This window comes from Pezoporus occidentalis, unplaced genomic scaffold (assembly GCF_034315485.1).
Source record: "Pezoporus occidentalis ecotype Australia unplaced genomic scaffold, CSIRO_AGI_Poc_V1 ctg26, whole genome shotgun sequence".
Classification (NCBI taxonomy): domain Eukaryota; kingdom Metazoa; phylum Chordata; class Aves; order Psittaciformes; family Psittacidae; genus Pezoporus; species Pezoporus occidentalis.
In genome coordinates this window covers 1,451,586-1,516,154 of record NW_026914502.1, presented here as the reverse complement: position 1 = coordinate 1,516,154, position 64,569 = coordinate 1,451,586, and the positions used below count along the sequence as shown (strand labels likewise).

General features: G+C 45.6%; 1 long non-coding RNA gene across 3 annotated transcripts; it reads right to left on the bottom strand.

Moving 5' to 3' along the window:
• Positions 1–6,054: 6,054 nt before the first annotated feature.
• Positions 6,055–45,476, bottom strand: LOC134166349 (uncharacterized). 3 transcript variants are annotated; one of them, XR_009965838.1, is made up of 4 exons: positions 44,761–45,476; positions 39,610–39,673; positions 19,114–19,197; positions 6,055–6,292 (listed from the first exon to the last, which is right to left on the bottom strand). It is a non-coding gene; the product is annotated as an uncharacterized LOC134166349 (long non-coding RNA). The 3 variants fall into 3 exon arrangements; XR_009965840.1 differs by lacking the exon at positions 44,761–45,476 and adding an exon at positions 43,568–43,668; XR_009965839.1 differs by lacking the exon at positions 44,761–45,476 and adding an exon at positions 43,402–43,662.
• Between the last annotated feature and the right edge of the window lie 19,093 nt (positions 45,477–64,569).

Sequence of the window (64,569 nt, the reverse complement as noted above, 5' to 3'; positions counted from 1 at the left end):
TCCTTCCGTCCTCTTCCTCCTGGAAAGTTGCTCCCGAGCCTCTCTGATGCAGGAGGTAGAAACTGTCTGTCATCAACTTATTCATAACAGGTTTTGGACCATCTGTTTCCCTGCCAGCGTTGTCCTTCAGGTTAAACACACTCCTAAGCTTTACATATCTCTGAGTGCGTACTCCCCATGAGCCTACATTTGCTACACTGAGTAAGAGAAGCTACATAATTCATTAATCTATCTAATGAATACAGGGGAAAAAACCCAGCTTCCTTCTACTTCCCTTATCTTAAGCTAAATACTATTTAGATGGCTTAAGCATGTTACAAACTATGTAGTGATTCTTGGCAAAATCTGAATGCTTTCAAGTTTGTTTCACAGTTGTAAAAAAATTCTCCTGGCAAAACCTGCTTGAATATTTTCTTTTAGGAAAACCCAGTTATCAGACATATGATATTTAAATAAAACCCAAACCCAAACCCTGGACTTTCACTGGGAGAATATCATGTCTTTTAATGCTTGCGGTGAAAATACATTTTGAAGCCACCTTTTGTTTTAAAAAATACCAGATACGGAGCACTTGTTAGGGAATTTTGAATGACACCCCCCACTTTTGCCCAGTAACGTTCCCTCCCTGGGAAACTTTGGTTTGCAGGAAATATCAAGTTCCTCTGGGTTCATTTTGGTTTGTCATGAATAGCCCTTGAAATCCTGAGTGCTTTAATGGACAAGAAATGCTGTTCTCTCCCAGTTCTGCTCCTGCTTCTCTCCCTTCCCATAGATCAAGTGCAGATCTATGGATTTATAGGAGTGAATGAGACTACACTTGTGCTTGGACATAGGCTTTAGCCTGTGCTAATCATTACAAATTTGCTAAGAGGTTTTAACCTATGATTAATATTGGCAGTGCTGGCAGTATCCCTGCAACTAGGAGTGGTGAGGGGGCAAAAGCACATGGAGAAGTGACTTCACAACAGAACTTCAAACAAGACTGAGGGCAACGCACAGGAAATTTGGTAAGAAGAAAAGATAAGTTACATTTTAGAATGGAAACCCAACACTCCAGCATGCATTCCTCACACCCAATGTACACATGCAAGCTAGAAGCTTGGTCTAACCCATCTTCAGATCCTTGGTAGAAGTTGAAGATTTGCTTTTGCTCTTTCTTTTCAATTCAGTGTTTGTTATGAGCAGCATTGCTAGGAAGAAGAATGAAAAAAGAAAAAGCACATATAAGAAGATATATCACAGAAAAAAACCCACCCCAAAACCAAACATCAAAAGATGCAGTCACTTTCCTTTTAACAGTGAAGAATATTTGGAGATGAATACCAAAGAAAGCCAAATTCTACAGCATTAATGCTCCTTCACCAAACAGTAAGTGTCATGTTTCTGGAAAGCCAAGCTGCTGTTATGACAAGGCTATCAATCAAAGGTAAGGATCCATCTAACATTGTATAGATATCAATGATGTAGGCATCTTGACTGCAGGTGTTCACATCTGAATAAGTCATTCCAGGCTTCCTTTGATGGAAGGCAAAATAGGCATGTCTAGGCCATGATTCATTCCATCTAAAGGAGGTCTAAAAGGGGCCATATGAATCATGTCCTATCAGTACCCAATGCCTTCCAGTGACTAAAGAAAACTAGCCTAAATGTAGGTATCTAGACCTTGTAGGCTTCTGATGATACATGAAATGGATGTCAGCTCAAACTGACACTGTTCTGATACAAGGAGTTTCAGAGACAAAATCTGGGGCAAGAAAAACTCAAATATAAGCAAGAGAGATGTTAGGAGTCATTAACAGGTTGGTCAGAAAAAGTACATAGATTACAAGGCATTAGAGCTTGTACCATCTGACCGTGCAAAATGAATGTGATGGATATTCTAAAGAGCAGTGTTAGTAAAAGATGAGAAAGCAGGCATCTTCCTGATTTAATCTGTGTCCGTACTTCCTTCATACCCGAAGCCATACTTTTACTTTGTTATTGGTGGGTTTGGCAAGAATTAACTCAAGTCTGAATTTAAGCTTTTGGATTAAACTTTTGCAGCTCCACTGAATCCACACTGTTTTCAGCTGGTCAAATGCCAGTTACACCACCTCAGATCCAGATGGATGTAAAAAGGCCTGATGTCAGGGGAGGTACATCTTTCCCCCCCATGCAAGTCCCTCATGATCAGTTTTTGTCTGGTCATTGAGTCTCTTGGCATTTGTTCTCCAGAAATTGTTCTGCTTCTCTGAGGGCAGGGATAGCAGAGAGAAAGGGAGACTACAGTGAAGCTGTTGATGTGTGTGTTATGTTACATAGAGTCCACCACTGAATTTGGCCTAGATCCTGCAAAAAGAAATGAGCTATTTATTAGGGAACTGTCCTGCAATTTACTGTCTCATAGAAAATAACCTTAGAAGAGGTTTGAAAATCTTAATGCAAACTACTGTATCTCTCTTAAAATGCCTTAAGACAATCTGCACAGATGTCATATAACATACATGTACAAGGGAGCATGAATTTCTCTTAAGAAACATAACCTGTTTTTCCCCAAGAAGTAAATGTACTCACAATAGATTTTCATGCAGAAAGTAATTAGCTCAGTCTTAACCTGTGTTTCTGTTTGGGCTGATGGCTGTCTTTACAGCGTGCTCTTTTCTACAGAACCACTCGAGGAATTCCGTGTTTCCAGAGCAGCTTTTTTTTATTGAGATCCATTTGCTCAGAATACTCTTTTCTTCATGATTTAGCGACTGCTTTAGATCATTTATTTTTACTGACAGCGAGACTAGTCCATTTGGTTGACTTTCTCAGACATTAACTGCTATAACTCTCATTTAGACTGCCCAGGTTTCCTCACTGACACATGAAATCATCCCATTCACCTCTCCAGGAAAAGGTAAGTCAGACCTGGCATTTCTTGCTCTCAAGGAAAGAAAGAGGGGAAGTGGTAGCACTACCTCAGTGGCATTGCTCTTTCTGATTTACAGCTGTCACTGTTGAGCCCAGACTCGGGTAAGATGGGCAAGGCCTTCCGTGTTATCTTCCCAAAGGTTCTTACAAAAATGGTGCTGTATCCTTTAATCAAAAGTCATTTATTTCTTACCGATCCTTTCTCTGATTCATAGCTGTATTGTAGCAAAACACTGGCAAATTTTGGGCATCTTCTAGAGCATTTGTGAATCAATGATTTCAAATGGGTAATATGGAAAAGCCAGTTGTACAGAGAACGGGCGATAAGCAGGCAGTGAGGACAGCCAAGTGGCTGCCTGTGATTGCTGAGGATGGGGTTTGGTTCCACACTGTTTCTCTAGCTGGAAGCCAAAAACTTTTTTGGGTTTGATTGTTCAGGGGGAAGAAGAAGAATAGCTTTAAGGAGCAGATGAGGTTTATCAGCCACAGATAAGTGACTGGGTTTGTATTTTGCAATGCCCTAGCTCATGAAGCCACCACAAGCTCTTATTAGAGACAGACCAATGGGCACAGGACAATTAATTAAGAGTATCAGAAAGTTCACCTCATCTCATTTGATGACCGCTGCGATGACCTCACATAGTTTTCTCCAGGGGACAGGCTGAAAATCAGGCAGAGTGAATGAAACACTTGAGCTACACTAGGAATTAAGATTGATAGTTTTCAAGGATGCATTTTTCCTTAGTTAAAAGTTCCTGGAAATAATAATTGGCTTTGTGTAGCTCAGAGACTTCTATCAAGAGAATTATTTCTTGTAGATAAGACATCAATTACTCGGTGACTTCTGCCCTTTAGAATCAGTAACTGATAAGCACTATTAGATGTTGAATACGAGGGAGCCTTAAAGGTATGATCTAGATTCTATGCACCTGAACCAAACTGAGCAATGAAAAATAATCCCAAGAATACACAAAGGTAGAAATAAGATCAGGATTTTACTCTCTGTTTCCTGTCTTTCTGTAATCTTGTCTATGTTTGAGGGACTAGATCTACAGTCTTACATCTTCATGTATTTTCTATACTTCTTTCCTACTCTCCATTTGAGAAGGTTGGACTGGAAATGCAAAGTTGGAACTGCATTTCATGTAAATTAATATAGCTCCATGGAAATCAACAGGGCTACAGTGCTCTAAAACTAAGGATCTTTTCCTGCATCTTATTTATGTATTTTTAGAATGGACATAATATGTTAGTTCATATTAAAGTGTAGAGTTCATCACAGCAGTAATCTCTGCCCATCTTTTATGATAAAGGGGCCCACAAGAAATCTGGAGAGGGACTTTTTGCAAGGGCATGTAGCGATAGGACAAGGGGGAATGGCTTTAAACTGAAAGGGGGGACATTTAGATTAGGTATGAGGGAGAAATCCTTTACTGCAAGATTGTGAGACACCTGAACCAGAGAAGGTGTGGATGTCCCTTCCCTGGAAGTGTTAAAGGCCAGGTTGGATGGGGCTTTGAGCAACCTGCTCTAGTGGAAGGTGTCCCTTCCAACCCAAACCATTCTGATGTTATGATTCTATGATTGCTGACCTAACCAGTGAAAGAGGGCTGATGTTAATGCAGCTAAGCCAGCAAGACTGTGTTGGCATCACTCAAGGGTAGATAGCCTTGGGGGTTTTATGTGCTGATAAAAAAAAACAAACAATTTTGTTACTGTTATTGTAGTCATGCAAAACGCTTGGATCCACTACAATAAATTGGCACGGTATATATATGGTGAAAAATGTAATCATTTGCAGCACGCAGAGTTCAGCCCTGTCACAAGATTTAACCCAGTCCATTGCTTGCTCCTTGTTTTCCCTGAAGCCTGTCAAACCTGGAGCAGGAGCAAGCACTGTTCCCAGCTCAGAGGTCTGGTATGTTTTGTCTTGCTTCCTGCTATCATCTTTTTTAGGGACCTCACTCTTCCTGACTGCACTAACAAGAGACATATATGTTGAGTGACCAAAATAGAGGTGTCCCCTTATGCATGTGGTTCACTATGGAGGTGTGTCAAATTGTTTGATGGGGCTGTATGACAATGCTTCTCCTGTGTTCGGAAAGATAAAAAGCCAACAGAAGACAAAAACTGCTCATTTGTTGGAGGAGGCAGGTACAGGGTCTGTTGTGGCCAAAAGGGTGGACAACGTTGGTGCGAAGAAGTGATTCTAAGGCAATGGCTTGCAGGCAGCTTTGTGCCCTAAAACTGGGGCGAAGAGCAAAGTATAAATAGCCTGCAGCACATCACCTACTCAGCAGCTTTGTCTATGGCTCAGCCAAGTCATGGATCTCTAACTTAAACAGAAAATATTCAGTCTCTTTCAAAGAGACTGAACATAATTTGTTCAATTATCAGGTTTCAAATAAATATGTATTTATTTTTAGGCTTAGGAGTGCCCTGTTTCTTTCTATTGATATTGCTTCACACTACCAAATGCCTGAAATATTTCTAGCTTAATTATGCAGCGAAACAGTTCTTTGTTGTTTCTGTTTGAGTTTTATGGTCTGGATAACATTTAGTCATACTAAATTCCTGCCATTTGTATTCATTATTTAGTGTTCGTATTACAACAGGAGGCTACGAGAACCGGACAGCTAATACATCAGGTGACTTTGCCAAAAGTGCGAGTACAAAGCCTTGCTTGAGGACTTCTCCAAGTCAATGCCTCTGGGAGCAAAGTCAGGATCCCTGCGTGCATGGTGCGTGCTGCACCATCGAGAAGGGAGGGGAAAGCCCCAGCATGAGGGTGGCCACCAGCCTGCTGCCATGTGCGGTGATCCAGCAGCACAAGCTCAGCTGTATGATCTCAAGGGAGAGGAAGAGCAGGTCTGAAACAGCTTAGGGTTTTCTAGCTAAACCATTCATTGAGAAACAGAGTCGGAAATGTTGCTTTGCCCTGCAGGGGCAGCTATGGAGAAGGGTCCTGGAGAAAGCAGCACTGGTAAAGTCATTTGCCTGGCATGAACCTTCAATTGCTGCTAAAAGTCAGAATAAAACTGTAGCTCCCCATGTTCCCAGCTCAGAACTGTGACTGACACTACTCAACGACACTATTTGCTCAGCTCTCCAAACCGGCTCTGCTCACCCCGCCATCCTCCACCCCCCAATGAAGTAGCAAGCCACCTACAATCTTTTTCCTGCCCTAGTTTCTTTTAAAAAGCAAGAAATCACAACACCGCCAACCACTTTTGCACAGCAGTCTCGGCCGTCTTTCACTACGCCGGTCCATCCAGCCTGTTATTTCAGCTCCCCCTGAAAAAATACCCACCGCTTTCTTCCGCAGTGCCCACACAAAGTGAGTCAATGTTCTTTTCCATTCATCTCAGAGACACCAGGATGGCGTCCAACGTGTTGCCTTAAAAACAGTAAGAAAGGAAGAAGCATGGGTAAAACCACCAGGGCATTCATACAAATCAGCTCAAATAGCTGCACGACTGCTTCTACAACCCTTAATCTCCCTCATTCACACCCTCTCTACTATCAAACATACCATGTGGGCCTAGCTGGTTAACTATTAACTTACTTTGTGTGTAAGAGGGTACTGGAAAAAAGACCATAGTAGCAACTTTTTTCACCATGTGATCACGCTTTTCTCCTTGAGATGGATTACCCAGTTATGTATGTGGGGTAAGAAGGTTCCCCCCTCCACTCCTATAGAAATCTAAGTCCTGGGTGCTGGCTCCAACTCTGCAAAGTTTTCAGAGTACAGGTAAAATGGACTCGGGGAGCAGCATATATGCTTAATTTCTTTGATACCGATCTTGCTTCTTTCTGTGCTGTACTTAGATTCACCCTTGTTATCTCCAAGGCATGTTTCACTTGGCCATGGTGCTCCCAAGTGTGGTCCCCTGCCATAGCCACTGGTCTTTGGTGCCATTAACTGATCTGGGGCAAGGTCTAGTGAGTGAAGAGTGACAAATTACCAACAAATTCAAAAGGCAGCATCAGATATGCTCAAGAGCTTTTCTGGATTTTTCCCTAGATTTCATCTGGAATTAGCATGGAGAGCTTTATTTCCTGTCGCTGAGGTCAGATAGCTTGCCAGGGCCATGAGACTGCCTTGGACTTTGTCTGACCATGGGATGCTCAGTCAATGTCCTGTCAACCAGTTACAGGCTGCCCAAACATACCAGGCCATCGGTCTCCTTCCAACAGCACCTTGTCAATGCACTGTGTTGACTTGGGTTACGGTGACCAGCCTTGCTGCATCCTGCACCAGTAGGTAAACTGGGGTATAGCAGAAGGACTTCTGCTGCTGCTGGAAAAGCTGCATTGCTTGCTGAGACAGAGAAGGCTGGGCGTTACTCACCTGTGTTTTAATGGGGAGGTTTGATTAACACTGATTAGTATTGACAAGACAGTGAAGTGTCTTCACCTGTGAAGAAAGATTCTTCACATGTAGAGGTTCACAGGCTCACCATGCTTCTGTACTGATACATGTCTGGAGTCCAAGTACTACCTTAGAATGCAGGTTTTGGTGTGGTTGCACTGGTAAGTGACAAGGTGTGACAGTAAAGACAAAGTGTCGTGATGCAGTTCATTCCTTCTCCTCTAAGGAACCAGCTTTAAATACCATTAAACTAAGTAAAAGGTCCAAATGATACAGAAAAGGTTTCCACACGTGTCACCCGCAGACCCTTTTCCTAAACTGTAGAATAACAGCAATAAAAAGAGACAGACTTCCCCACCTCAGGTGAAGCCTATCACAAAACAAGAGAGACTCACAGTCCTGCATGCTATCTTTTCTCTTGTTAGGAGATGCACAGGGGTCAGCAGGGGAGTGAACAGGGCATTTCTGGATGCTGTGTGTCAATGAGTTTCAGACCTCAGCTGGACTTTAACATCCCTACTGCATCCTCATGGGGTTTCTGTAAGGCAGAACCAGCTCATTATCCCCATCTTACAGCAAAGACACCGGGATCATAAGTGCCTGCATTCTTTGCTCCTGTTCATTCAGGAAATCAGAAGAAAGAGCAAGACTTGTACCCCTGTCATGGAGGCACGACACAGGAGTTTCTGTGGGCTCCAGGGGTGATGATGTGTGATGGGCAGCAGGATACCAGCAGCTGGGGGGAACAGGGCACCACTTGGCACACTGCAGCATTCTCACCCCGTCAGCACAAAGCTGCTGGCTGATCAGCATTTCTGGAGAAGATAAAACCCAAACAACCCAAACCATGAAAATACCCAGCAAAATCCCCCGTACCCGCAGACCCAACAAGCTGTTTATTTGAAGTGCATTTCAGGTACCCAACTTGTTTTATAAAATACATTTAGATTAAAAAAAGAGAGCAATTTTGAACATGGAGGCATCAAAGCAGGACGTTTCCCATCAAGATTTGTCAAAGACCTCACATTCAGTTAATTCTGCAGAGCCCAGACATGAAGCTCTATAGAAAGCCCCCTCAAAGGTAGCACATCCAGTAGCTCATCCAGCTTCAGAGTAACCATGTTTGGCAATACATTTCTGACTACCCTGAAATCAAATTGAATTGTACAACTGTTTTCAGTGCAATCAGGATTGAATTCATAATCAGTAAGGCAGCATTCGTGGTTTTGACGGACTTAATGTTCTTGGCATTCCAAGAACAGCGTAACTGGTGAGGGTTCTCGCAGGTCAGAATAATGCAACACCAATTGCATTCCAAAATCAAAAGGACAGTTTAAAGCTGAAAGCAATTTGGTATTTTTAAAACAAATGCACTTACCCCTTGCCTCTGTAGTAAGTCACGACTATGAAATAAATGTGACCCATTCTAGGTGTTCTGTCATCAGCAATTAGAGCAACTGTACTGGAGTATGCTTAAAGTTATACCAGGGTATGCGATGACGCACGTGAAAACAGAATCAGGGCCAGCTAATGCAGAAATGTGGTGCTAACCATTTATGAAGTAAGAACAGGCTGCTGGATTTTCAGACGTGTGTGTGCTAAAGGAATCAGTGTGCCGCTGCTCTCTAAACTCCACCTCTGTGCAGAGGGTCCTATGCAATGCTTCTGAAGCGTTTTAAGGATGAGGTTTTGCAGATGTCTTCTGCTTATCGGAGAGAGGATTTCATCCCCTCCAAGCAGAGACTTCAGGAGCGATCATCAATGCAAGGGTGATGAAGCTCCCTTTACATTGTCTCTAACCCTCCATCAAGCCAGGAAAGACAAGGTTTGATTTTAAAAGTAAACAGGTCGGACTTTTAGCTCCTTTGAGCCACCGACTGGAGCCTTCTGGCTGTATTTAAGCTTTGCACTAGGTCTGTACATTGGTTTAACACTGAAGTGTGAATGAATCACAGGGAACTGGTAGGCCACCACTCAGAAACAGAAGGAAGGAGTCCTGCCAAACTGGAATAGTTGGCTGCAGGCATGAGCTTCCCCAGTCTCCAGCCCATTCGTTGCTGCAGAACGGCTCTACAAAAGCATCAACATAAATGTGACATCCTTATGGAAAACCACCTCTAGGTGGAAGTATTGACCCTGCAGACAGAGATGAGATCATAAATATCTATGTGGCAGAAGTGATGGCAAGGTTTCTTTAAAACTGCTTCCTCCAATATTTCACTCTTGAAACTGTAATTAGAGGAGGTGCCTTGAGATTTATACACCTGAGGGCAGGTTGCAAAGCTCACCGGAGCCAGGAATTTGTTTCTCTCTTGGCCCAGATCCAGAGACCACGGTTCAAAGACGCGCTTCAAAGGTGCTGGACATTTGCTTTTGGTGAATGTAGCAGTGAAGGGTGCATTCTTGGCTTTAAGCATGTGCTTACCTGCAGTACCCAGGCTCTGTGCTTGCCATCTTGACCGTATTTAATTGACGTTGCTGCCTGAACCTGTGGTTCTTGGTTTATTCAGTGTATTAGAAAGCTTTGATTTTAACCAGACAAAACAAGAACATTGCTGCTACTTCCCTTTCCCTCTTTTGGGAAGCAGTTGTGAACACTTGAGTCCGTATTTGAGTAAGTCATTCAAAGGATTAGTCCTGTACTTTGAGTGCTAGAGACTGTAAGTGATATGTAAGACTAGGTACTGTCCCTATTACAGCCTTGTAGAGTGAAGGTGTGATTCACAAGGGATCAGAAACCAGCCTGCTCAGACTATTATCTGCGCAGATGCCGGAGTAAGATGGACTCTTAGTTCACTTATGCAGATCATCATGAGACCTCCTTCTTTCTCACTGTCTCGTTGTCAGAAATTACAAGGGTTTTTTTTCAGAAGGCGCAGAAATGCTGACTTCCACTGAATATCAACACGAGTCGGATGCCCCACCTGCCCTTTGCACTCTGAAAGTAAGCAATAAATCATTATGCTATCGGAAAGGTTTCATTTTCTTTCTTCCCTTTTTTCTTTCTTCTTTTTGCTGGTTCATACTGGAACCTGCTGAAGGTTTCTATTGGATTAGGCCAATATTCTCATAAACGGTTACGTGATGCAGAGGTAGAGCTGAGCACTTTCTTTTCTGCAGGCAGGTTTTATTTACTATCAAAACCCTTGTTTATTTCAACTGAACATCTTTCGTGGACCACTTGTCAGGCAGGGGAGAGGCTGGAAGAGAGGTGGAACAGTTGCTGGTACACCTTAGAGCTCTGTAGTTGCAGCTTGTACCTGCCTACAGGGACAGTGGTTCCACTTCACTTTCCACCTGAGTGAACTTGCTTGTTTTCCCACCAATCTGATGAGTGCCACAAACACTATACTACTGGCTACCTAGAGACACAGCCTTGTTGATAACTTCTGGAAGCTCTGTTCTTTGCTGCCTGCAATATTGCTCTGAATTGGAGAGCAAGGTTAAGCTGAAACAAAGGTACCGGTAGAGTAACTTTGGATCTGAATTCATGGTTTATGCTTAATGCTTTGTATATCTCCCAAGTCTCTAAGAAGGGCTCTGCCCTTTGTGCAGCACCTGGGTGATGTTTCCACCATCACAGTTACTCCTCATTAGTTTCCAGTGAGGAAGTGTTTAGTTTTCTCACCATTGCCATGAGGCCATGCCTTAATCCAGGTTTCCTGGATGCATTGAATTGTGTCCTGGAAAGGTGTGTGCGCATGCGAGCAGCCAAGTCAATGAAAAGGTTGATTTCCACCCACACTAGAATGCAACATTAATTAATTCAGGCATAAAGCAGTGTAAATCACTTGTTCTTTGGTGGAAGGTGGCCAAAACAGAAAGAGGGGGAAAGCTAACCCAGCAAGCAGAGGCTGTCAGAGACTGGCCAGCTCTCCAAAGAGAGACAGGAGGATATATTATCATACATATCTGTAAAGGAGGATATATTATATCTCTATGTATTTTATATCTTTATACCTGTATCTATCCTTATATATTTATACACAGGTAAATTTGTCTCTTTTCTATGCATCTCTCTATACAGATTTACAGATGGAGGTTGTTTCCAAATGCCAGCTTGTCCTGAGACTGACCACTGGTCCTCTTGGAGCCAAGTGTGGGCATCTGCTACAAGACTGGAGTTGAGGAAATCATTTTTATCACCCCCACCAGATTGAAATCAACACAGTGTTTTGTCAATGCTCTTATTTTTAAGTAAAGAGCTAGATGATGGAGAGAAAAATGAAGTTCTTATTAATACTGGGTTTTGAATGTAACCTTTCCTTCAAGCTGCACTGACATAAGCCTGTGCACTATGCTTTATACAAAACATACCATTTTCTCATAATCTCTTCAAGTATCAGTACAAGGAAATGGCTTTTTGTTCCCAGGGTAGCTCACTGATTGACTATGTGTTCATACAGGGTCAAAGTCTGATCTTATTTATACCACTGTAAGCTGCATATTCCTCTATAAAGAAGAATATGAAGATACCACTTTAATTATAATCTTTGTTTCCATAAAAATATTTGGACAAATCACCACTGATTGCTTGGAGTCAGTCTGGAAATTGGAACCTTGTGTTCTGCCTTTTTTATCTGGTTATCTAAAAGACCAAGCGACAAGCTCAAAGATGCAGTTGCACGCTTGGGTTTGCGCTTTGGATTCTGGCATCTTTTTTGCACCCTTTCTTTATTAGGGAAAAAAATATCTAAATGGCAGAGCATATATCCTCCAAGCATTTCATTCCACCCACACAGCTCTTTTTCTTTAAAACAGTGGCTTATTCCCAACTGGAAAGGCAGCAGTCTAGCTAGAAGACAGGTTATGTTCAAGAGAGAAAGGAAGGAGGTAGCTGAATCATAGCAATTTAGCTCTGGCTGGGTGGATGTAAATCCAGCCACTGGTTGCCGCTATCACAAGCGTAGTGTGATTTCGGATACAGGGAATGGCATATTGTTCTGGGTAATGAAGGCTAGAGGTCAGAGCAGGCTATACATTTGCCTTTATTGCTTGCACTCCAGCAGGTGCAATATTCATTGCCTCTGCTCTGTGCACAGCCATCTCTAGCATTACTAATGAAATGTCAAATCATATTTTTATTTACTTCCTTTCTTCATCACCTGCAAATAACCACACTGACAACCCCCAGGCTGATCATTTGGGGGTGTCTAAGATAATGCCGTCAGTAAAAGGCAGTCATCAGCAAAGAGCTTTCTGGAAAATAAACTAGACAGGTTCATTTGAGGCTTTTCATAAAACAAATGTTGCAACAAAATTAATTTGTCCAGCATTAGTCATCACCCTTCCTGCATGTTAACAGTGCTGCTTCTGGAAGAAACTGGATTGTTTGGTTGCTGATGGAAATGTCCTCTGCTACACTCAGCACTCAAAAAGGGCAGAAAAGGCACACATCTGAGTGTGTCATATTAACATGCTTCACTGTCCTGCATGTCCAAGTCATGCAGGCTGCTTTTGGTCACAGATCAGTCGCTGTTTTCCCACTTACACCTTTTGCCTTGTCAAATCTTTGCTGCAACAGGCAGGAGGATGGCTCTTTTTGTGCGTTGACTTGCCTCAGAATCAGGTGGCTTCTAAGCAACGTAAACATGAAAGAGAAACAACCTCTTCAGGGATGTGCTAAAGTCCCTATTGCTGGAGGTTTTCAAGATGCGACAATACAGGGCACTGGATAATCTTATCTAGGCTCGCTTTCCCTTGAAAGGTTGGACCAGATGATCTGCTGAGGTTCCTTCCAACCAGATGATCTGCTGAGGTTCCTTCCAACCAGATGATCTGCTGAGGTTCCTTCTAACAGATGATCTGCTGAGGTTCCTTCCAACCAGATGATCTGCTGAGGTTCCTTCCAACCAGATGATCTGTTGAGGTCCCTTCTAACCAGATGATCTGTTGAGGTTCCTTTCAACCAGATGAACTGCTGAGGTTCCTTCCAGCCTGGGCTGTTTGGTAACTCTCTGATTCTGTGGTTTGGTCAGGTTGTATTTTGCACCAAAAACCCTCCCAGAGGCACCATATTTGCTGAGTTTCATTCCCAGAGTAAGTTTCTCTGGTGATGCGTGCTGCACTAATGCTGGTGTGGAAAAGGGTGTGTGGAGGAGTCTCCTCTAGGTTTATATTCTCTGCCTCCTTCCTTTTGTTCCTTTCTTCTGGAGCTCATTCGTTGCTTTTTATGTTGAGAGGGTTTTAGGGAAGGGAGCTGCAGAGTGTTGCTCAAGAGGAGTTTCCATGCTGTTGTAGGGCTCTTGGTTACTCCTGAGGAGTGCTAGGTTTGTGCTGCCCACAGATGGCAGGGAACTCACCAGGATTCATCTCCAGTAGTTCAGAGACGGATGTCTTCTCCACAACCGAACAGCCTTGTGTCATGGGTGGAATAGACAAAGCGATAGAAGCTTACTCAGAGCTCTTGAGTGGGATAGATTCCTGCCTTTCCCATTGTTCAGCCCCTGAATGTAAATCTCCCAACAGACTGATTACAAAGGGTGGCGTATGGGGCTCTCCTTTCATCTGCCGATATCGGACATGAGAAAGGCAATGTTTTCTCCAAGGAGATGAGCAATCTGTACCTATGGGTCTCTCTTTGATTGCAATTAATGAATCACAAGGACGTGTTAGAAATGTGCCAAGCACTCTCTGATCAGAGAAGCTCCCAGTCAAAGAGCAGGCATGTAGGGAGAACTTAGAGGAAAGCCAGGAATTGTTTTATCCTTTGTGGAGTAACTGCTGCCTGAGCAAATGCACACTATTTTGACCTTTTGAGGGAGAAAATTTTAGGAAGCCTACAGAGAAAGCACACCAGGATTAGAAAAGCACTTCATGGATTACAATGGAGAGGATGTTCAGCCTCCCAGCTTTTTCTTCAAATCCTGTTGCTTTTCCAACCTATGCTAATCCAGGTTCTGCGCAGCATTAATGTGGTAGGTAAGAGAGAAGCAGCAGCTTTCCATCACAGTGTGCTGAGGATAGTTCATCCGAGTTACATTTCAAAGTGACTCAGGCTGTTGAGTCAAGTGCCGGTTTCTTAGAGGGCTTTAAATCTGTGAGGTTTTTATTCCACCTGAGAACCTGATGAAATATGGATGATTTTGGACACTTACATTCCTCTGGTCTTTCAGTTTCTCTGTCCTGGAAGCAGCCTTTTGTTAGGTGGACGCTTGAGTAAAGGGAAGAAAAGCTTTGATTAGTGGCCCACTACATTGTGACTAGATGGAAAGAAATGAATTGAGGCTTGCCTATAGCTCTTGCTCAGAAGCAGTGTGTTCTCTTCTTTGAGAGGAAAGCATTAGCCTGGTATTAGATCATTTTAAACTCTATCCTGTGAGGGCTTTAAAGATTTATATAGATTATCTGTATGTCTTTTTGGGTGCAGAATTTCATAATCATTGACCTAAACTGCCTTCACAATCACTGTGCTGTTCCTCAGCATTGCAGACATTTCATCAGCACTGACTTGTCCTCTGATTGGAGCATCACAGGTATACTTAGGATGAGACTTAACTACAGTAGTGACTTAAGTCTTTATGCCTAAATGAAGACTTACAATTGCCTGCCATAGGCTCTGAGAACCTGCCTTGGGAAATTATTAGCAATAATAGAATTCCTCACAAACTCCATGAGATTCTTGCTTTTGAACATGGAAACTCTTTTTAGAAGAAGGCTGGAAAAGATCATAGTGTGCTTTTCAGAGAGAAAGAGGTGTCAATAATGTGATACTCAGCAATTTGAAATGCCTAAAGCACCTTCCGTGGTGCTTTAAGACACTTTTCTTCCAATGATTTTACTCTTTGACAGCTAAATAATTCCCAGGTTCTGGATCCTAGCAAGTTACTGCATTAGTGTTATTTATTGCAGAAGGTCCTGTGTATGTGTGCTCACATTCACCCAAAATGAGGATCCCCTTTGTACAGCCCTCTAGGCTATGTTAATTGACTGCAGCTCACCTGTTAGCTCACAGTGACAAGCAGCATCTATGTCTGCTATGTATTTGCTTCCCTTTGAGAGGTGCCTTGCCTAAAGCTTAAAAACTGAAGTAGTGACCTAAAATGGTTTATTTTCTCCAAATTTGAAGTTTCGTGTCCTACATGTCCACAGATGGAAAACAAAACAGAGTGAGAAAATATCAGTGCAATTACCTCTCTGTGACAAAAATACTAAGTTTTGAAGTTCTTTTTTTTTTCCATAATGAGAGGGCCAGGATGAATTTCAAAATCTCAGCTTAAAGGGAGCTTCAGTGTTTGAGACCAGACTTAAAATGAAGCTTACCTTCTGGTGACCACAGAAAGATCAGCACTGAAATCTGCTTCTCCTCCGAGTGCTCGTGTACAGCTCCGCTCCTAATCTAGGAGCATCACAACAGCCTAGCATCATGGGAATGTGGAAATCCGTTGTGTATCAGTCATTTACCCTGATGCATACACCTGTATTATCTCAGGCTGCATTTCTCCAGTGACCAAACTCTGGTGGCTGGAAAGATTGCTTGCTCTGTGGGAGACATCATGAAAATCAGTATTACGGTTATAGGCTGATGCATTATTTGATACTAAGGACTCTATTATAGGGGGTCTCTCTCCCAGGGAAAAGAGAGAGGGGGGAAAAAAAGAGCTTTCCTCTTCTGCTTTCCCTCAGGAGAGTCAGTTTGGTGGGAACAGCCACTAAAACAGTTAATCCACCAACTGACCGGTCATATGGCTTCATGGAGACCTGTTATTATTCATATGCAATGTGCTCTTGATTTCTTTCTCCACGCTCTGGGTTATGCACATCTGACATCAGTACTGCAGCTGTGTGATGCTGATGGCTTCTTATTTTGAGGCCTCACTTCTAATTACTGAGGAAGAAAAGAGGTTCCTGCCACATACGTTGGAGAGGGAGAAAGGCTCCAGTCCTACACCAGCTCCATTGAGGTTATACCTTTCACTTTGGCTCCCCTGAGCTGATCAACAGCAGACTGCCCACATGTTACACACTGTATTTTGCTGCCTATCAAATTAGCACAACCCTTTATTCCTAAGACCCAAGGATCGCAAGCCTTTCCACAGACTACCCATGGCTGGACACATCAACCTTATGGTTGCTTGTCTTGAGCAGGCATGGGATGTTTATGTCTTCAGTAGCTTGAGTGGCAGAGACCCCATAGCAATGGCCATGGTAAATTGCTATGGATGCATAGTGGCTGGAGATGGTCATACTTCTTCCTTGAGGGCCATGAAGTACAGTAATGCCGGGTCTGTCAGGATATGTGAGGCAGGCAAGGTCTTTGCCTAGGAAGAAGGGCAGACAGAGCTTTCCAGAGCACCGAGGGGAGATAGGAGCACCTTAAACTGACAGTGCAGCCTGGCATGAAGATTTTGGTGCTTTTGAATAGGATCACTGGGCTATTTCAGAAGCAGGCTTGGTCTATGCTAAGGTATGAATCTGGATAGCACATACAGGAGGAAGATTGATATTTGCTAGTACCATTTCTATTCTGGTCCTTACAGGGGCCATTAATCCTCGTCCTTGGCATGCATGGCAGAGGAGGTCAGGAATGCATAGCCTGTCCTGTAGTATAACACTGACCACCTAACAGGCTGAATTATGGGAGAATGTCTACCATTTCCTCCGGAGCACACTGCGGGGCCACTGCGGGCAACACGCACAGGGCTCGCTGCATCACCAGCCTGTTCTGCACGGGCAGCAGCTGCAGCGTCCCTCTGAGAGGCAGCGTGCCCTGCCATACGCTATCCCTTTCTTCTCTCCTCCAGGACCAGCTTCGCAGCCTCTCACAAGGGTGAGCAAGGGAAAACCAGGTGAATCACTGAAACCTCGGACTTCGTGTGTTTTAAAAACACAGAGCCATTAAGCAGCATTCAAAGCAGAGTTCAGCCATGAACAGCTCAAGACACCCCTGGAAGGCAAAACACACCACTATTTCCTCTGTACATGGCAAATAAGGAAACTGCAGCAGAAGTGACACAGCTGAAGTTTCAAGGCAGGTGAATATCAGAGAAAGAATTAGCATTTATGCTCCTTAACTACCAAAACCGGTGTTTGGTCTTCAAGGCAACAACGCCTCCAAGGTCCTAAATTGCAGATTGAACAAAACTAATGCAACTTTAATAATGTGTATGTATATTTTATGCCTCCACCATAAGGACATGAGCTCCTTAGGCTGCATGATTTTGATAGACTGTCGAGAGCAGTGCAGATGTAAAGCAAGGAGATGGTCACATCATAAAATCTGTAACAGAAGTGTTTTTCCCTCACTGTGCATCTGATTCCTTTCTTAGCATGGTTTTGGGGTGGGAACGTGGGCTTTTCCAGTTTACCTGGATCTGAGTTTCTCGAGCTAAAACAAATGTTGGCTTTGCTCACTGCTGAAGAGATCACACTTTTTGCGTGCAATATCCCAGTCCTTCCTGCTCTGTAACTGTAAGTAAATACGTTTACAAGGGGTTGCATTTTTAACTCTGTCCTGATTGGGGCACAAAGAAGAACTTGCATATTCTTATCTTCACAGATTAATGTAGCCGGAGTAGTTTTGGAGGGGGTAGTTGTTTCCTCTTCAGTGTGGGGAGAGAGTTAGGTACCTAACAGTATGTGAATGCAGATGCAAAGGAGGATACACCCTGCTTTTTGTTGTGTCAGAGCTGCTCAACACTGCATAAATGTCTCTGTGCAGCAGCTAGAGGAAAATTAACATGCAGATGAAATATCTGCATGGTGTAAAACCAGGGAAGTCGCCTTTAAATCCAGGATACCAGTTTCCAAATGCAGCTTTCTGGAAAAAACACCATCAGCATTGGCACTGGTTCTCCGGTGGATAGCTCTATGTGAAACGGCACGGGTAGCAGGGCTCGGGAGCCATCGCTCCCTACCTACATACAGAGGATGTGATTTACCAAAACAGAGCCCTCGGCCATGCCAGGGGTAGGGCAGCAGGGGGCAGGTCTCCCCTTATGGGGCTGTGAGCCTGCAGAGCCTCCCTGCCGGCGTGGGATCTCCGTAGAGCGGGATTACGTGCGGAGAAGGAATCTCTCCCTCGCTCATGGGTAGAGACCTGGGCCATCTAGTGGGGAGAGAAATTAATAGCCGAGGATTTCTGGTCTCTGTCCGGCTGCCTCCGCCGCACAGCCTCTGTGTGTGCCAACAGAACGAGAGTTACCAGCAAAGAGTTCTTCCCTGATTCAGGAAGGCACAGCAAAAGCCAAGTCAGTGCAGAACACCCACCAGTACCAACCGCATCGGCTGCCGGACTGCCCTGGCACCAGGGGACCTTTGCAGCAATAACGATCTGGGTTTGTTCCTTCCCTTCAAAGTGCCATGCCAATGTGGCAGTGAAACCAGACTATTACGTGTGCCCTCTCAGTGTGTGTCACATTACTTCGGTACACTATTCGATTGCTTTAGGCCATGCCCTATAGTGCCAGCTGAGCTTATAAGAGCTGTTTCATAAATTCCTATGGTTGGGTTTATGCTGAGTTATCTCTATGGGCCGCAGGGAACTGACACACGTCACATAAAGACCTGCATTTGCTTTTACTGAAGCCTGATTCTTTACCTTTTTCTAAGTCTGAAGGTGCCTATAAGACTGCTCAATACTACATATTGTGAGTTCATTTTCAGTTCCTAAAATAGCTTGTTTCCCCCCCCATTTGATGAGTGCTCTTATAATAAACTCATTGAAATGTTGTTCCAAAAGGCAGCGCTTTCACAGGAACAGCACTCAATCTCGTGCAACAAAGATCTATATTAAGATCCATAGATGGAATCTAGATAAAATGCAGTCACCGTGACTGCTGACAACAAGAAGATCCCCCCTGCCTTGCTGTGCTGAGACACCCATAGCAGATGAATCCATAACCCACCTGCATCGTCTTCAGAGCAGCCTTATGGGAGAAAGACCACTGCGGTGAGGTAGGGAAGGAGGGTGCTCCTGTTTTGGGTACCACCTGGAAATAATAGAAAATTCTACCCAAATTTATTTACATCAGAAATTGCTCTTTCCCCTTCAATTGCTGTGATCATTAAGATTCCTCATCAGCTTTCATAGCTGGGTCCTGCTGTTGGAGGACGGGGCTGGCTTTGGCCACAAGCAGAGGTTGTTTTAAAAAGGTGTAGCTGTGGCTTTGCTGCCCATGTCAAACCAGCCCCACTATGTGCATCCCTCCACCTCCATCACCCTTCTTCCTCCCTGCTCCTGGGCAGGAGGCTGGGCAGCACCTCTTGACTGGCTCCTTCAAGAATAGGGTCCAGAGGCCAAAGATGGTGTGGCCTGGAGCGGGAGAGGACCCATCATCCAGGGAAGGCAAAGCCCTGCAATCTGAATGTTGGGCCCATTTGGGCCAAGGAGGAGCTCTCTTTGGACTGCTGGGAGAATAACGCCACTTACAGAGGTTCTGGGAGACATCAGAGTTGGTGTTGTCATCCCTGCATGGGTAAAATGACTTTTATGGCACTGCTGAGACTCTTGGGCTTCCAGGACGATGGGGCAGCCTCCTGTAAGCAGGTCTGACACTCCATTCTGCTATGGATGCAATCTGTAGCAAAACAGGGACCAATAACCTTGGCAAAACACAAAGAGCGGGACAGAGGAGGATGCTCACTGACAGCAGAATGCATCAATCCATGGGGTGGTGATCCCAATTCCAAGAAAAGGACTGCCCCCACTCTTGTTTTCAACAAGCACTGAAGCACATGGGATTTGAATCTGACCCTCCAGCAATACTCCACTGGCATTGCCTCACCACGGCTCTGGGGTGGGAGTAAAATGTACCGCGAGCCATGCGGTGGTCAGTTATGATGAGACATGATTAACCCTACCTAACCCCTGCACCAAGCCTAACTGCAAATATTGTTATTGATTGCAAGGTTTTCCTCCCGCAGTATTTGATCCTTAGGGCAATGAATTATTGATATTTCAAGTATAAACCTGAAAGTACTTTTTCCTTTAAGGAAAATGCTGCCTTTTCCACTTTACTGTTTGTGAGGGGCATGGAATATAGCAAGAACCAGGCAAGCTGTATTTGCTGCTGTACCGCTGTTGCAGTCTTCCACATTTCAGAGACAGTGTCTTGGACCATTCAGATTGCTGAGCTCTGCTGCGTAGGAATTTCCCTGCAAACTGGTTCTCCCCAGCCTCTTTCACCTTGGTGGCTTACTGTGATCCCAGAGAACATAGCCCTGGCTAACAAGGTCATATATTCCAAGACTTCCTAAGTAAGTTCCTGGAAAGCATGTGGTAGATGTGTGATTCTTGTCTGTACAGTAGATTTGACCTTATTGCTCGGTACTGACTTCACACTATGTACAGAACATCAAATTAGGAAAGTGCTGCAAATGAAAGTAAGCTACAGTCCCTGCTTTCACAAATTCCTTAAGTACCTGCATAACACAAAATGCATTTGCCTAGATTTCAGTTTATTTTCTGTGTGCTTCTGGAAGCCAAGCATCTCACCAAGTATCACACAGTGATTTTCTGCTTCGGTGGGATCCCTGTAGTACTGACCACACAGGCATCCCTGCTGCCACCACAAGACTCACACCTCCGATGGACTAACATTGTTCTTGGAAGCTGAATCGCATGTCAGAGTTACTCACGCTGGAGCTCCTGCAACTAACTTAACACCTTTTCCCTCCTGACTACACTGACAATGCTTACGACTCGGACAGGCACATGTCAGTTATTACCCCCTGTGCATCCCTTCTCTGCTGCCACTTCTCAGGGGGTGCTCTGGGTATCCACACGGGTGGGCAGTGGATTGGCGTGGGGCTTCTGTGGGCCCGCTGCATGGCAGGGACGCCCTGCTTGCTCTTGTCCTTGGGGACAACTCACTGGGAGCAGAGCCAGCCATGAGCAGCTTGCAGAGGCAGCGTTTACACTGGAAGCATCAGCTGCGTGGCCCTCAGCGAGCTTTCGACCAAGTGTCCTCCAAAGCAGCAGGAAGGAGGCAGAAGGCACTCTTTCACCTTCAGCTGTTCCCAAAGCCATGCAATAAAGCTGCAGCCGGCGCAGTGTGGCTTCCAGGATGGAGACAGCGGGGCAGTCGTACGGCCATAGGGATGGCAGCAGGTTAGAGACCTGCAGGCAGCCTCTTGCTGCAGGATGGTGCTGCTGAGGGGGTGCTGGTGGGCAGCTCGGAGGACTGCTGGGGTTCAGAGGATGTCCTGCCTCCTGCGAAGGGCCTGAGCCCCCTGGCCATGGCAGGACCAGTGCTGGCCAAAGGCACCAATCCATCCCCTTGCTGCGTTCATCTTCCCACTTGGCTTTCCGAAAGACCCTGCCGCTGTCCGCCTGCTTTAGCGGGGCTCCCCGAGGCTTGGGGCACCGCTGGACCCTGGGCAGCCCATGCCCCCGACATGCACGCCTAGCCCAGCCCTAATGACTTCATTACCTCATTTGTGTTGCAGGGCTTGAATACTACGATTGTTTCCACTGCGCAAAGGCATTCATTTAACAAGGAAGGCCTGGCCTGAGTTTAGTTTTTATAACTCCAGTTCCTCCTTCTTTTATGAGCGCTTATTGAAACGCTCAGAGGGGCAGGAAAGCCATCGCTGGGCTCTGCACGAAGCCCACACCTCCCTCCTCAGGGTTTGCTCAAGAAATTCCTTGTTTTAATTCCAGTCTCGCAGCCCGCATGCTTTAGCCAGCACAAGGTGAAACTGTGGCTGTTTTCACCAAGCTGCTGAGATGCTGCGTTAAAATACAAGCCCAACGGAGGGCGATCCTAATTATGCCGGCACAAGCATAATTTAATTCAAATTGCTGTAACAACAACCAGTGTCCATGCTCGCCGTAATCACGTTAAGGCCTATACACAAAATAATTAGCAGCTTTATATCTGGTAAATAGAGGTCCTCTCCAGGTCAGCCTCAATGAGGACACGGCATTGTTGGAAGCTGATGCCTTTTAAAGCTTGTGCAGAACGGGCATCTGCAAATAAGACTCCACTGAAAAGGACAAAAGGAGGGCTTGATTATCAAGGAAGCACCTCCACTTGCCTCTTACCCACTCTTTGTTCCTCCTTCTGAAGAAAAATAACAATCCTTTTATTCAAGCACAAGGAATAAAAGGAAACTGCATATAATAGAAGCGCTATTTGCTCAGTTTCCTTTGTACAGCCAAGCGCGGCCTAACAGAGCTCTCAAAAACCAAGGGTGTATTCCTGCCGTCCCAAATCTGACGATGGTCATCTGGCCTGGGACAGGCTCAGCAGAATTCTGACTCATTCTGAGAAGCTGGAGGACAATCCCACGAGGAAGCCAGGATCTGAGAGGCCTTTGCTCCAAAGCATCCTAGCCATTTCTGCAAAGGTCGTTCCTTATATTTCCATGGATAACATCCCAGTGCTTTGAAACTTGCACAGATTCTTAGTTCAGCTGAGCACAAGAGGCTATGACAAAGGTAGGTATGCTGCCAAAGGATACGGAGGAAGTGTGCTGGGTCCGTGTGTCTTCTATTTATTCCGAGGCGATTGATGCTTTCCAGTGAAGAATGACCCCGCTTTAGAATTGCAGGACTTCTCACAAGAAAAAAGTCATTATATTTGGCTCTTCCAGTATTTTGTAACAGTGCCAGATTGATCCTAAAATTGAGGTAGCGTTTCAAACACTTGCAGTTCTGATAAGCAGAAAATATTGGTTAATGGTTTTAATAAAGGGTTATCAATTAAATTGACTTAAATTCTCTGGAAACTCTCACAGAAGCTTACATTTAGGTCCTCTCTTGAAATCTCAGCTGTTTCTCATCAGTCTGCCTATCTGCTTCAGTGCAACAGGGTTGCTCTGCTCTGTCCAATTAAGAGACAGCTCGTTCAGTCAGAGGGAATCATCGCATGTATTAACATCAGCAACCTGTAGATCAGCCTGGTGTGTGGACACTGTTGAGTCCGGAGCTCAGGATAGCTCAACATCATTTATTATGTGGTTTTCCAGATCGTGGAAAAAGCTCTTTTCCTTTAGGAAGGACAAGTGTACTTGTCCCCTACTACAGAGATCCTCTCCCTTTCCAGTGCCATGCTCCTGAAGCAGCAAAGTTTCCCTTAAGGAAATTTCAAGCGTGTCCTCTTTATCCTTAGGTCTTCATACCCCCTTTTATTTTTCCCCTATTTTTACTTGATTTAGTTAATCTCCAGTCTATTATGCTTGGTAATTTCAAGCCAAATATAATATTGACTGCAATCAGAGAGGAAGCGTGATGGCCAGGCAGAGCTTACATCCTCTGGGGATACTTTTTCCTATAGAACAACATTAATAAACTGCCATATGGAACTCTACCTGCCTAACCAACACTGTGCATTTAAAGTATGTTTTCTGGGCTGCTTTCTGAAAGTAGACAAAAGTGACTTTTTGCAAGTGCATGTAACCGAATCATTTAGGGCATTTCCACTTGAAATCAGACAATAGTTACGCAATAAAAACTAGAAAAAACTCGAATTATCCTTCCAAATAATTACCTGTAAAATAAGTAAAAAAGGGTTCCCCCCAAAAAAGGGAATTGTGGATTTTTTGTGTGTGTTTGTGATGGTTCAGGCAGCTTTACATTCACTCAACTGAAGTATTTTTACCTACAGCCACATGCACACACTCATATCGGTACCGGTGCTCTCCTGCTCATGGTCTAAGGGGCACGAAACCCTCTGCAACTGCCCTCTGTAGCCAGCAGAGGTCAGGGGACCTGCAGCGCATGGGAGCGGGCCGCGGTGGAGGCAGCACCACGGTGGCAGTTTTGGGGAGGGGGGGATGATGCTTCTCAACACACCCAGGCAGAAAAGTCCCTCTATGAATTACATCAAGCCCCAAGCCGTAAATGCGACCGGAGCCGGAGTGCTTCAACAGCCGCCGCTATAGCGTGGAATTCAGCAAGAGCCTCGCACTGAGCAGGTTCTGTGGCCACAGAAGTCAGGCTTTGACATGTGGGAGGTATGAACAGACCCTACGTTCTCTGCCTCTCTGAAGGAGACAGTCCGAAGGCATTACAGACAGTGGAATGTATTAAGCAGTAGCAAATCTTCCACGATTGGTGCCTTTTCCCTCCATGGTGTTTATAGTTGGAGTGATTCGGTACCATTTACACTGACAAACTAAGGAGGGGATAGGCTTTTCCCTTCATGGGAGGCCTTATGCTACTTACTTGACATTTCAGAGCCCATTTCTCTTCCTCACCTCCTGCCCCACAGAGATGTCCCCGCATCCTTGGGGCTGCTGATGGCAGTGACAAAAGCGCTGAGCCAAGCCCTCGGGGTCCTCCCAGAGTAATGCCTGTAAGATTTTGCAGATCAAACCTCAGAAGAGTCAAGCTAGAATTAAACTCACCCCCACCCAAACCCATTGCTTACTCTGCGCTTCAAAACTCCCATTCTGTGTATTTGGTGATTTACACACTTTGCCCGGAGGTCAGGGATGAGCCAGATCTGAAAAGCAGATGTTGTGGAAGAGATGCTATCCCAGGGGAATTACTATAACGCTTCCGACAGGCATCACTTTGCAAGTTTTCAGGAATGCAGTCAAATCTCCTCGTTAGGCACCCTGTGGCGTGGTCAGGACCAGTGCTATTAACTCATACACTTGCTGTCCTTCCTGCTCTCTGCTATGTAACACTCAGCTGTGCTGCTGTTGTTCTTATTTGTACTGTAGTGTGCCTGAAGGTCACACCTCAGTCCAGGGTTACAGCTAGCGAGCACTTCCATGGTGAAATGCTCTTGTGTCACCGTTTGCAGGTGTATTGAAGCCAAAGTCTTTCATCGGTGTTGCATGTTGTGGTGTTACCCAGGTTCCAGCAGGAAGGTGTATACTGTGTGTGGGGCTTCCTGGGGCAAGAGGAGGTTGCATTAGAGATGGCATCCATCCAGCATTCCAGCTGCGAGGCCGCTTGTTCTGATAAACCCTTGGGAAGCTTGGTTCAGCTCCCAGGGAGCAGGTCTGGAGAGCTGTCATGGCCTTGTTCTGTCCCCGTTGCTCTCCGGAGCCTGTTACACCAGGCACAGTGCATAGAAAGGGCAAGCCTGCTTTCCCCACCATGCCAGTGATGTGAGGTGGCACAACAGGCTGGGAGAGCAGCACTGTTATTCCCATAGAGCACTGCACGGCTCCTCTCTACCCGGCAGAGAGCACAATTTCTGCTCAATGTGTCGCTGTGAAAAACCATTTGCAGGTCTCCTTACACAAGAACTGGGAAGGAGCCTGTGGGAGGATCCCCTTTGTCTTCCAGCAGAAAAGACTTCTTTCTCCCTTCCTGTACCCCCCTAACCCGCAGGCAGCAGTGGCTGAAGCAGTTCCCCCCCCTCCTTCTGCAAAAGGCAGGAACGCCAATTACACAGATGCACCTTGTCACAGCCCACTGTAGACCTCAGTGATAGTGTTTTGTGCCACTCATCGATAATCTGCTTTCAAAAACATCTCAGATAGTGCTATTATGGTGACTGTTACTGCCCCTCTATTTCTGGCATTTTCCCCTGAATGACTAAAATAAGCATTTCAGAAAAAGGTATAAAAAAATCCATTGTGGAAAATTTTGCCTTTAACTTAAGTTGCCATTTGAGGAAGTTTCTTTACAATTACTGAAAGCTACAGGCATGTGCATGACCTAAGAAGACATTTGCCTCTTTTCGTGCTCCCCCCCTTCTCTTGTATAGCAAGCGTTTTCTAAAGCACTAGTGAAACACTTCAGTTCATCCTAAAGCACTAGTGGCACACTCCAGTTCATCCTAAAGCACTAGTGACACACTCCAGTTCATCCTATTTCCAGCTCTCGTGGTGTTCCACAGGCAGCTCAAAGGAAAACAGGAATGAAGACTTCGCCAGGCTCAGACGCCCTCTTGCTTCTCTGGTACAAGAATTAAAGACAAAACCGCTCGCTCTTCCTGTAACCATTTGCCATTTTACATCGCGTTCCCACTGCCTCCCGCTCAACCCTCCCGTTGCCACCGAGAGCTCCGGGGAAGCCGTACTCGTTGGCACGGCTCGCCTTTGGTCTCCCCCCGTAGGAAGAGGAGGGGATGGTGCAGTCCTTGCAGAGCCCGACCTACCTGTGCCACATGATGCGTTCCCGGCGCTGGAAGCAGCAGCGCCGGAGCCCCGGGCGATGCGGGAGCGCAGCCCCGCTGGGTACACGGCTCCCGGCTCCCCTCACCCGTGAGCGCATAGGTGGAGCTTATCCTGCTTTAAGGACGGGGGGACCGCTTCCGTCCTGTACCGTGCATGAGGGCACATGATGAAAGCACCACTTCCTCGCCCGTCTTGAGGTGCCTTCTCCTCCTTAATTAGGTTAAGTAGCGCTTGCGGAATGAGCTGAGGAGATAGAGAGCTTGGAGGCACCTGAGGTCGGTTAAGGTCATTAGGCTCCGGCAGCATTGCTGCAGGAGGAATGCCTCCCTCCCGTTTTCACCCTTGTGGGGAGCAGCTTGCCTTTAAAGGCACAAAATCTTGTGTTAGAAGTAAGCAGCAGGCTCGTTCTTACACTCAAATGAGAGAGATGTTTCCCTGCAGCTCTCTGTTCTGGCTCTCTTGCCTAGCACAACTCCTTGCCTTTAATTTATGTGTTGGCAAACGCGCCTTACTGCTGTTTCAAAACAAAATCTATTTACGATGCCTATGGACGTGCATGTGTATGTGCACATACACACACACACACCTCTCACTAACTCATTTCTTGCTCCTATGTGTATAGATGGAAATGACTAGTTCCAAAACACAGGCATTCCTCTCTCCTTTTGAAAAGCTTATTTTAGATGGTGGGGATCTCAATTTCAAATTGAGGAGATGATGGAGAGCTCTGAGCAGGAACTACTGCTAACGTGGCACTCACTGATGTGCCTGGATGTGGATTTGCTCAGCATCAGGACACTTGTTTGCAGCTCAACGGGGAAACAAACACAGTGATGGGCAGATCAGGCTGCAGAAGCAAGGTCCCTGGTGCCTTCATTCACTTGTGGTGGGATGAAGCCTTTACCTCTCTTAGAGGCTCTGAGTGAGAAGGTGTTTCCAGCAGCAGCCAGGGCAGTGGGAGAGAAGGCATTACAGAACTGCATGACCAACATAAAATGGCATCCAACAGTTTCAACTCCATCTGCTTCCAAGCAGAGCATTCACACAGAGCTTTGTAGCTGTCTTAAGGGGTACAGGTTTGCTCCCAAGAAGCCAGCATAGCATAGGAGGTTCCTGCCAGGTATTATGCTGGCATTTTACTCAGGTTTTGGTGACTATAACCATAGGTCCTACAATAAAGCCAGTGAGAGAAGCTCATCCCAGCACTTGTATTGGGAGCACAGTCTCTGCCAGTCTAGAACATCAGGAGCTTAGTGTGGGCACAATCCTAGGGCAGAAAAGGCTGATGTGCCTTAGGGGTACTTCATAAAATACCCTGACGCTTTCTACAGCCGAGCAGTGAGCTGCTATAACACTACAGCAGGACCTGAGGGTTCCCATGCTGGCACTTTTGCCTCCTGTTTTGACCATAACATGAGATAATTTCAGTGATGAAGCCAGCCACCTTGTTCTGAGGAGGTTGTGGTGAATTAGATTAGGAGAGGGGACAAGGTAATACGAAAAGAGAGGCTTGCAGTTAACGGAGTGAATGAGGAACTTAAAATGGAAGGTTATGGGAAGTTGGTGTTTAGGCAGAAACAAGTGACTGCTGCTGCAGCACCATACTTAAGGCTTTCCATTCAAGAGAGTCAGTCTCAGCTGGCACCTTTTGTGTCCCCACATCAAGCCTAGGCACTAGTCCGAAACCTGGAACTGGCTGGATAAGGGCATTTTGTAGTAGACATGCAATGGAGTTGGCAAGGGAAATACGGAGCCCTGTGATGGGGAGGCTTAGGTAGGGGTGGTGTTCCGAAGGTGGCTGTGGGAAGGTGTTTTCTGGCCTGCAGATAGGGAGCGATGCTGTCCTGCTGGGTGCAGCTCTGTGCCTGAGTAAATAGATTTGTTTCATTGTTTGCTTGTAGGAGAACATGTTTATCAGTAAAGCACTAGGAGGAGAGAACGGGTACAACAGGCTGTCACATGGGAGGTGAAATACTTGCATTTCATTAGAAGTCACAGACTTGTAAATGCATTGGTTGCTTTAATAGTCAAGGCTTTCTAAACCAGCGTCCTTAAGCTTTCTGAATGTATGAGAAATCAACACAGCACAGAAAGTCTCTACACACTTGAATTAAAACTCAAAAGGGTGAAAGCCCTTGGGCAAGCAGGAGGATGAACAAGGAGGAGTGGGCAGTGAATGTGAAAGAGTGAAGCGATGGAGCAAAGGGCAAGAGGCAGGTCAAGTGTTGGAGCTGGTTCCATAACAGAACTCCAGTTTCTGTAATAATGCATTAATCCTGAGGTCTTCACTCGTTGGGAGCTTCTGTTTCTCTTTGTTTGGAAACATTTGGAGAGCTGTGGTGCAGTCCTGAAAATGTTTATAAATCCAAAGCTTCGTAAATCTGCAGGAGATGTAAATCATTTGTCATCTGCTATTTGCTCGTCTCTTATAAAAACGTCAATCATCCAAGCAGGGTTTGGCTGGGGTAGCCAAATTCAAACGGCCAATAGTGAATAGGGGCTAAATCAGGAACTGACAGCCAAGACAATCTGCTTTCCTTGAGCATGTGCTTTTTCTTAAGAGAGGCCAGGCTGACCTAATGTCTGGGCATTATAGATCTCAATGACACGGGCAAAAGGCCTCCCTTCACTTAAATTGGGTTTACCATACCTTGCAGTCTGTCTGGCGCTGATGCCTTGGCTTGCTGCTGCTTTGGCCCCTTTCCTTGAACTGCACCTGAGCAATGGAGAGAAGTTCTTTAGGGATAGAAAGGAAACCCAGCAGTTCCCTAATCTCATGGGTGAAACCAGTTACACAACACACTCCCCATCTCTCATGTCATGCCTTTTGCAGCAATACTCCTTTGGAAACAGAAAACATGCAGGGTTTTTTCCCCTCTCTGCTGGTGTGTTTGAAGCCAGTGACAATGGCAGAGGATACCCCTGGAAACTTGTAGCACATCAAGCCTGGCCAGACCCATCCTGGCACAGGGCAGGGGCACTGGCACCTCTGCCCGGCCATGGGGCTCAGCCATCCCTTGTGTTTGTGCTTGTCACCAGCTTGCGTGCATAGCAGTTGCATACACCACTGCAGCGTGATGGATCTGGCCAGAGTGCGCTTGGTCACATCCTGTATCCCTTGCTTTATTGTCAGCAAAGTGTAGGAACTTACTTTCGCAGCTTAATATGGATTCCCAGGGCAACATTTGCAACAACACTTGCAAATCCCTGCATCCTCATGCAGTCAAGCTAAATTTACATTACAATATTACACCATGGAAGTGTATTAGCAGTAATTGCTGTTAAATGAGGCAGGAATAGTTTAGGATAATGATTTTGTGGGGGAAAAAGAAACAAGGTAAAAAAGACAGCTTTAAGAGGCTTACGACCTTGCACAGTATGGAGAAACGCTCTCAATAATAAGATGACAGACAAGTTCATCTATGACAGAGCTATCCTCAGTTCCCTAGACGCAAACCCCCACGTGTTTAGGACTCTGAGGAGCAGCGTGAGTTGCCAATAACTGGCTGATGCTCCCTGTGCAAGAATACACCATTAATAGACTTGCATGATGTATTCTGATCAATACAGTAGACCAAAAGAATCACTGAGCACTTCCTGTCCTCCTATCTCCTCCAATGGGTGTTTCTGAGCCTTGTTGCTGACAGGAAAGCACCAAACATGGTGATTCTCATTTTGCACTGATTTTCGTTTCTCTGCTTCTTTGGAAGTTATTCTTCTTTCAAGATCAGTATTAGTTGTGTTTAGCACCACACAGTTACGCTCATACATGAGGACCACAGCACATCAGGTCTGGGGTGACCTTGCTCTAACAATGTGGTCCAAGCTACAAAGAGAAACAGACTATGCAGAGAGGCCACATGGGGTAAGAGTAATTTAGAAGCTAACTTGCCTCATCTGTACCAGTTTGGAATGGTATCGCCGTCTGGAATGACCAAACTACCAACCAACCAACCAAAACCCAATGAAGTCCTAGCTTTAATTCCCTCACTATCATCCTTGGGCTTCTGCCTGAATCCTCCCAGTCTGGTTAATGCCTGCTGGTACTCCAGGAGGCACTCACCCATGTGGTGCTTGCTTTGCTGTTGACAGAGCAGTGGCCTAAGATAGGCACCAATATACCTGAGAGATGACTTTGTTCCGCTGCTATTGAATCCTGTGAAAAAGCACCCTTGAATTCTGCTTACACGAGGCATAATGAAATAAAGGTGACATTATTTGAAAATCAGTTTTTGAAGGAGTTTCTTCACGTTACACGCATTGTAATGACGGATGTAGCAAATACACACCCATTTCAGTCCCCAGGGTTATATGTTTCTCTTGGGAAAGCAATGCAATATTAGCAAAGTATGATTTTTATAAGCCTATAATTACATTTTTGCACAGTCCTATTTCCCCAGGGCTGAATTCACATTTATTGGATTACTGAAGTAATCCGGAGCAATGTCACACTGCTACAGGATGTATTCCAGGTGGCCAAGGCTACTCCAGCACAGGGAACTGCTTCATCATCTGCTTCCTCTGAATCCCTGGGAACTTTAGAAAGACCCCAGGGTCAAAGAACCCACTCTTCTACCTCCCTCTACTTGAATGTGGCCTCACTGTGGCACTGTAAGCAGGATGTGCGGAAGGTTTGCCATTTCATGACAAGAAGTCTCCGAAGTGTCAGAAGTTTGACAGCAAGTTCTTTATGGCTTAGAGATCCTCACAGATGCATCACAAAATTCCAGGAAATACAGGATCATAACATTTTTACCTTCTCCCTCTAAATCCTATGAGGCTTTGGTGAATCAGTCTTACTTTCTGATATGCTCTACCTTGTTTTTCTTACTCCAAGTCTCTTTCTTACCTAGGTCTGTGGTTTCATATCAATATAGAGAATTAAACCCAAGGGACACATTCTAAAACCTCGCAAAATGTTAAATCACCACAATATTCCAACATCATATCTGTGAAAGAGCACCTCGATCTGAGGAGACGGAAAGCTCCTAAGCACAGCCTGCGATACTCAGGATGCTGTAAAGAAATGAACCTGCCTCTCCAGAGTGCTTAAACCACAGCTCCATCTTTACCACCACACATTTCTTTGACATTTAAGTTGTGCCCATCCACGGAATACCACACTGATCCAAATTCATTTCTGTATAGATCGGTGGCAGGATTGCAGCAGGGATGGTCTAAAATCATAGGCAAGGGCAAGTCTGCAGGCTTATGGTGCAGAAGAGTGTGCTCTCACACCTGACTGCTTGCCAATTTGTACCCCATTTGCATCAGTTAGTCGATAGATCTACATACAGTCTACATGCAGTCCTTATCTTGTTGCACGCATCAAGTGTATTGTTTACCCATGTCTAAGAGCCTGATATTCCTTCGTAACACCAACACTTGCCTCCCCTTCCTGAGGGCAGAGATTATGTACCTATGTTGATAGGTACACTGTACCTATCTGTACCCCTGTACCTATCATAGGTACCACTGTACCTATGTTGATAGGTACACTGTACCTATCTGTACCCCTGTACCTATCTTAGGTACCACTGTACCTATGTTGATAGGTACACTGTACCTATCTGTACCCCTGTACCTATCTTAGGTGCCACTGTACCTATGTTGATAGGTACACTGTACCTATCTGTACCCCTGTACCTATCTTAGGTACCACTGTACCTATGTTGATAGGTACACTGTACCTATCTGTACCCCTGTACCTATCTTAGGTACCACTGTACCTATGTTGATAGGTACCCTGTACCTATCTGTACCCCTGTACCTATCTTAGGTGCCACTGTACCTATGTTGGTAGGTACACTGTACCTATCTGTACCCCTGTACCTATCTTAGGTACCACTGTACCTATGTTGATAGGTACACTGTACCTATCTGTACCCCTGTACCTATCTTAGGTACCACTGTACCTATGTTGATAGGTACACTGTACCTATCTGTACCCCTGTACCTATCTTAGGTGCCACTGTACCTATGTTGATACCTCACAGCCACAGGAGTCAATGTGTATTATACCCCACTCTGCAGCAGAGGGATCTGCCCTGGCCAGGTCCCCAGGGATGACCCTCAGCCCTGTGCCCTGCGGGGAGGATGTGGCAGGGCCAGAGCAGCTGCTGGTGCACCTCACAGGGCTCTGCCCTGCTGCTTGCTGACCCCCCTGAGGATCAGGGTCTGCACGGATACACTGCACAGCAAATGCACAGCACCAAGCCTGGCTGCTCTTGCTGCGCCTGTGTGCTCCTGCACTGCTGTGCACGGACCCACATGCCTTCACCTCAGCTCCCAAGAGCTCCCAGTGGGAGCTGTGCTGACTTAATGCTAAGTTCAGGTGAGGAGCTGTTCTTTTCGGAGTCATCTCTTTTGCACTTCTACGTGGAAACTCAGCACCGCAGGCTGATCTCACAGCTGCCTGGTCAGTAGTTTCAATGTGGAAGCATAAATTTGGCATAAGGAAAAAGCAATGCACTGATTCTCAATTGTTCGTGTTAAAGACTAATCCCATGGAGAAATAAATCCGGTTGCCCTATAGATTTTATATACCATTCAGAGTATTGCATACCACCCTTTTCTTTTTGGGCTACACAGGGGTAAGTAACCCTATCACACGTAGGCTAAGCAAGAATCGACTCCTATACGACAAGAGGAGAAACTCTTGGTCTCAAGTTTAATTTCTCTTCCAAGGAGAAGCAGTGCTTTTAGCAGTGACCATCCGCTTTCTCCTCCAGGAGGCCCTTTCAGTGTTGTGCAACCTCTGTTTTCTGAATAGAGAAGCCTAAAGGAGATCTATTCATCTGACAGCCCAGATGAGGCGGGGTGGTGGGATACCAGGAACAGTAATAAATTGAGGGATGGTTTTCCGTCTTCCTTTTGTCACTGTCTCTGAAACCCAAAGGAAATTGAATTGTGTATCATGGAAGTTTAAGTTTAACAAAATAAAACAGTTTAATAAGTTTAAGTTTAGTAATGAAACAGGTATGGTAATTAAAAGATGTTTTCTATTATTTCCTGTGTTCTAAAAACTGTACATGGCCAAAAAATACCAACATCAACCTGCTTGGTTTTCAAGAAGATAAGTATTGCGTTAGCCCATTGGGCTGAACACAAAAATGGCCTTTCTTAGGTGTCTGGTAGGCCACTACTTGAGAACATGCATAAAGCACCTTGGGTAGATCACAGCCACAGAGAGCGAAGCCCAAAGCTCTTGTTGCCCTGCCTGGACCTCAGTAAGTGCTGGTTTTGGAGGATCTCTGCCCGATTGCACCTCTGAGGTCTGAGCGTGCACTGAATGGGCACTTTCAAATGGCAGACTGTCCTCTCTAGTGGTGTTCTAGGGAAGGTGACCACACAGGAACGGTGTACATGGAGGACGTTATCATTCTGGAGAACAACAGCATTTCTGTTCCAGGCTCCCACCGGGGTTTTGATTTGTTTCCTACAGAGAAGAGGGGAAGAAACATCAAAGATGAGACAGCTGAAAACCACTCTGATCAAATACCGATGGGCTGCACTGGGCCCCCGAGGTGGAGCAGCTCCTCTGCCCTCCTTCATCGCTGCTGAGTGCGAGCGCACTGAGGAGCTGAGAGGTGAACTTATGCCTGGGCCATGGAACAGCGATGGACCAACAGCATTTTGGCACTGCCACCCCATTGTACCTGCCCGAGTGTTCTTCCCTGGAGCCTCTAGGGACATGGATAAAGTGTTCTGCGCTTTATTTCTAAACATAAAATACTTCTGCAGAGTACCTGATGTCCCCGTACATCCTGGCAGTGCTGGCCGGTAGCACAGAGCATTTCTGTCATCAGGGCTTGATGCAGTTCAGCACACAAAATGAGATGCAGATCGAAATGAAAAGGAAGCAGCTGAGAAGCTGGAAGGACTGACTGTTTTAGTTTGTTTTCTTTTTCTTTTATCGATGGTATTAACTTGGTTCTTGAAGGACTCACAGCAAGGCTGAGTTACCGGCAAAGGGAGGGGAATGGCACAGTGGAGAAACGGGTCTTCTCTTTGCCTGCAACAGCATGGGGCAAGCCACGGAGACCGTCAGCTGAGGGGTGAGTGGGGATGGGAGAGCAAGGGCTGCAGGGGGCAGAGGAAGCGATGTCAGCCGGGGTATCTCGAGGACTCTGCTTTTCCAGCAGGGTATTGCAGGAGAGACTAAATAATGTGCAATAATATTCACCGGTTATGGAGCTTTCTGCAGGAAGGAGGCGGAACAGGGTACTGCCATCGGGAAGAATACAGGCTGCATACAGGTCCCAGGAGGCCTCCCTGCCACCCCTGAGGCATAGGGTCCTACCAGCTGAGCATGCTTGCAGGCGCAGGCAGAGGGCAGGGAGTGCAGCCTGCAGCTGGGACGCTCGCAAGTGCTGGGAGGACACAGACGCATCACCCTGGGCTGTGTGGCTGTGTCCCCTGTCCCCAGCAGCCCAGAGGTACAAGCAGAGCACGCCCCGAGGGGCAGGAGCTTGTGGGGGTTTAAAGCAGCCATCAGCCCCTAGTGAAAGGCAGAGAGTGTGAACGGAGTGATAACACCGGAAGACAGCCTGTGCTAACTATGTGTGGCTGCTAGCAGTGCTGCAGTGTAGTTGAGCACATTCAGTCTTGTAAGTTTCTGCAAGTTTCTGCTCCATGAAAAGGAAAACAAACCCCAAACAATTACACAAAATCTCTTCAGAATACACCAAGCACAGTGATTGTGAGCAGTATGCACAATTCGACCTTGGAACTGCCACTACATCCTCTGAGTAGAACATACTCCTGTCGGTTAGCTGCAGTGGGAGCAGCATCTTAAAGGTGTCGCAGATGCTCACATAACACACTGATAAGGTGCACCTCATTATCATTGCAGTACCAACAGTAAATGCATATGTGCCTCGTGCTAAAAGGATGCTCTGCTGCATTCCTTATCACTCATTTGAATGACAGCAGTTGCATTCTAAGACACAAACCTGGTGTCAGGTTGTAAAAAGTCAGCTGCCTTGGGGGTAAAAGGAGGGTGCCGGTTTGCATTACCGTCATTATTAAAGCAGGGATGCAAGCAGCATGGCAGACTGGAAGGCAAGCTAAGCCCTTTCCCACTGCAGCAGCAAATGGCCTTGAAGAGAGCTAAACCAAACCTTATAAAAGGCTCCTGTGAGCCGCTGCTTGTACACAACAGAATAGAGATCCAGCCTCACAATGTAATGCTAGGATGTCTCAATAAGGGAGTCATCTCAAAATCTCCAGTTGGTGCAAAGCTGTGTGTAAAGTGTCCTATACTGCAAACTATTACTGTGTTTTGTGAGATCTCCCCTTCTCAGCAGGGGAAGCCAAAGCTGAATGAATCATGAACAAAACCTGGAAGTTCCCCAAGTATGTGCATCATCACCAGGCCCAGTCACAAACCATCTGGACACTGTTGCTGATTAACTGTCTCTGGTCAGGAAGCACTGTCCTCCAGCCAGCTGCAGGTCTACCTTTGATAAGACCTGTATCTAAACCCCACACTCTTAGGAAAGATGGGTCACAAACGCCATGTGCAGCCACTGCCTCGAAGAAGAACAACGCTATTTGCTTCACATGTATGAAGGGCGATGGAAGGATTTGGATGCTTTAGTAAAGCAGAGGTGGAAAGCACGACTGCCGTCTGTAACACACAGAGGAAGGAAAAAGGAAGAGTCGTTTAAGCTGAAGAGCAATGCCGGCATGAGGACAAATAGGTATCTGTGATCCATAGCTATGCCTAGACCAGGAACCAGAAGCCACCTAGCTTTGCTCCCCACTGCCAGCTACTGTGAGATGTAATGGGACATTCTGGGAAGGCGTTACAGGGTTTGCTGCCCGTAACTGCAAGGGGCTGTGCTGCCCTTTGCTACTAATTCTCTGTTGTGTTTCAGGATGTTATAGCATCTACATCTGGAAAAGTGACTGAACAAATGACACAGGCTCCTGGAATTCCTGAGGTATGGCTGGGTCTTGTGACACAGAGAAGCAAACTGGTGAGTGAAGCACACAAGTGCTAGTCTGAAACACTGCATGCATTTGCCTTATGAGATTGTTCTCGTTTCGACTGTGAGGTCTTACCAGTAGGTGCCAGGACAGAAGCGAAGTTATCATCTTCTGTTAATGGGAATCTATGTTTAGAAGAACGGGAAAGTGGTTAAAGAAGGTGAAAGGCGACGTCAAGAGACAGCACCCCAAACCATGCTTTGCATAACTTGGACAAATGTCCACGCTCTCGGTCAGACCACGGTTGCTGGGTCTTGCTCCTATGTGTGTTTTGAGCAAGGACAATCAGTAGCTGAAAATCACACCTTGACAGGTACAGGGCAGCCTGTGAATTTAAGCCTGGGAAACTTGAATAAGGCTGTTTCTGCTCTACAGCTCTGACTGAAAACGAGGGGTTGTTTCAGCTGTTGCTTCTTGGTCTGGAAGTGTCTGTGAGCTATGGGGGAACCACAGGATTACAGCGAGGCTACACCACCACTGGCAAGAAACTGTGGCCATTTTAGAGGAAAGCATTTTAATGAACAGCTTTGTCCAGGGAACACTTGCTGACTGATGAACAGCAAGCAAGCAGCAGCAGGAGGCACTGGTGCCACCACCGCAACCTGTTCCCCATCGCCTCCTGCTGACACACCAAGCTATAAATGCCACCCCTGTGCGTTGTCCTTAGCGGCCGGTGTGAGAAGCAGGTCCCTAAGGGACAACATTGCTTTCACCTGTGCAAAATCCCACAAGCAGAATGTCAGCTTGCCCACAAGTGCCATTGCCCACCCTTGCTGTCCCTGCCTAATAACCAGGAGCATGCAGCTAGTGAGGGGCACTGCAGTCACTGGTGAGCTCAGAAGGCTTCAGAATCTCTGTGTTTCCACAGGAAACCCTCTTTTGCTTTCCACAGGCTGTTTGGGCAAAAATAGAATCAACTTATGGCCTCCATCTTCCCCCCACAGCTAGGAGAAGCTTCCTAGAGGAGCTAGCTGTTTGCATGTGCAGCCTCCAAACGTCACAGCTCCTAGCGTGAAACAGGGACGTTGCTTTCCTCTCTTCCCATATGCCTTTATTAATGTAAAGAGGAGACTCAGCACATTAGCTTGGAAAAGAGGAGTTCCTAACCTGCACTGCACTAATGTGTGAGGTCTCTTTTTCAAAGCCTGTGCAGCCATAGAGCTTCATTCAGAGAACGCTGTTGACTTCAAAGACAACTGAACAGGGACCCTAATGAAGAATCCAAATGGATGGCAAAGTTGTAGCTGTAAAAATTTAACAGGGAATATATATAAAGGCCTAAAACCCTGAAGGCATATCTGCAGGTGTTGGAGTGTGAATTGCCTTCAGGCCTTGCTGTGAGCAGTAGTGGTTGAAGGGGAAGAGCCTGGAGTCTGGCTGATGTGTTAGGAGATGCACATGTCCAGGCTGAAGCAGGCAAAGCATTCAGCTGCAGAAACATCTCCAGTAAGCTGCAGTAACCCGGGAGCATCCCCTTTCCACTGCAGTGGGACTCCATGCAAGTTACATCACCAGCAGCTGTGACGCTGCAGCATTAATGGTGCAGAAAGCAAACTCCTTTCCAAGGGATGTGGTCCATACATGACACCTCCTATAGTAAAAGTAAAGTAAATACATGCTTATAGACTCTGTATGGGGTCAAACTACCTGTGAGATGTACCAAAGCACCAAAAGATGCCCAGCTGTAGAAGTTAATCTATATAAAACATATTACCTCTCCCTACCAACCTTGCCTTCCTGTGTCCTCATTTGAGTACAGCTAAAGCAACACCTCTACCAGCAATACTTGGTTACCTTTAAGCACCATAGGCCTACAGTGGTTTAGGCTCTGTGTGGGGTTTGTTCTTTTTCTGTGCGATCAGTAACACAAGTCATTCAGCACAGCTTCATTTCCTCTTTCAGTCAGCCAGTCAGGAAGTAAGAACAATAACAAGTGATGTATATGATAAATATGAATTTCCACGTCCTTGAAGCAAACAGTGTGTAAATGTCTAATAAATGGGGAAATATTCGCTCTCCATCAGTACTGAAGTTTGGAAAGGGCCAGGGTAGTGCCCTTCTCTCTTACCTTTATTTCCCTAAGGTTTCCCCAAATTCCCTGCATATTCATTTCCTAAATGAAGACCCATGAGAGAACGGGACACTGAAAATTCCAGCTTTCAAACCCAACAAAGCAAGATTCTGCCTCTCTTCAGACAAAAACGACTTTTTGTTCCATTTCCCTTCCCAAATTCCCTCCATTGCAGAGATGTTTCAAAGGTAAAAAGTCTTGGAAGGGAATTTGTTGCTGAGAAGTCTTGCTGTAAAGGAATGTTAGAGACTTTCCAAGCTAAACCGCAAACAGGGAGCTAAGCAAAGAGAAGGCAACATTCCAGCAATTTACAGAACAGAAATAAAGTCCCAGTAATTGAGAGGTGGGCTATGTTTTCATGGAAGGTGCACTGCAGTAATGCAAAAAAGAGCTGCTTTATAATGGACATAGAACCAGGGAATGGTTTGAGTGGGAGACACTTCTTAAAGCCATCTCTGCTGCCCAGCTGATTATAGCAGCAAACAACTGGAGGATTGATACTTCAGCTAGGGGTTGTTTTGTCTGCTTCAGGAAGGCAACGGGACCATGCACAGTCTTAAAACGACGCATACACAGAAGGGCCTTTTTTGTGCGTAGCAAGGATGCACCAGCTCACAGGGATGCACGTGGAAACACCTAGGATTACAAACACTTCCAACAGCGACTTCATTTCTCCAAATACAGCTCCACAGAGCTTGAACGACACAGCAACAACAGCAGCAACAACAGCAGCAACAACAGCAGCAACAGCAGCAGCAACAGCAGCAGCAACAGCAGCAGCAACAGCAGCAGCAACGGAGGGAACAAGGCAGAGAAGCAGACTGCATAGAACGGATTGGGTGCAGAATAAGAGGACACTCCCCGCCGTCATCCCTCCCACCTCCCTCCCTCCCTCCCCGTCCCGTCGTTCCCCCCCGCGCCCCTCACCGCGAGTCGGGGCTGCCGCGGCGGCTCTCCGCCCGCAGAGCATTCGTGGAGCGCTCTTGCCCCCTGCTGTCCAGCTGCGATCCCTCCTGCCAGCGCCAGCCCGCTCAGCCTGTCCGTGCGCTTACGGCCTCGCCTGAGCAGCAATCAGCCAAAACGTAACGACAGTGAATAGCAGTAGCGAATGAGCTACCCTTTTACAAAGCGCAATGTGATGCCCGTAGCGCTCTGATGCCTTTATGGCAGAAATCTACCGCATTTAAGAAAAAACCCTGTTTCCAGATGTAACATCTTGTCAAGGATAGGTATTGGCTTCCGCATTATGACTCACTTTTAAGAGGAAGAGGTGTAACTCCGTAAACACCTTGCAAAGGGAATAATTAGGCTCATCCCACCTGTCAAACGCAAAGAGAATAATCGAAGTCAGGGAGGGTAAAACAAAAATCTGCTGACATCTTCATTTTGTTCTTACTACACACAGAAACATACCTATGTAGCAGCTAACAGATGTTCAGTCTCATCTGCTGCTTCACCCACCTTTCGCTAACGGGACTGGCTTTTACTTCTTCTGTTTGCCTGGTGCCTGCAAGCACATGGTCCATGGCGCGGGCATGGACGCGATGAGCTCCACGCAGGGTCCTGCTCTGCTGCTGTCACAAGGCACAGCAGTGCCCAGATGTCACCAAGACAGCAAACCCCAAATTGTGCTGACTCCCCTCCAAGCAAGCTGGTCTTGTGTTTCCCTGAAGCAGAGTCCCTAATGCTGGATGCATCGCGTACCATGTGGCCTGCATACACACCGTATCATTCCTGGGATCCTCAAGGTGTATGGACGACTTTGGGTGTCTGATAGCTTTGACTGTACTGCTAAATGCCTGAAGAAACTAGTGCAGAGAAGACAAAAGGAAGGGAGGAACAAGCTTATACATGGAGCAGGGGAGCAGTTACCCAGTGCAAGTGGCTTCACAGGGAGGTGCATGGGAGGACTGGAGAGATGGAAAATTAACATTTCAGGAAAAATCCCATGAGGTTTTTACTAGCACAAGAGAGGCAAATAGCAGCAACAGAAGTGCTGGTGTCAGAAAATGAAAGTACATGTAGAGTGCCACTTCCACTAATGGTATCTTTTCATTGGTATGATCCCCAAATGCCAGTAAGAGAGGCTGTTCCACTGAAGAATGCAATAAGATCAGAGGAACCCTATTAAAGGGGAGATCTAATGGGAAGAATGCAGCAGCTGTCCTTCGACGCACCATTAAATGTGGCAAACATTGAAGGAAGAAAAGCCACAAATGTAATATTTAAGGAAGAACAAAACCAAGAAAACAAAAACTCAGGCACAGAATATGCAGAAAGCAGAAGTCCGACCAAACCAGCTGAGAAGAAGCAGCAAGAATAAGACTTGGTTGCTTTGGAAACCAAGATAAATTGGAAACATGGACCGAGGGACCCAAGGATGCTGAAGTGATCAGAGAGGAACGGATGAGCAAAGGCAGTGTCTCAGATGCTTCCTTGTCAGAAGTACAATCACCAAACCTGGGGCGAAAGAAGAGCCCCCTCAGAGGCTCTGCAGTAAGTGCGCATTGGAAAGCAGAGGTGCAGAGAGCAATGGTTTCATGGGACTGGTAGCTAATGGGCAGGGTTGAAAAGTGAAATGTGAATCTCACTTCGGTATAACAAATATCCCTGGATACATACAAGCTCCGTGTGGAACAACAGTGCTGCGAGGTGTAGTCATTAGTTGTTCTTGATTTATTCTTCCTGCCTCAACGTAACAAATATGCCTCTGGATTTAAATGACAACCCTCTTCATCTTGCATCCTGCTCCTGGTGGTGGTTAACACCAGCTAAAAGTGAAGTAAAGCCTGCGAGGATAATGGTGAGAGGACATTAGTTCTAATGCCAAAAAAGGGAACCTGGCTACAAAACTTATAATCAGCCCATATGAAAAATGGGCCACAACCTCAGAAACTGCCATCAGCAAATAAGTGCAGAGCCTGCTCTGGATTTTCAGATGCACAGACAGAGATGGAGTAGGGGGTCTTCCCTCCCTCCTCCCTTAAATTGCTTATTACCACTGAGGAAGCTGAGTCAGCCTGTCTAGGAACATGACAGAGACTGATCACATCAACCAGCTGCTGGCAAAGGCAGACTAAAATAAGGGAAAACCTCAGCCCAAACCCAAAAAGCTTTTCAGGAGATGGATGGGCTGAATGCATGATCCTTCATATGAACAACCAGTTTAGTCTCCAGCATCCCTGTCCTGTAAACAAGCAAACAAAATTAGCCCTACCCCAAATACCAATTCTTCTTGTGATTACTGAGTGGGGTCTTGGTGAACAGGAGCAGAACAGAAACCATTCGTTTAGGTCTGGCAGTGAATACACCGTTTAAAAGAAGCACTTGTGTGTGAACTGCCCAGTACCTTATGAAGAGCAAGAGATGTGACCATGCTTCCTGGGAGCTGCTATGCCTGTCCTGAAGGAATCCTTGTTCGTTTCCTAATGATGCTATTTCTTCAAGGAAAACAGTAGGGAACGTTTCTTGTTCCAGAGCTAGAACTTGTATTTGTCAGTGTAAGTGCTGTTTGTAGGCTTCTCCCCTGGCACACAGCTGTGGTGGCGTTGACCTGAATGCTGCATCCAAAAGATGCATCAGCTTTGGGGGGGTCTCACAGGAGTGAATCAAACTGTTGTACCTGGTCCTGAGTGGCACGAATGCCTGAAGGAGCTGATAAAGTAGTTCTGGGCTCTGTGGGACGTGCCTCAGTGCCTGAGCCCCCCTTGTTCTGGCCAAAATGTCCATCAGAGATGTGAGGTTGTTCATCCATGGGCAAAACAGACTTGACTTGGGGAAACTAATTTATTACCCATCAATTCAGAGTATGGTAATGGGAAATAAACCAGATCTTAAAACACTCTTCTCCCCACCCTTCCCTTCTTCCTGGGCTCAACTTCATCCCTGAAGCGCAGGGGGACAGGGTATGGCATTTGCTATCAGTTCCTCACATGTATAGGTCAGTTTCCCATTCCCCTCCTTCCTCCTCAGAGACAGGACTCCTCACACTCTTCCCTTGCTCCAGCGGGGGGTCTACCCACAGGACACAGTCCTCCATGAACTTCTCCAACATGGGTCCTTCCCATGCTCCACTGTGGGTCCCCATGGGGTCACCAGTCCTGCAGCAAACCTGCCCCAGCGTGGGTCCTCTCTCCATGGGGCCACAGGTCCTGCCAGAAGCTGCTCCAGTGCAGGCTTCCCATGGATTCACAGCCTTCTTTGAGCATCCTCTTGCTCCAGCATGGGATCCTCCAGGGGCTGCAGGTGCAGATCTGCTCCTCTATGGACATCCATGGGCTGCAGGGCACAGCTGCCTCACCATGGGCTGCACCATGGGCTGCAGGGGAATCTCTGCTCTGATGCCTGGAGCACATCCTCCCCTCCTTCTTCATTAGCCTTTGGGTCTGCAGAGCTGTTTCTCTCACATATTCTTACTCCTGTCTGCCTGCAGTTGCTCCAGTGCAGTAAATTCCCCCTCTATCTTAAATATGTTATCCACTACCACTGATCCTCTGGAATAACATATTTAAGCCTTGGCCAGCCGTGGGTCCACCTTGGAGACCTCCAGCATTGGCTCCACTGGACGTGGGGGAAGCTTCCAGCAGCCCCTCACAGAAGGCAGCCCTGTAGTCCTCCCCCTGCCTTGCCATGCAAACCCAGTACAGATTCATACAAGATACCTTATATTTTTACTTGCCTTTTAGTAGGAAGCCTTTTCCTCTTTCACAGCTTGGCACAAAAGCTCCTCAACTGTTCACTTGGAGATGCGAAGCAGAAAGAAGCCTTTTCATAAGCCTGGCGGCCAAAGAAACAGAAGTCCAGCCCCAGCTTTTCAGTGGCTCTTGTGTCTTCGCTCAGAATATTGGTTTCTAGGCTGCAAATCACTCCTTTTAAACTATGCAGGAGACAGCAGGGAAACAGCCTGCAGCCATGGCCTCTCCAGGGCAGGGAATGTGAGCAAGCAGTATATTCTTTCAGTTTATGCTTGCTTCTCATTAAGCTGAGCAAGACTTTCCTTTCCTTGGGATACCTCGTATGTTACATGTACTGTCATGCAAATATTTACATTCCGAGGTGTAAAACATCAAGCAGAAACTTGTGTGTCCTCATAGAGAAATCCTTTACGGAGTGTTTTTGGTAAAGGGCATATTTCCTCACTGGAGGTGGGACCAGTAAAGAGCAACCCCTGCCACTTTCTGCCCCTTCAATAGCTACCAAGTCTTTTTTCCTACCTTTATTAGCTGAAGCCTTTCCTTTTCTGAGACATCATTAAAACAGCTGAAGCCATTAAGACAGTTCTGCACATGGATGACACTTTGTGACAGCATCAAGGCCCAGTGGGTTATCTTGATACACCAAAAGCCATAGGTACAAGCAAGCAATTTTCTTTATATCCTTCAACAGCTTTCCTGTGCTAGCATGGGAAGTCAGTGTCAGGTGTCTGATATAATTACTGAAGGCTGCTGTGGCCTGCTAAGGGTGTGTTATCCTCCCACCTTGTTTGCAATGACTCTTTTGCCCTCCTTCCCTGCAAAAGGGAGAGCTCTTGCTCAATAAATGGGAGGCTGGATGTCTTGAGGGAAGGTACATCTCTCCTCTCGTGCTTCATGTTAAGCAAGCAGGTCTGGGTGCTGAAGGCAGGGAAGCACATGCAGGCTCTGCTTCAGTGCTGCGCTTCGAGAGGGGCACCCAGGAGTACAGGACATAAACCTATAAAGAGGACTTGTGACCACAGGGGAAAAAGTAATCAAGATTGGTCATCCTCCTTTAAGCTGCCGTTGTGTGTGTTCAGAAGGGATGAACCATATATGTTTTATGAACTGAAAGACCCTCAGATGGTAACGTTACAGGAATTAGGCTAGCTCAGTCCGTAGTGGTACGTAAGGTAAGAGAAGAGAGTTAAGTGCTTTATAAGCCAAAAGCACCGTCTGTGAACAGTTTTGTGTGGTGTGCAATCAGTCGGATGAACTGGAGATTTCAGTCTGACAGGTCGAGTGCCCACTGGAACCGAAGGGAGGAAATCCCTAGACTTGGGAACCCAGAGGTAGTGCTCCCCCATGGCCCATTTCCTGACGCAGCAGAGATGACCTCAAGTGCAGAGCAGTGACTGCAATCAGACAGCTTCTGCCCACTCCCCAGATAGCCCTGGGTGTCACTGGATCTTTTGCTCTTAACCTCAAACCTCTTCTGTGTATAAGGATCCCTTTCCCCACTTTATTACTTCTGCTCTCAAGCTGTATTCCTAAACATTAACCTATTACACGATCTCCAGTTCCCTCCAACACACTTTAACCACCTGAAAGTATTCAAGGAGAGACCTCAATTCTTTTTAGTGCTATTTTACTATACCATTTTACCCCATTCTAGGAAGCACCCCTGACCATCATCACTCCTTTTGTACTAACTTCCCTTTTATCACTGTTACCTGGGGCAATCCAGTTTGGCTTCTGCCTTGACTGGGTGGTGTGGCTGCAGGGTTAACCCATTTCCCAATCAAGCTTGGCAGACCAGAACCCCCCTTGCAGCTTTTCCTTGATGAATTAGGCTGTTAAAGAAAAATAAGCAAATCTGTTTAACTGGTCAGCATGTGAATTGGGGGCTTTAAAGACACACACCTGGGACTCACTCCCTTTCAAGTGGTAGCTATGAAGATGCTGATGGAACAAGATGCATGGGTCCAGCTGTGTCGGAAGAGTCTCAGCTTTACAGGAGGGAGCCCAAAATGGACTGAGACGTTTCACTCTCTTGATAGTTGTGTGACCCAGGCTCCAGAAATGGCTTTTGCATTTATTCAGTACTTGTGTAAATCATAGAGACTGTTTTGGGAGCAAAACCAAGCAAACAGTTCTCTCCCTGCTCGTTTGAATATCCAAACTGCTGGGTTGGAAAGTCACATTTCCCTTTGTGCTGCTTTCTTCTGTCTTCACTCAGGATGCTCCAGGGTAGATAGGATCCTATTTGACTTCACAGTGAGGCAACAAGCTATTTCACATCATTTTTGCATCAGCATAATAGCCATAAAAAGGCTACTGAAAGTTCTAAAGAAGCTTAAAAGCATGATTTTGATTTTAAAGGTATCTCAGCATCTGATGGTGCAGATCACGAGATCTGCATTCCACTTAGATTCAGTTTTTCATACGTTGATTGTTCTCCTGACATACGTACTATGCCATATGGGAAAAAAGAGTTCATGGGAAAAGTCAAGAATTAGATGCATGTTGCATTTGAAAGGCTTTACGGCTTTCTGCCCCACAACCATATTGTCTGTATGTGCACAGTGATGTGTAGCTCTATAGGGACCAGTGTTACGGCTATGTTTGTGGTAGTACTTCCTGATAACATCCTTCAAGGCTCAGAATTTCAGGCTGAGTGCCTTGTGGGTTGGGTGCTCTAGCTTCTATGAATCTCGTTGGATTTATGCTTGTGAATGATTTTGAATGCATGCACGAGTGAGGGTGCACAGCATGAAATGAGGTAAAATTGGAGAGAGTCTGAGACAGTGTCATGGCTTGCAACTCATTAAAGCAGAATGGCTCAGGGAACAAAAAATGTCCCCTAAAAGCCTAGTACTTGATGATTTTGCCCCACTAGTGAGCCTAACTAGTGTGCTGTTTTCATCTGTAGAGATTTTCTGGCATTTATATCAGTAAGAAGCAGCTGATTTCTTAAATATCTCAGCCTCAGAGACTGCCAAATACGCACACAAATTGTCCTGGCAGCTGCAAAAAGCTTCCCTAAAAGCAGCAGAATGTTTTCTCCTCAATATCCTCATTTTAAGGGGTCTATCACAACAACCAACTTCTATCACCCTCCAGTGCTATTTCCTAGCTGCTAACTGTCATCAAGGCATGGGCTGGGAGGGGAGAGACCAAAGGCACAGGGGTACATGCAGCTGCCTCCTCACTGACACAGCTTGCTGCTGTGCTGCTGAAACTGGTTTGCTCTCTTCACATCCTGCCTCACACTACTGTGTGGTGGAAAGCATGGCAATGAGTCTCAGATGGCTATACCTTGTGATGGTAGATTGGAACAGAGGGGATGAATTCACCTTCACATACTGGAAAGTTGTTTTATTTTTCCCTTCTCATCCCAGTTTTCCTTCCCATGTCCTGTGACGAGCCTGCAATGCTCGTTGGCAACACCTCCTGCCTTCCCCCTGCAGTGAATCACCATCTCTCAAGCACAGCAACGGATGCTGACTCTTCTGCCTGATTGTTTGGGGAAGATGCTGTGCTTGGAGACAGAAAGCTCATCTCCACCTGGAGAGATGTGAAAGCCCTTCTGAAGGGATGATGGAGAACAATACTTGGGATCCGTAGCTCAGTGCCATAGGGCTCTGTCACAACTAAGTCAAAATTACCTTCAAGAGCATGCTGTAAAACACCCCACAAATTGAGCATCTGTCCCAGCTGATGAATCAGCTTAGCACTGGCATCACAAACGTGGTTATTTCCATGGGGGTCCGCTCCACTTTCCTTCTTCTCCTGACTTTGCAATCAGTGCTACTGATGCGGTAAGGTGAAGTTGTCATTGATGGAAATAAACCTGGTCCTTCCTGCAAGTGTCCCGTGCTGGCTTGGGATGGGGTTTTAGGGGCCACGCTGATTACAGGGAGCCACGCTTTCACAATTTTACACGCCTTACGGATGCCTACATATGCACGTACTGATCTGATGCAGCACATCAGAAGCTAGTTTATCCAAACAGCTGAACTGTGTGGCAATGGCTCACACCTGAGCTAAACACGGGACGGGCATGTAAAACATCTGCAGGCATTTACCCTTGAGAATCCACGCAACTGTATTTGAAAGCATTTACAGGAGCTGACTGTCTCAAAGCATACTTGTAATTGGGTGGGTTTTGGTAGAGATCCTTCCTAACGCCAGCGCCCTGAGAACACAGCAGCACAAGTGCTTTCTGGAGCTGTTGTTTTCCCTTGATGGTCCCCAGGGTACATGAAAGAACCTGTGTGTTGTTTTCCCCCAAGCTGGTGGCAGACATTAGAGAATTGAATTTAACATTCCAATGTGCCAGGCATGAATACACTCTGCATACCTCCCAACAAACGTAAATGAAAGGAATTTCTGATAGCCCTTTTTCAATTCTATGTGACAAACGTGCCATTTCTGATAGCCTTGTCAGTAAACAGCAAGAGCTGGAAATGCCAAGCTGTTCAGCGAAGCAGGATCAACATTCCTAATACTTCATGGGATCACTAATAGCTTCTGCATCTTCCAAGACAATAAGCCTTGATTGTTCCTTTGGATGCATTCCTCTGAACTTCATCCCACTAATTGCAATGTCTCAGAGCTTATACATGTAAATAATAACGAGATCTGTAAGCATAGGGGCTTTGAAAGGAATGTCCCATTACCTTTATGTTGTCAGATTGTGCCAAAGCTGTTTACGAAGCATACAAGCCACAAATCAAAGGAATCTCATGTACTCCTATATTCTTCAGGCAACTTGGCATGGAAAAGATGAAACTACATTTGTGCACTTTATTATTCAAGGTGACGAGTCAATGTGTGGGTGATGGTGCATCTCTGAAAGTAAAATACTGAAACATAAAGGCTTTCAGAGGCCTAAGAGTCATGCTTCTCCTTCACAAATTTACAGGCAGCTGGACCTGAGATAAAGGCTGAGGTTGTCTATTGCAGACATGGCTTAGAATGCTGCGTACACAGATCTTTCTTCCTGTATTTAACTTTCCCTTCAGTGATTTAACACTGCAAATAAAACCAGGTAAAGATCTTCCAGGAGCACAGTCAGTGTTCTCATATAAAAGAGCCAGCACTATAACAAAGGGACCTCTCCAAAGAATTAAACAGCAAGAATGCTCACTTAAAGTTTCCAAGAGATTCTTCCCTTTGCATGTGTTGCATTTAAGACAGCTGGGAAATGCATCAAATTCAGTACCCAGGACTTGAGACATAAAAAGAGATTAGGCACATTTCAAACATGTTCTCAAATTATTCTGGGTAACTCGTATTCTGTTGGGAAGGGATGGAGTATCTTAAATCACAGTTGTTCTTTACTTAGCAGCACAATAAATAAAATACAGAAGTGGTTAAGAACAATAAAGCATGCAATTGTATTTCTGCCTCAGTTTTCTCACCACCTTGGGGCAGTCTTAGTGTTGAAGATTAGTTATTATGGGAGGGTCCAGGATCCTTCTGGGGTGGCCAGGATCTGTCCCTGAGCTCCGGATGCCTTCCAGCCTAGCTGTGGCAGTAGCATCTCTTGCTTTTGCATGGAAAAGTCCAAGAGTACCCTTGCCAGTGTCTTCTTCCTCTCCCTGCAACGTGTTTCCTGGTCCTGTGTGTGAAACTACGTATCGCCATCTCAACAACTTTATTTCTTGCCAGCTTTCTAGTCTGTAGGCAGAAAAGAGATTTGTGGCACAACTGTGCTATTGGAATATGGAATACGGTTACGAAGACGAATGGTGCTGCATCTGGGAGAGACAGAGCACACTTCTGTTAGCATCTACATTAAAAAATCATGGCTATTTCTTAATTTACCACCTGCAATCTGTGCATTGTACTTATACAGGCTTGCAAAGACTCCCAGCAGATTCCTTCTGCTGAAAGTTCCTACCCCAAATATGTTGAACATGAGCCATCTATACACATTCTGACTAAGCTGTTAGGAGGAATAGTTTCCTGTATACAGTCTATGCTTTGATGGCTTCATTTGAGGAAAAAATAAAGCTCTGCATAATATCTTTACAACAAAACCCTTGCCTCTGGGGAGGGCCTTTGCATATGGATCTCGAGCATCTTACAAATACCAAGTTTCATAACTTTCTGTAGAACTCTTCCTTGCAGAAAGGAAGCAGAGAAATGAGAAAGCCATGTGGCAAGCTAGTGGGCAAAGAATGAGCCTCTGGTCCAGGAGTCCTGGTGAGCAGTTATATGCAGTTACCACTGGACAATATAGTGGTTGTACAGAAAATGAATAGTGTAAGAGCAACTTTCCAAGTATCATTCATTTTGCCCCTGGAGATACATCACTGTAGGCTGCATTGATTGAAAGCTGTAGCAAAGCTCCTGTTGCAGGCAGGTCTTTGTGCAGATTGCAGGGGGAAGCATGTCAGCTCCGTGTCAGCTTTATTTATGGTAGGCTGCAATGACTTCATATTCCTTCTTTGTATCTGAACAACACACGAGAATCACAGAAAATGTCAGCAGGATCTAATGATCTGAATGAAATGCACTTTCCCTGATGCCTGCTCTCTCATCTGCGCAAGAGTTGAGCTCGGCATTCTTATTATTGCAGTTATGAGTTTGCACGTTTCATTCTTATCCTGGAAGAGGTGTTCGGATGTACTTAGCCCTTGTATGACTAAGCTGAAGCAAACCAAGCCTTGGGTGAAAAGGCTGCGAACTGGTAGTGCTGGGTGAATGATTTCTTGCAATCCCTCAATTGGCTCTAAGGATCTGTTCTTCTGAAAGACGATGGGTTCTGGTTCTGCAGCTCTCTGCCCAGGCACCCAGCATCCCTCTGTTAGTCTTACACATTTCTGCAGGGAACGGCTTAGTGTTCTTCATCTGAAAGGAATGTGGTTGTGGAACTGTGCTACAGAGACATGCGGGACACAGAGTACCACAAGGCCAAGCAGCACACAGTTCTTTTTCCTACCCTTGGGCAGGGTCAGCTCAATATTGAAAGGTCCAGAAGATAGGCAGTAACTTTCATATGTCCTCTGCTCATGCTGATGCTGAGCAAAGAGTCTGATCAGTTACTGCAGGAAAGTTTCTGCAGAGAGTTTAAAGAGGTAACTAAGACAACCAGAGAGCCAAAAAATAGGACATAAAATAGCAGAAGAGTGGTAAGGAGGTGTGTGTGTGTGTGGCGTGTGTGTGTCTTCATGCCTAAACCAATTGTGACAGGCATACTGAGACACCTATTTCTAGGTAGCAAGATGTTTTGATCTGATCTCTGCTTGTCCTTCTGCCTCTCCTACTGATGCTTATGGCATTTTTAGCCCTCTGGCCCGTGCTGTGCTCAGGGATTTTACACTGGGGACAGACACTGTGGCAATTTGTTCCTTACAACACCAACATTGGAGGGGAGCCTCTCCTCTCCAACGTGCTGCTACCAGCCCCCAGGAGTGGCACTGCTACTGAGCTTGGATGTGACTCTTTAATCCTGACTAGGAAGTGGGATGTTAGAGATTCCTTTTCACCATTCATCTGATCTTAGACTTCTGGTAGAATGAGAAGTAGCTCTCCTTTTCCAGCCCTCACGTTAGAGAGTACCCGTAACTTCCTCCTCAGGGGCACAGGATGGAGAACACAACATGAGTATTCCACACTCATGTGTGTTTTAACTCCCTTCTATTCACAGATGCATGTAGGTGCTGAGGATGAAGGTTTGTGATCTCCCTGTATCTCAACCCTAGGTGGAAGTGAGGAATACAGAGGCTCATTTAGTGCAAAAAATGCTCTGGGGAACAAAAAAACATAAGCTGAAGAGCACTTGGGAAAGAGCAAGGTATAGAAATAGCCTGACAATTCAGGTGTCCATTTCATCTAAATGAATCTGTACCTGCCATGAAAACACAGCTCATGTTAATTCAACAAATGGATGAAAACACAGGGCTTAGTTAGGTAGTGACACTGAAGATCACTGGGAATTTAAACATTGATACCAAATGCACTGAAGATGCTGATTTTGAATATCATGGCTTTATCCTGCAGGTTCTCCTTGAACGGACTGGTCAGTAGTGGTGAAAGCACAAGAAAGTGCCTGGAGTCTGAAAACAAGGCAGTGGCGATGCTGTGTAATGTAGTTACAGTATTTCATTCGAGTTTATTCTCTAGTGCTTCATTCAGCGAGAGAATTGCTGACTGATCCTTTCCACCTCAAGTTCTCTTGGATGGAAAAGGATGCTTCACAATTCCTGTGGCACTCCAAATATCAAAGATCAAGGATTATGTATTATATCAAGTGATTAAACACTGTGGATGGGAGATAAAGTTAAATATTAAGTTCTCCCTCCTCCTTGAGTGCCTGTGACCTCCCAGAGCTGGTATTACCCTTCAAATAGGCTGCAGGTCTTTCCGCAGCACCGGTGCCACTCTTTTACATCCAATATTAAACCGCTTAACATCATATACAGCCCTTGAGCTTCGATACTTGTTCTGAGAAGTGCCAATGGATGTGCTAGTGATTTTGATGAGGTGAGACACGTTGCAGTGAGTTCCCAAGCAGCATTGTCTGTCAAAGCAATTTTGGTGCTTGGAGGTGTAATCAGATAACTGCAATGTAACGACTGGCTGCGCACAGTACTGTACCTATCAGCTTGAAGTAACTGCTTACTTTTTCTTCAAGCTGTAAAAGTGTGGAGTGCTGTTGTGTTGGTCTTTCTCCGATTACTGGGAGCTGGCAATTACTCTCTGTCAGTTTTTAATTCTGATTGGAAACAGAAAATGTGTTAAATGCTCACCTCCATTTTTCCTAAGTAAGTGTAGAAGATCCCAAGCAAAAACCCAGCTCCTGCTGTGGACAATACAGGGCACATTACAGCACTTTTGGGCACCAGAACTAATGCTGCTGTGCCCATTTGTGCTGGCCCTGATCCAGAGAGAGCACCTGCGCATTCACTAAGCTTCAAGCACATGCTGAAGCCTGTCTGTCTCCCTTTTACTACGTGCTTCCCTAAGCCAGCACCCTGTTCCTGGGGGTGTGCTTGGTGTGCCACAAGGCGGTTTGGGACTTTCCCTGTCCACGTCACTGGCCATCCCCTAGGCACATATCTGCACTCTGTGCTGGCAGCTTGCAGGGTCTCCTCATGGCTGGGCAGGCGGGCTGTGAGCACTCACTGTCCCCAGCCACCCATGACCCCTTGTACAGGTGGCCAGAGACAGACCCAGGGTCTCAGGGGTGGGCAAAGCAGGGACCAGATTGGTTTTGCTGTTTGATTTTAATGAAGGCGGTGTTAGAGTGTTTCCTTAGCTCATAGAAAAAGAGAGTAGCTGGGCAGGGAGATGGAGGCAGACAGCCCCTTTGGGGTAAGGACCACGCAGCACACAGGCTTGGCTCTTTCCCCTATCAGGAATGACCCCAGCAGAGATCATCACTTTGGGCCCTGCAGACTGGTGCTCTCCAGTAAGCCTCCAACAGATGCCTCCTGCCCTTCAAGGCCATCTCTGACTCCTAGTGTTCGAAAGAGCATCCATTACTACAGCTGAGATCCATGCGCCCAGTGCATGGGGTCACCCACTGCAGGGTGATGGATGGGGACCCATTCTCCTGTCCACGGGCCTGGAGAGGCACCGGTGAGGATGCTGGCCGGGAGCTCCCTGCACCCTAAACCAAAGCTACCGCGATTCGCTCTGTGCTACTCCATTCCTCCTAAGCCCAATAGATGGCAACATTATCTTAGAGATGGGCTCGGCTCTGGCTCCGGGAGCCCGAGAAAGCCTCTGCTCATCAAAATGCGCTGCACTGTCCTGCACAGAGTTAAAAGAAAATGTGAAGGAAATTATTCTGGCTTTTGGTACTGAAAAAAACTGCCCTGAATCTGATCAGGATTGCTTTGAAGCAGTTTTCTTCTGAATGTGTCATTTATTAGTTTATCAGTTCTGGAGGTATTAATCCCCGGTCTGAATGATAGATGTAGTTTTCAACCAGAGAGTCTGGCATTACATAAGGATCACGACCATTTTAAGCCATGCATCATTCTCATTCCCACAAATAGCAACCAGAGGGGTAAGCAGGACAGGAAGGTGGTTTTGGGGGAAGCGCTTCCTTAGTCCTTTACCTCCCCACTCCCCTTCATTTTCTCCCCAAAATTCCTGAAACTGCCTTTGCAGTGCCCAGCCATTGAGTCTTTCACTTTGAAGCAATAGTCTGTGGCAAGTACAAGGGCACTGTGAAAAGCAAGTGTGAACCAGCCCCAGAAACAGCATCAGAGGCAGCACAAGGCAAAGCATGCAAAAGGGTGAGAAATCCGTGAAGAGCCCAAGACAGCAAGGCTTGCAGGGCAGTGCAAGAGCTGAAGACAAAGTGTTCCAGTAGGCTCACAGGAGAGGGTCCAGGCTAAAGGGATGAATGTGAGGTGCCAAGATGTGGGAGGTACAGAGAGGCCATTTAAGTTGTGTGCCAGATTGACTCGGAGGCTCTTGAGTACATACCTGGTTCTATCTGACGCAGTTAACCATAGGGTATGCGACTTGCAAGCATTAGCAGCAGAACTATAGGATCATAGAAACAACCAGGTTGGAAAAGACCTTTAAGATCATCAAACCCAAGGATGTGTGCATGCTTTTAATACAAGGCTTATTTACTGCTCACCGAAAGATCTCTCAAAGCTGTTTTCTAGGGAGGGCAAACACATGGCTGAGATGTGCATGTGTGCATGCCTCACGGGCAAGAAATGGTGCAAAGGGATTCACCATTTTAGTTCTGGTAGCTCATGTACTCTGTAGCAAGGAGATCATATTGGTCAAATTGCCATTTTGCACCTTGAGCAAATGAATTAACAAGTTTGGCTATTTGTACTTGATAAAATTTTGAAGTGCCCGTGTTAAAAACCAGGATTTAATGCTATTAATATAATGTCACCCTCTTTTCTTTTTTTTTTTTTTACTTTTTGTAGCTTCTTATCTTTCAGTGTAATTTCCTTAATAAAGCTTATAAGTTCAGCAGTAATATCAACTTTGCCTTTAGCTAAGTAAGAAGGAATCCAGTAGAACTATGATACATTTGACATGATTAATTTTTTCAGCTTGCTCTTGCTGTTTCTTTCTGTCTTTGGAAAACAAGGGCCCTGTTGTAGGGTGAGTTTAATTGTGCTTTCCAACACCACCCATCCTGCAGCTTGCGCTATGACCTTTAAGGGAGGAGCAGGGACCTCACTGCCATTTGGCTGGACAAGGTCACTTTAACCTTTGAAGAAAACCAGACAGTTTTTACCTTACCACAACAGGTCTGCAGCTGGCTGTGCTGGTGTCTTGCCCATGGGTTCACTTCTGAGTTCCTCAAGACGCCCCGGCTGAGGTTCCCAGCAGATACACACTGCAAAATCCATTGAGTTTGCATAATGTTGCCACTGAGGAAAATTCAAACCAGGTGATGTAAATACCAGTGAAGGGAACAGGACCATGCTTACGAGTCTTGATAATGGTAATTTAAAGTACATTCCAAGTGCTGGTAGCAAAGATGAAGGCAAACTTCATTTAGGTCTGTGAAAGAGCTGTTAAGTGCTGGTTGCTGACACAAAGAACGCATTCCTATATAAACGTTTGATCTTGCAGACTTTTATAATGCTGTGAACAAATCTTTCCTGATGAATGATGACTCAGAACAGAGCTTTTCACTTGGCATTTGATAATTCATTTCAATTGCAGCAGGAAATAATCGTTCTATTCAAGCATACTGGGATGTACTTAGTCTGTCCCTAATGAGTACATTAGAACAGGCAACTCATCCCTGTCTGATTTTAGCACAGGCCACAAACTTTATGACTGAGTCATTATTCAGTCACCTCTCCGGCCTAAAGAATAAAATTCCAATGAGCTGCAGTGGTTTAATCACAGTGTTTTTCCTTTTTATAAATCACTCGGGTATCCACTGATTTGTTGGAGGAATCTGGGAACCTTTCATTGGTGAACCTTGCGTTGTATTTTCTCTGTTTTGCTTCAAAGGCTTAAAACCAGAGCAATATGAGGCATTAGTTGATTGGGGAACAGTCTGACTGAAGGAAAATGAACTAGTTTAATTTTGCCTACAGTCAGAATACAGCCTAAATAAATAGTTCAAACACAGGCAGAGTATTCAAAGAGCAGGGGATGACTCAGGAGAACATGTCATGCCAGCACCTGGCATGCTGGTATCGCCTATGAGACCCTTTAGTGTTGCTATTAGGTACACCTGAGTCACCCACAGTGCCAAAAGACGTGTACCACCTGGCTTAGAAATTGCTCTGCTGCATTGGTGACCCGTCTCGCTCAGAGAACGTGAGGTGTTTGCTTTCTTTTCCTTTCTGGTTTTGCTCCCACTAGGAAAGGCACAACTGGACCCTTCAGGTCACCCTGTTTGCTGGGGGCATGAAGGCGTAGTGAAAGAATCGGCCCTTGCTAAAACTGTCAGGCTTCAGAAAATGGTTTGGTCTGTTTCTAAACCCTACCAAACAGCAGGGGGAAATCTGGTAGGTGCCGGTCGATGTATCATAGAGCGTGGAACATTTGTGTGCTTAATTCTCACCGGGGCAGTCTCGCTGTCTTCGGGGAAGGTGAATGAACATAGTGGTGTCTCTATAGTAATGAAAGAACACTCATTGTGCCACTGGAGGTTGAAGCTGCATGGCCCCGTGGGTAATAAATTGCTCGTGTTCAGGCTCATGAGAGCATCAAGGAAAGCTGATGCCGAGTACTCTAATGACCATTATAACTGGCTGCAGTGAAAAGACTGTTGTTTAAGTACATTTCAAAACGTACGGTAAATTGGGCAAAGGTACAGCTGTGCTTATGTGCTGAGACAGCCTCCGGTCTTATTCAGTCTGACAGACTTTGCTCTTTGCATTTAGGTTTCATCTGTGTGAGCTGAATGCTCTTGGTATTTATGGCCTCTGCTTGCAAGGGAGGCAGGAATGCCAGGCAGAGTTGGTTGTGTTAACAGATTATCCAGCTGAACAGCACAAGCTTTGTGTGAAGGTGAGGTAGCGGAAGGTCCAGCCACCATTTGGCACCGCAGTGTTGCCATCCTCCCAAAACACCTACTTGCAGTGTTTCTGAGTGAATCTGAGAAGGATCTTTGAGACAAAGGGACAATACTTTACACTGCCATGGAGAAACAAGAGTTTTGCTTTCTATGACCACCTGGACCAGACAGTACAGACTTTCCTCCCCATTGCATGTAAGAGAGGTTTGTTTGATTGATGTCTACTCCTAACCCACTTTGTAAGTTACTTGGTTTACAGAACCATTTGAGTGCTCATATTTGGTTGAAAATAAGGGAGGACAAGCACATATCTTTGCTGTGCCATATGGGCAGGGAAATTTGTGGCATACTGTCAGTCAGATACATCCTTGCTTTGGGATTTCCAGCTTGAGACAGGTCAAAAGTTCTCATCTTACACTTCTCTTTTCTGGCTGCGTACTTCATGGTTGACTTTACCTTTTGGCTGTTAGGGTGTTTTGGGTCTAGTTGGGCTGTTTTTTGAGGGTAAGATATTGCGGAGTCATGCAATATGCACATTTAAATCCATTTATCACCTAACAGGTACATTGTGATTGAGTATTTGAGACAAGCAACTCACAGTAAGCAAGCTGCCAGCAACATTTGGGCAGCTAGCACTGCAACAAATCATCTATGTGAGCTTCATGTTCAGCACACGGGGTCAGACCTGTGCTTCCCAGGAATCAAGTAATCCCCAATTTGTTTGAAGTGTAGTAAATAAAGGTGGACATCTTAGCTAACGAATTACCCATGGAGAAAATAAAGCAGACAAATTACAGTAAACTGTTTGTATTTGTGACCTTCCTAGAGAATAAAGGGACCGAGTTAGGATTGAAGAGTTACTGCATGGGTGTTTGCTGACACCATTTGGTTGCTGAATACATTTGCAGTGATTGGTGGTAATCAGCCCAGTCTTTGTCAGGCAAAAGGGAGACTTCTTGAGTGAAGCCAATGGAAGCTTAGTGGAAAGACACATGGCTTAAAGAGCAGTTTACTAAGGAGGGGCTCTGTGGTCTGCGTGAAGCAGACCTTGAGGTGAGGACATCATCCAAATACTGGTTGTATCCAGAGCATTACCAAGTAACTGTCAAGGAAAAGGAATGAACTGGAAGTTTTTCTCCCCTTTGCTTGAGTTCCCAAAGATTATGGAGAAGCTACATAGAAGTAGCTCATTAACTCTCAACCTCTTGCTTTTTCCTCCTCTTTATACCTGTGACTAACAAGATCACTTAAGTCACCAGTCAGATGCTGAAAGTTGATTGGCATTTATTAATAAGTCAATTTCCTTATTAGTGTTGGAGCTGGTATCAGCAATTCTACAAAGTTCTTTCTTCACATGCCCCCAAACATTGTTAGCTGTTTGCTTGTCAGTGCATCACCATCTCTGCACCCTTCCTGAATCCAAAAAACAAAAATCAAGGAAGCAGCTGATGTTACACTGGACATGCAATGTGTAAAACTGGGGATGCAGGCAAGCATTTCTCTCTCTGTGTTAGCACTCTACTGCATTTGTTTGATTCTTTGTCTATTTATGGCCCTTTCTGAAACTACGCCAGGGCATGAGAGCTGAATGTCTTGAAGCAGCTGAGAGCACTTGTGTTTAGACATGAGGTTAAAGACCAAAAGTTTTGATGAGTGACAGCTGTAGCATAAGCAGGTGCTAAATGCTGTCAGCCTGCCCAGATTAGGCTCATTCAGGTAGGTAGCTGGAAATAGTAGCACACCCATATGAAACAGTTGTTTGGTGTTTGCACTGAACAGAACTCTCTGTTGTCTTTAGTCATTTCCAGCTTACAAAAAAGAGAAAGGTCCCTTTATTCCTATTCAATAAAATCCCTGTCAGTTGGAGGCTTTTCCTTTTGGGAAAACCCTCCATTTGGAGTGTTCAGTCCTTGTGTTACCCAATTTGCCCAATGGTCGCTGATTCTTCTCGAGTCTCTTTTACTGGCCCATACTGTTTGAAATGCCTAGTGTTCCCACTCCATCAGTTTCAGGTGGGCTAAAATTAATCTGTATGGTATTTTGGCATTAACTTTGACACCTGACAGCTTGTGAACATGTATAGTGACTATGCTGGTGGGTAGGAGCATGATTAAGCAAAAAAGAAAGTCACAAAGGAAGGAATAAATACAGTTAAAAGCATTGCCAATATTCTGCGGCATTAAGATTTCAGAGCTGTGAGGAGTTTATGTCAGTGTTTCACAAATTGTATTGGGTTTGCCTCTAAAGTGGCGACAATAGAATAAAACACCTTATTTGTGGTTTCAAGTCAGCCAGAGACTTGCAATTGGCTGTCACATTAAAACAGAGAGGCCGTCATTGACTTCAGCATGATCTCCATCAGGCATACAGGCTGTCCACACATCCCTCCCTGTGAAAGCAGGTTCCTTTGAAGAGTCTTTTTCCTTGTGACTCTCAGACCTATGAAGGACTTAGATTTTGAGTGGACCCAAATTAGCTGTGCTTGTTTTAAGGCAGGAGCTGAACCTTTGAATTGCACAGGCTTGAACCGTTCCACTGAAAACAATGAGACTCTCTGAGGGTTTTACTTTGCTGTCGCTGAAGTAACTGAAAATTGGATCTGGGTCTGAAGGATTAGAGATTCAGGCATCACTAGCACTGAGTGAAAGCTAAAAAGCTGTAAGTGTGGAAATCTTGAAGAAGCATTTATACCAACCACCAAAGAGTGCTTTGGGCATTTCATTTTGATCTTCCCCTTTGGAAGTGCACACCTTCTTCCTATAGAGAACTGGGCCAATAGCACTTGGGTTAAATATCCAAACACATCTAGTGTTAACAGCGTTAATAAGCCTCCACTTCTTGTGCAAACCTCTAGTCTTTGCTATGCTTGTCCTAAGGGAAGAAAGGCACGCAGCTAGAATGACACCTTTCTGAAGAGGGCACAAGAACTGAATGGGTCTCCATTTAGGAGAGATGACACAGCGATGCTCCCATCCTCAGCTGCAACCATCTGGTCTGCCTCTGAAACTTCAGCAGAAGCACATTGGCACAAGGCTGACTTCCAGATCAGGGGCTGAGCACAGGAGGCAAATACACCTACCACTGGTTTCCAATGCTGGTAGACTGAAAGGTCCAGAAGGCTAAGGCGATAGCCACGCAGGGGTCATTCAGTCCAGGCAGGGTCACACGCTGTTGATTCAAAAGAAGGGTGTTACATACCAAGACTACTCATGTCATTTTGTGCAAGCACTGTCAGCAGGCAGCAGTGAAGACTGCAAAACTCTGAAAGACAGGATGCTGGTCGGCAGATGCTAGACATGAAAGTGAGCCACAGCTTGGGATGAGGCAGCATATTCCTGAAACCATCACTGCTCAGGATCTGACAGCGTTACAAAGGAAACCATTTGCCCAGTTCTGAAATATGCATTCGAACGTCTGTTCCATTAAACACACATCAGTATGTTGCCACCTGTTCTAGTCATGCTTGATGATGAATGGTATGCAGAGATAATACACCTGCCTGGCCTTGTAAATGTTCTGCAGGGAAAAATCAGAATTAGGTAATGGAAGTCAAATTTGGATGGATAGTCCTGTTACAGTCAATGTGGAATCCACTGCCCTTAATTACTTTGTTGCCTGAATTGGAAACCCTTCAAATAATGAGGGGGGGGAATAAAGCTTCTTGACAGCTAAGAGCCAAAGAATATAATTTGGTTGCAAGGTCCATCAGCTACCCACAGATGACAGCAAATCCCTATGTAGATCAATCAGAGAGGTAGTAGAAAATGAAAGTAATGGTTGGCACACGCTATTTAGAGATGTTAAAGCTAATGTTGCCATGACTGAAGAGAAAGCAAGCGAGGCTGCCATTGGGATCTCATTGAAATTAGTTGGAGTCTTACACTTCCCTTGCAGGACTGTGGAGCAGGCCTTGATGTGGCCATTAAAAAAAGAAACAAAATGAGGAAAAGACACCAATTAAGGCCAGGAAAGGGGTTAACTTTAAGCATGCACTAATGCCTTTGCCATATGTGCTTAAGTACTTTGGACACTGGCTTATTTTCTGGCTAAAAGCTGCGATTCTGTTAATAGCTTCCAAAAAGCTTTGTCTGAGGGAATCACACTCTTGCACCCATGTGAAGCAGACGCGGGCTTACGATGTGCTTTAAACCCTGGGGGGGGTGGTGGTGTATGGAATTCCTGCCTAAATACGTAAGAAATTGAAGCTGTGGGTGTCTCTGCTAGAACGACTGCGAAGTGCTGTAAATCAGCAAGAGATGAGAGGATAATATGCACATCTCACGCGCTGATTTCTGCCTGTTGGGCTCTTACACAGCGTTGACTCTGTGAAGAATCACTGCCAAATGAGTTTGCTCCAAAGAGGCTCTTGGGCTGCTGTCCCACCATGGCGTTTCATTACCCATCACGTTAAAAGAGAGATGAATCATTGCAAGGGCTCACTGTGCTTCCGGATTTCCTAGTTTATCAAGCTTGCATACGGCTTTCTGAGGTAGGAGCGGTGTGAAACTCGGAAACACCTCCTCCTTCTTTCTTTTGAGAAACAGGCATTTACAGCCATGCAGCCTGCACGTCAGTTGGCCATTTGCTGGTCCCTAATCAACTTGCAGTTATAAAGAGCACCCATTTGACACAAACCAGGTGCATGCTATTATAGCAGAGAGCTCAAATGCTTTGTATTTTGTATTTATCGTATCTACGTAACATATAACCCCCATGAGAAATAGCAAATGCAAGTGAATCAAGGCTGGGAAGAAAGAGTCAGGTTTTATAACTAGTTAATATTCCTTTTGCAAGCTTCTCCCATGAACAAGCTCTCACTGGGCTGCAAAATACTACGATCATGACTATAGGTATTTCATCAAGGAGCCGTACTGATGTGACCAGAATCTGGTTGTGAGCCTTGTCACTGAAATCCAAACACTGATGCAACCTCCTCTGAAGTTCAAGGATCATCAGTTCTGGATTCAGTAAACTATTGCTCATCAGTTGGGGTGTTGAACATAGCACTGCAGACAAATACCGGGATAATGACACAGGGTGGTTCTCATACCATATAACTTAGGAGCTAATTTAGGTACCCAAGTCACTTAAAGAGTCTGCAAAGAAACACCGATTCCCTCGAGGGAGAATTCAAAGCTTCAAAATTAAGTATCTAGGAGAGCTTAAAACAGCTGATGTGAACACACCAAATGCCCTGCGTGGTTTGCAATCCCCCTTGTACTTTAACTGCTCATGGCATTTCTCACAACCCCCTTGTTGAAAGCTGTTGAGTGACCTTGCAGAAGTCTGCCAGAGTTCTGGTCCACGCCACACTGCAGGAGGCTGCTTTTGCATGGTCCCCCTGTGTCATACTTTGGTAGCAGGGGAACTCTACTAATGCATACCCTAAACCAGGGTATTTATAAAATAGGATTGCACGTTTGATCCCTGATGTTCCCAATTGAAGATACGGTACTGGGTTCATATAAAATGTCCCTGTCAGCAGGTGCTTGAATTGTTGCATACTCCTGAGGTGCCTGACATGTTATTAATACCCTTTCTTATTCCAGGCTCTGGTTTGTGAGGCTACTAAACACAATGTGTGCACTGCACGTCAGTCACCTGCGGTATTATCCCAGGAGTTTAAGCTGAAGCAAGGCCTGACACATATAAAGAAATAAAAATCACTCAGCAATGTACATCCCTGCATTGTGCTCAGTTCTTCAAAGGCCTGATTGGCCCAATCCTTTCCTGACAGATGCCAATGACCGCATTAAGTGCAGTGTTGTGAGACAGAAGGCTTTCTACCACATAAACAGTCTTAATAAATAGATGTAAAATGTAGAACCGTAGAGAGGACAGCTGGAAAGAACCTTAAGATGTCACCTACAGCAGGCCAGACAGCCCAAAGGACATTTCTCTAACCTCTTCTTTAAGAACCCTACACATGGACCTTCCCCAAGTGGGCTATTCCCTGATTTTACTGCCCTTAACCGAGCCAATGTGCTTCCTGGTGTCTTGCCAGAGTATTTTTTTGCCCACTGTTTTTTTTGTCTTATCCATTATGGGTGCAGAAATTGGAAGGCGCCCTTCCTTGCAGAAGCTTTTTATGTATTTAAAAACTATTACCAGGTCTCTGCTTCATTTTCTCTTCACTAGACTGCACAGAACCAATTAGTTCAATTTTTCGTTGCAGGTCATGTTTTCTAGTTCTCTGATCATTCTCACACTGAATAATAAGAGCTTTGTAAAAGGAAGAAGGGAGGAAAATTATTGTGCTGGTTATTATTAAAATTAATGATTCAATCACAATCCATTTTATTGGGGTTATTGCTAATCTAACTTTACCTTTAATGCTTAATAATGTGTACACAGATATATCCTTATGTATTGTATTTCTGTGTTATGTTGGCTCACGGTCTTTGTAAGTTGTATTTCAGGAAATAGAAGAAGCCTACAAGCCAAACAGGGATGCTCTCAGGGCTAAGAAATACAGATATCCTCTTTTTCTCACAATATGGTAGCGAATGCTTCACAGAGAACAGCCACTTGTCTGAAACTGTGTATGTGCTACCAATGCACAAGTCCATGGCAGTAGTGTAAACAGCTTCAGGTAGACTATCCTACCTTGCCCTGCTGGATGCAGTCCCAGGTTCTGGGGCTTCTGCAGCATCAGCTGCAAATCCCATATTACCCAGTTACCCCTCCAGTTCTTGCTTATTCCCTCAGCCCCGTGGCTGACCATGGACTCAGTGACTGCAGCATAAGAGATGGGAGAGTTGAATTTAGATTGCACCACAGTGCCAGGCTTCCCTAACTGATGAAGCTGCCATCTGAACAGCCTTCCTTCGGGCAGAGGCTGGACGATGGAGTTTTCATGTACTGTATATGATACACAAGTAAGTCCATGTTGAACAATACCGAAGTGTTTCTGTACGTAGTGTTTCTGATTTGGCAGAAGTTTGCTTTGAATGGAGGCTTAAGTGATAGTCTTACACAGCTTACCAAACCTAAACACCAGGGCAGTCCCAATGGGCTGTTATCAGAGAGAAACTTCAGTTATTGACTCTTCTAGTTGAGTAGCATCTAAAACCTGAGCTATTGAGGTACTATATAATACCAAAAGAACCTTATTATATATGATCCATATGTAAAGACTTAATGCAATACTCACATATATGTGTTGTTGGGAAAATACTCTGTTTTCAATGAATGCAAGATGAAACTTTGAAATGTGTCTACCAAAACAGATGGTCCTAAGTAAAGGTGAACAGAATTTGTCATTCCTATTACCCCAAGTGCTATCCAGAGGGATATGTGACAATCAAGGAGTTAATCCAATTGCAAAATGAAGGCTTTTCATACATCTGTTCCCTTAAGAGGTGCATTCTTCATTTACACTCAAAATCTGTAAGAAAAAAAGAAAGGGAGGATAAAAGCTGGTAGAAAGCTGTGCAATTTAGGAGAGAAAGGAGAGGAACAAAACCAGAGGGGGGGAAAAGGAGGAACAAAAGAAACTCATTCAAAAAAACGAGAGCAAAGAATATCCACTAAAGACGAGAGAAAGGCTGGCATCAAAAGAGGTTTTCAGCCTCTGAAATCATCCAGCAGCCAGGCACTGCAGGTGATACCACCACCAAATTGCCTCTGTGGAGAGAGATACCCTTGCAGGACATGCTACTGGCGTAGGGGTTAAGAGAGAAAGTGTGATTTTACAAGACTGAACTTCAGAGGGATTCTTTGAGCACCAGGATTCAAGCTGTTACCCACTTACCAGATGAAGCTCAGTGGCCTGTTTTGCCTTTTGGGTTTCTCCCTTTTGATTTACCTATTATTTTTGCACTCCTGCTTCAGTAAGCTACAATAATTAAAAAAGACTTAGCTTTTAAATTAAGGTACAATGACTTGGGATTTTGCTCACGGAGAAAAATGTTCCCTATGGAAAGCTGGTATTTTCATGTACGGATATAATGTGCCCCCTAGAACACCCTTTTGAGGGAGACACAACCAAAGAAATGGGATGCGATCAGAATTTTATGGGCTGCTCCGGTTTCCTATTTCCCCTGTAAAATAAATTATGCATGAATATCTTTGAGTTCCCCGGGTCATCGAACTCCTCATATCCCCCCAAGGGTGCTCAGCATCCTAATGCACCCAACGATGATGTCACATCTGTGAATCCCTGTCACCCGAATCAATTATTCATTCTCTGCCAGGCATGGTGCTTTCTCTTGCTAAGCAGGGGCCTCCTCCCTGCAAAGCCACTGTTTGGAGGACGGATGGATTTCCTCTGGGAAAGCGAGTGCCTTCCCCTTCGCACTTGCAGCAGTCTGGGGACCCAGAAGCAGCCCCCACAGCTCCCAGTGTCCCCATGAGCAGAGCAGGGCAGCATGCCCTGCGTGTCTCTTCAATGCCCACCCCAGCACATCTCCCCTCCGGTGCTGACCTGTCTGCGAGCAAAAACATGGAGCAAGGATGGGGATGAGGCGATTTCATCTTCCTGGAGCCATTCGGAGCCATCCCTTGTTCCCAAGCTCAATCCTTCAGGCTGTTTACGAGGCTGTGGTTAGCTTGGTGTGTGATG